The sequence below is a fragment of the Lactuca saligna genome, chromosome 6 (assembly GCF_052625555.1).
Source record: "Lactuca saligna cultivar CGN05327 chromosome 6, ASM5262555v1, whole genome shotgun sequence".
Lineage (NCBI taxonomy): Eukaryota > Viridiplantae > Streptophyta > Magnoliopsida > Asterales > Asteraceae > Lactuca > Lactuca saligna.
This window is the reverse complement of record NC_136422.1, coordinates 150207164-150279252: the sequence shown is the minus strand read 5'-3', so window position 1 is coordinate 150279252 and position 72089 is coordinate 150207164. Positions and strand designations below refer to the sequence as shown.

Here is a 72089-nt window from a genome sequence, read left to right as displayed (position 1 = left end):
CGTCCTCTCGCTCTGCCCGTCAGTCTGAGGGTGGAAAGCGGTGCTGAAATGGAGACGAGTACCCATCTCGTCGTGGAACCGCTTCCAGAATCTGGACGTGAAACGAACATCTCGGTCTGACACCACCGATACCGGCACTCCATGACGTGCCATAATCTCCCGCACATAGATATCGGCTAACTTTTCCGCCGATATACTCTCCTGAATCGGAATAAAATGAGCACTCTTCGTCAACCGATCCACTACTACCCATATCGAGTCCACTCCACGTGCGGTCCTGGGGAGTTTGGTGACAAAATCCATGGTGATATCCTCCCATTTCCACACGGGAATGTCTAACGGCTGCATCTTGCCGTGAGGTCTCTGGTGCTCCGCCTTGACCTTCCGGCAGGTCAAACATCTCTCAACATACCAAGCGACGTCCCGCTTCATGCAGGGCCACCAATAATCAGGTCGAAGATCTCGATACATCTTCGTCGCTCCTGGGTGGATAGAAAATCGAGACTTATGAGCCTCGTCCATCAATACTTGTCGTACCCCACCCCAGTACGGTACCCACACCCTACCATGAAGCGTCAACAAACCCCGACTGTCGTAATCAAATGAAGCTACTCGGCCCATTATCCTCTCACACTTCTGCCTCTCCTCCTTGAGGCCCTCCATCTGAGCCTCCTTGATCCGCTCCAACAACGGAGTGATCACTATCATCCTCATACACAGATCTCTGATAGGGGCTACCGACACCTTGCGGCTCAGGGCGTCGGCCACCACATTGGCCCTCCCTGGATGATAAAGGATCTCACATTCATAGTCCTTCAGCACGTCCAACCATCTCCTCTACCTCATGTTCAAACTCGGCTAATCCATAAGATATCGCAAACTCTTGTGATCCGTGTATATAGTACAGCGGACCCCATAAAGATAATGTCTCCAAATCTTGAGGGCAAATACAACTGCCCCCAGCTCCAAGTCGTGGGTAGGATAATTAGCCTCGTGAGGCTTCAACTGTCTCGAGGCATAAGCTACCACATGGCCTCGCTGCATCAATACTGCTCCCATACCTGTGATCGAAGCATCACAATAGACTACGAAATCCTCTACTCCCTCTGGCAAGGTAAGGATCGGAGCCTCGCACAATCTCTGCCTGAGAGTCTCAAACGCCGCCTGCTGCTCAGGCCCCCAACGAAAAACCACCGACTTTTTGGTTAGTTGGGTGAGCGGCACTGCTATCTTGGAGAAGTCCAGAATAAATCTCCGATAATACCCTGCCAACCCCAGGAAGCTCCGAATCTCAGATAGAGACCTCGGGACCTCCCACTGCATCACGGCCTCAATCTTGGCCGGATCTACCAAAATACCCTTCTGGTTGACGAGATGACCAAGAAACTGCACCTCGCGCAACCAGAACTCACACTTGGAGAACTTTGCGAAAAGTCTCTCCCTCCTCAAAGTCTCCAACACCTCCCGCAGGTGCTCCTCGTGCTGCCCCTATGTCTTGGAATATACCAAGATGTCATCTATGAACACTATCACCGACCGATCCAGCATCGGTCTGCACACGCGGTTCATGAGATCCATGAACACGGCTGGGGCATTGGTGAGCCCAAATGGCATCACCACGAACTCATAATGACCATACCGGGTACATCCTCATCTCTAACCCTCATCTGATGATAACCGGGGCGTAGATCAATCTTGGAGAACCAAGACGCTCCCTGAAGCTGATCAAACAATTCATCTATCCTCGGAAGTGGGTAACGGTTCTTCACCGTTACTTTGTTCAACTCCCGATAATCAATGCACATACAATGCGACCCATCCTTCTTTCTCACAAACAGGATCGGCGCTCCCCAAGGCGAACTGCTCGGCCGAATGAAACCCTTGTCTAACAACTCTTGCAGCTGTGTAGACAACTCCTACATCTCAGGGGGAGCTAGTCGATACGGTGCTTTGGCTATCGGAGCCGCACCAGGAATTAGGTCGATCCTGAACTCAACCTGCCTCTCTGGAGGTATCCCCGGCAAATCCTCGGGAAACACATCCGGGTAGTCACGAACAATAGGAACATCATCAATCGTCGTCTTGCCCTTCTCCCGGGCATCCAAGACATAAATTACAAAACCGACACAACCCTGCTGAACATAGCGCCTCGCCCTTGCGGTGGAACAAAAGGTCGGTCCTCGCTGGGGCCTCTCGCCCTGAATCACTATCTCTCCCCCACTGGGAGTGCGAACCCTCACTAGCTGAAGCTCACAATCAATCACCGCCCCATTGGGGCTTAGCCAATCCATGCCCACAATAACTTTATTCCCTCGCAGGGGAATAGGAACCAGGTCCACTGAAAACTGCTCATCAAATATCTGAAGGGAACACCCTCTATGTACTCTGCCGACCCTCACAGTCCTATCATCTGCTATCTCAACCTCTAATGGACAATCCAGCTCCCCTAGAGCTCTGCTAAATCTCTTGCTAAGCGCAAGCGATACGAATGATCGGGTAGCCCCCGAATCGAACAATACCAAAGCAGAGATGCCGTTCACCGAGAACGACCCTAAATAAAACATATCATCAAGTAATATTCAAACGATGATGATAATTAAAAGGTGAAGGAAAGATACATACCCATCACCACATCAGGAGTCGCTCGTGCCTCCTCTGCTGTCATCTGAAATGCCCTGCTCTTCGCCACTGGCGCATCAGATCGGCCCTGCCGGCCATCCGTAATCCTCAAGGTGGCAGGGGCAGGTGCAACCACCTTCCCTGCTGCAGCTAAATTGGGACACTGGGACTTTTTATGTCCCCTCTGATTGCACTGAAAGCAAATCAGATCTGGTGCTATAACCGTAGTAGCAGGGGCCGTACAATCCCTGCTCAAATGCCCAATCCGACCGCACTTGTAGCAGTCGGAACTCCCTGCCTTGCACGCCCCCTCGTGCAATCTCCCACACTTGCCACACTGAACGTGGCTCTGCTGACTCCTGGACCTGTGATCTAAAACCTTGGGCTTTTTGCCCACACTGCCTGAACCCGAAACCGCCTCCGGTTTCCTCTTCTTCTCCATCTCGAGATCAATCTCCCTCTCTCTAGCTCTGGCAATCATGTCGTCCAGCATTTTACAACTGGACCGGCTCACAAACATGCGGATGTCACTCCGCAACATCTCATGATAACGGGCCTTCTTCATCTCCTCATCGGCTGCATACTGTGGAACAAGAAGAGCCCTCTCCCTGAACTTGGCAGTGATCTCCGCCACTGTCTCTGTAGTCTGGGTAAGGTCCTGGAACTCCCTAGCTAACTGCTGCACCTCAATGACTGGTGCAAACTCCACCCTGAACCTGGTAGAGAAATCAGCCCAGGTCATGGCATCCAAAGCTGCATCATCCCCGATGGCATTTCCGACCTCCTCCCACCAATCCCGTGCCCTGTCCTTCAGAAGACAGGACGCCAATCTGACCTTGTCCCCCTCGGGACACCTGCTAGTGCGGAAAGCGTTGGCCACATCCGCCAACCATCTGGTACTCGCTATGGGGTCCCGCGCCCCATGATAGTCTGGAGCTCCGCATGCCCTAAACTCCCTGAACGTAAGTGTGCGCGACCCCATCACGGCCGCCATCTCAGCACGGAAAGTACTCAATCTCTCATCCATCAGCTCTAAAATACCCTCCTTGATCGAACCGAAGATCACAGGAGTCTGCTCCAGTATGATGCGGGTAACCTCAGAAGAAAGGAACTCTCTGGTCTGCTCATCCATCTGCCCGACCTCCGGGCCTGATCCCGATCCTGATCCCCCTCCGGCATCTGAGCTGCCGACTGCTGGTCTCGGATGCAAAACTACCATTCTGAAACATATCATAACAATATCAGAACACCGAAATATCTCAAGGGATCATGATACTACTACTAGCTTCCTGGTCTTGTCTTGGCCTTCCTTGATTCGAGTACGGATCCTCTGCTTTCAGTAGTACGGGCCCATACTACCTTCCACATCTATCCGTACTTTCCTCAAGAACTGCCTTGACTCCACCAAGTCACTTCTACTACTGCCATTCTCTGCTACTCTCATCCTAGGCTTGCCCTAGGGAAACCTCAAGCTCAACACGACTGGTCCTCAGTTGCTGTAGGTCTCCTCATAATGCCAGCTAGCCACCACCTAAACACCATCATATGTGATGAGGATCAGATAATCCTTCAAGTAAAAGATCCGTCCCTACAACGGTTGGACTCAAACAAGAGTTGCGCAATAGGGCCAGTTCCAGCACTCTGGGATTATTCAAACCTGATTACATGTGGTGTGACGTGTTCACCTAATGGCTAACTCCCAGTACTCAGAACCCCACCAAGCACGAAGCAAGCAGCATTCGGATAAGGGAAACAGACTCGGGCAAAAGCTATTCTCATAATAAGAAACTGCACTAGCATAGGATGTTAAGCTCATACTATCAGGCATAACCTAAACAGGCTATTCTACTGCTGTCTACTCAATTCTAGCATGCAATACTCATAAAGCTGTAACACATAAGTAGGCACATAAGGCATTCTCCTAAATCCTTAGCCCTATACTAGCATGCTGTTCTACTGGAACTGAAACTGAACAAATAACTTGTATGGGTAATTTGGGAGTACTTACTTGAGCTCGGCTGACCGCATGCACACACCTCTATCTTGTTAAAAACAATTCTTTCTTTCTAAGATCTTTCAAAATTCTTTTTTTTTTTTTGCAAAACATTTTTATTTTACAAAAATCTTTTATTTCCCTTAGTTTGAGTTCAGATACACCCAGAAGTGTATCCGAATCCCTCAAACCAGGGCTCTGATACCAACTTGAAACGACCCAAAAATACGACCCAAAAATTTTGTTTTTCAATAATATCAAAACCATAATATGAGTATCATAACATAAAAACAAGCGCGATGTATCCCAAATCATAATAAAATACTGTGCGGAAAACTTTATCACACTATATCAAATCCAAAACAACTAAAACCATCCCCAGGATAAGAGCTAAGTTGTGGTGTGTGCGACGCTATCACCCCGAGCTCTTCCCTTTGCTTGTGGAAGTACCTGAAACCAAAACTGAAACTGTAAGCACGAAGCTTAGTGAGCTCCCCCAAACTACCACATACCATACAATAACATATAAACACATATTGGGCCTTGCCCACTGCATAGGGCCGAAGCCCGGAACTGCATCGGACCGAAGTCCGGAACTGACTGGGACCTTGTCCCTTGCATCGGACCGAAGTCTGGAACTAACTGCATCGGACCAAAGTCCGGAACTAACTGCATCGGGCCAAAGTCCGGAACTAACTGCATCGGACCAAAGTCCGGAACTAACTGCATCGGACCAAAGTCCGGAACTAACTGCATCGGACCGAAGTCCGGAACCGATTGGGACCTTGTACCCTGCATCGGACCGAAGTCCGGAACTGACTGACTGAACATCGCATAGCATAACACATTATCTAGCATGAACACATACACTGCATACTACATCGGGCCGTAGCCCGGAACACATAACACTTAACACATAAGACATAGCACACAAATCCTGTCCGAGCTACGAAGGCATCACACATACTAGCTACTGCATCGGACCTAAATTCGGAAACTACTGCTAACTGAACGGGCCGGCATTGTGGCCTTAGACCCGTTCCTACTGGAAGGAAACTCACCTCGTAAACTGGCTGCTGAGTGTGTGGCTCTGGAAGCTAACGGCTGCTGCTACTGTATCTCCCCGGCTACAAGTCCATAAACACACTCAATCAAATACTAAACACTGCACTTGGGTAAAATGACTCTTTTACCCTGGGTCAAAGTCAACTCTCTTTTGGGCTGACTCGCCGAGTTGGGCCGCCCAACTCGCCGAGTCCTACTCTCACTTCTCAGTTCTACACGCTGCTACTCGTCGAGTGTGGCATCGACTCGACGAGTACCCACTTGATCCAAGAACTCAGACAATCTTCATCCGACTCGCCGAGCCGTATGAACAAACTCGACGAGTTGTTCATGATCTTAATAATATTGCCTTGGACTCGCCGAGTTGTATGAACAACTCGCCGAGTCCCTCCATCACTGAGTCTACCCTCAACTCGCTGAGTCCACTCTCTAACTCATTGGATCCACTCGACACTGGTAAAAATGAAGGAATCGGGAACTCGCGACCCAACTCGCCGAGTCGTTCTTCCCGACTCGCCGAGTTGCCGCCATGCAACTGATTTTTACTCGATTTTGTTTGAATCCAACACATACAATTGATAGATCTGAGTCCAACACATGCAACTGATTTCCAACTTTACGTGTACAACCTCATGAATAAGGGAAATAAGGCTAAAAGATGCATAAAATGGGTAGATCTATGGTTAATATGCAAAGTAACTCCAAAAAGGTAGTAGATCTGGGCTCTACAACACCCAATCATTCAGATCTAAAGATATCTCGACTTATTAAGGCATTCATGCAAACATAAGGCTTGGAACAAGCATCAACTAGATCCTAGGAGAGCTCTAATGGAGTTTTAAAGCATACAACAAGAGGGGAAATCCGAAAATACCTCAAATAACTCAGATTTGCCCTTGGATCTTTGCACTACAACTCTTCTCCTTGCTCCTTTCTTCTTCTCCTTCTTCACACCTTCACAAAATGGCACAAAAACACTTATAAGCTCTCAAGGTGGATTAGGGTTTTTCTCACAGTGTTCTCAGGGTGAGGGAGGCGAGAATGGGGCTATAAGGTGACTTAAATAATGGGCAACCCGGGGATTTAGGGTTTCACCCAGACGGATGGACTCGCCGAGTCAGGGATATGGACTCGCCGAGTCCCCGGCTCACGCGTGCTCGAAGTCGCGACCCTACTCGGCGAGTCAGGCTATGAACTCGCCAAGTCCCTCTTGCAAAACTTACAATAATTACCAATGAATTAACATACCGGGAACGGGTCGTTACACTCATATTCTTCCAACTTGCTTTTGGTGTTTGTAACTTATTAGAGGTATCGCATTTGAGGTACTAAGCTCTTGAAGGTCAAGGATTACAAGCTACAACAAATAGGTATTCATCTAACTTGTTTTATGTTGTAAATCACGAAAATTGTATGCTAGTTAGGGTTCATGCTTTGGATAATTTAATATTGCGTGTATAACTTGAGAAAACCTAGATCTGAAGCATTATGGTTTCATGTGCACCATAGGATTGTTGTAGTGCTCAAAACCCTTCACTAGTATCGGGACTTGGATCGTATGAAGCCCCCAGAGTTTGATGGGGTCTCGAACCCGATCATGGCGATGAGATGGTTGTTTGACGTGGAGGGATTTTTCTTCACGTGTTCTTGTCCAGATAATTAGAAGGTCAGATGCGCTCTGAACCTTTTAAGGTATGGGGCAAGGGATTGGTGGAGACTGGTGACTAGTTCTTATACTCCTGAGTAGAGGGCCGCGATGACTTAGGAACAATTCTCAAAGATGTTCCGTACAAGGTATTTCCCCCTGGTAGAGAGGGAGAGACTGTCCCAGGAATACATGTATCTAAGGCAGATGATCGAGTTGGTGACAGAGATCACCAGGATGTTCACTGAAATGTCCTTGTCCAGTTATGAGTTCGCAGCTTCAGAGCAGGCTCAGATGACTCAGTATTTGAGCATGCTCAAGACGAATATTCGACAGTTCGTATCTATCCAATGCTATAGTTCTCTCGTTGAACTTCAGGATGCCATGAGGAGGTGAGAGATAGAGATAGAGACCCAGGAGAGGGAGCAGTGTCAAACTCTTGATTAGTCCCAGTTTGCAGTGAAGCGGTTCAAGTCCGTCGGCCAGAGTTTAGGATCAGTTGGAGAGACGCGCAGATCTGTTGCCTGTCATCAGTGTGTCGAGGATGGTCATTTTGGAAGAGACTACAGGAAGGCCACATTAGACCTAATTATCCTTTTCTCAATGAGGTGTTGGATCCTACGCCCTTAGTATAACAGTTACCCGATTGTCGTCAGGGGACCGTTGGGGTCCCGAGGACAGCGATTTGAGATTGGCAGTTCTTCTATTTAGTAATTGTGGCAAGATTGGTTTTATCTATCATTTCTGTTTGTGTTTCAAAGTTCAGTTGTAATTTTGGATGATCAGTTAAACGAAATTATATTATTTAGCTTTGTTTCAATTGATCTCTTGTGATGTATGGATTAATTATCTTTGACCTCTATTGTATGCGTATTGGAAGTTGTGAATATTGTGTGAAATCAGATCCTACCATGTATCATGATATTAGTGATTGGGATCAAGTAATAGAGTTCAAGTTAGTCGGAGTCTCGAAGGAATTTGAAGTTCTCTGTCTCTAGCATGTTTCAAGTGGGGGAGAGCAGAACCTCACAGCAGAGAGGCTCTTAGCCAAGATTCGGTCCTCTTTCAAATTTCTCTAGGTTCTAGATTTATGTGCTTAGGCCCTAGGGTGTTAGGAGCTCAGATTAATGGTTTACTTGTCTGTTGTCGTCAGATTTGTTGTGATAGCATCCCTAGGGCGTGCTTGTGCTTAGGCCCTAGGGTGTTAGGAGCTTAGATTAAGGGTTTACTTGTCTGTTGTCGTCCGATCGGGGGTCAACTCGAGTGTTGATTATGGATAGCTCAGTTGGGGTGTCGGAGAAGAGTAAGAGGGTGGTTTGGTACAGTATGAGATCATTTAGTTTTCATTGTGGCAATGCCCTTTCTGGTGCAGGATTTGAGTGACGGCGTTTGGCCGAGAGGCTCTGGAATCGATTAACTCCACGGATTTTTGTATATCTTGGTCGTTGTGGCGAAAGAATCATGGAGTAAAAAGGCGAGAGCTGATTTTGAGGACGAAATCTAATTTAAGTGGGGGAGAATTGTAACATTTCGTTTAAATAAAATATAATAAATAAAATAAATATAATAAATAAAACAAAATAAGTAAATAAATAAGATTAATAGATAATTAATTAATAAACCCCGAGATGTAATTTATATTTTTATTTTATTTTAGCACTAAATCCGTAATAATTTATATATGTTAGCCACAAGGAGGTAAATGTTATAATTGCTAGAAATTAGGATCTATAATGTTACATATGGACTAGTATTGAAAAGATTTTTTGGAATAGGGGTTGAAGAGTAAATATTGGATCTGAATTGAGAAAGAATAGAGAGGGAGGGGTCGAAAGTATAAAAATTAGTATGAAGTTTGGAGCTGGAGACGTGAATTAAAACTCGTTCCTCCACCCTCTTGTTAACAGAAGCACCAAACCTTAACCCTAAAAGCTCCAGTCGCCGCCACCTTATCTCTCCCATCTCCAGCCTCACCATCCCCTTTGTTGAACAACCACCACAGCTATCCTACTGTCGGGGACGACTAGCGTTGTAAGGGAAGCTTTCGAGACCGAAACGACTGTGAACGACCGCTGCCACCATTCCTCTACAATTTCTTCTTTTTTGCCGTCATCCACAGCCAAAACACGGCAGTCGCCAGTGCTACTCTGACTGCACCTCGCTTTCTTTCTATCCCATAGAAGTTAGCTACCACTGCCACCGCTCATACGACCCTCCCATCCACTGCTCTGGTTGTTGTACCATCCCCGGAGAGGGTTGTTGTTTATGCGTTTGTGTATGTGTTTCACATGTGCGTCTATGTATTTCAGTCTTGTTTCCCATGGCAAGCATGTTGCTGGTTGGAAAATCGAGTCAAAGACCACCATTGCAGCCAACCATTGTGGCTGCCAACCGTACTACTCTTTCTGCCACCACCAACCACCATGAGTGGTGATCGTGTGTGTAAAATGGTGTTTATGTGTGTGTGCTTATTTCAATTGAATGTTGTTCTGGGTGTTGCTTATCCGGAAAACTAAAGAAAAACCACCACCGTCATCGTGAGGTGGTGGTTGCCACCACATGTCACCGTTCGGATGGGTTTTGAGCACTACATCAATCCAATGGTGTACATGCAAAACCTAAAGCTTTGGATCTAGTTTGTCTAATGAACATGCAATAATCATCCAAAGCTCATAAACCCTAGATCTAGCATATAATAATCGAATTAACATATGAACTAGGGTTTAGATCATACCTTGATTGTTATGTTGCAATAACAATCTCAATTCTTCTTGCTCTTGACACTTGAAATCTTAGTGCCTTAAATGTTGCACCTTTAATGGAATTACAAACACCATGAGCAACAAGATGAACAAAGAGAAGTAGGAGAAGGCACAAAACCATCCATGAACACTTAGGGATCACTTAGCCACGTTTTTGGGACCTTAGGGGTTTCTTATATAGTTAGGCTATTAGGGTTATCAAACAAGGAAACCCTAATTTGACTGCTTAAGCTCTAAGTAGCCCATACACTCCCTCCTTAGAAGCCTTGGACGAATTCTTATGGGTTTCCCCATAGATTTCATCCACTCCAACTTCTATGGAGTCCATTAGCCCATTTATGCAACTATCTTATAATTACAATATCAGTCCCCTTTATTTAATTAATCTCTTTTAGTCACAAAATTAATTCTTAATTAATTCTTGACTAATACTAATTAAACAATATGATTTCACCTTTAATATATTATTCTTATAATATATTAATAAATCATAATTAATCCTCTTTCTCCTTAGTTCATCCTATCAGTTACTATGGTGAAGGCAACCCAAAAGGACCATGCTTATAATCGGGTCAAGTATATACGAAAATAGTTATGGGCTTAGACACCTAATCCAATAGTCTCCTACTTGGATAAGTCTAATAGCTATTTTGCATATGACTTCAGAACCTGATCATCAATCGTAGCTTTCAAAAGCCGTTATCAACTCTGATCTTATCAGTAACGCATCCTTTAGATAAGGGATCATATATTCCTCCATTCTGGATATCGTATAGACAATAGACATGGATTATAATCATTCTCTCAGTCTATGTGTTGTTTCCCGATTTCTGATTTATGACGACTTACAACAGACTACAATTGAACACATCAACTTAGTACCGGCTTGGCCAAGCGCTTAGGGTGACATCACTAAATCATCAAGGGGCCCATAGATATCACTTTTATCCCACTTTGGGTAAAAGGAATGGATAAATTTCGACTCAAATGCCCGCTTGTACCTACTCATCAAATCACACACAACAATATGTTTTATTACACCAAGTTACTAGTGCATTTACATATTATCAATGTGCAATCAACTTGTAAATTACAACTCACTCGTCTCCGTTTCAAGAATAAAAGATAGTATCGTCTCACCAATTACTCGTGATAAAATCCATGAAGCGATCCAAGTGAGCGTGGGTTTAATCCAATACTCAAATCTTATTTCAGGAGCACTCATGAACAGTGCAGCAGACTTTTGCTATGTCTAAAATGCTTTAGACAATCCATAGTCAGATTCATGACAGTATTCTTTCATATCTACTTCCAAAGTACGATCTAATGTGGATGGTTTGAATAATCTTATTATTCGGGAAGTCAAAACATGCAAAGTGAAACACAAGAATAATACTTAATACAATATGGACCCAAACTTTTGGGTATAAATAAGACACCTTTATTTAATCACCATATTGATTACTCATTATTCACTGTATAATGTTTCGGGTAATCAACTTATTGCTTGAATTATAATAACAGCTGTCCCATGCTCCAAGCATGCACACTATGTTTACCTATGGTCTTTACTTTGTGAAATAATCGATTGAATACATTTCCAATGATACTCATTTCACAACTCCTAATCCTTATCGTTAATGTAAGAATACAACATTCTTGTCACTATTAGAATATGTTAGATTATAACGTTTTATGCAACGATCCTTTCGTAATGTCATAGCACTAAAGCCACCAAGGCTTTGCCAATGATATTACAGAGTGCTCTATTGGAGATTGTTACAAGGCAATTCCATAGACATGAAGTCTCACATTCAAAGTACATTCCTTTCAACATCCTTTTTGCATAAAAGTTTCCTTCCAGACATAGATTCTTAACGTCCAACTACCAATATGGAAACATTTTCATGTTTTCCATATGACAACTAATTCTAAATGGAGTCTTATCTATTCATAATAATGTCAATATGGTCCACCCATAACTATACTTCCAACTATCCATAAGCGACCAATCCTTAGCGAACCTTAGATCGTCCTTGATAGTTGTTTAATTATTTTAGTTAAATCTGATTTGTAACGCCTGTGTTTTAGGGCTAAGCATTAGTAGATGATGTAATGGTACAGGTCAACTAATCTAACTCTTTTTGAGTAATAAATAGGAATTATTTGAGTATTATGTGAGTTATGTGAATTTATGTGCTTTATACTTAATTAGAAAGGGAAAATAAATAAAGAATAAAAATAAGTGTCAAAATTAAACTATGAGATAAACCCGATATCTTTACATAAAGTTGTAGTGGTTGACACAAGGATACCGGATATATAAAGAACGCCGAAATTCGAGTTATAACGAAGAATTTATGACTCGTCGAAGTTTTGCGACAGAACCGGCACGACACTGGTAAGACGTAAAGAGTGAATTTACGATAGAGGACTTTTTATCCTTAGTGATCTAAAAAAAGTTGTAGTGTACATTAAACCTAGACCATACAAAAAAAAAAGAACGCCCAAATCTGACTTCGTATGAGAAAGTTATGAATTTTCTAAGATTTGGCATAATAGTGCACGGCCCGAAACTCGAATTTTAGTTTGAGCTTTTTTTAGCCTATGCGACCTAAATGAGAGTTGAAGATCTCATTAATAGGAACTCAACGATAAAAAGATAGGCGAAAACGGAGTACGTATGTAGAAGTTATGAATTTTACGCGGATATTAAACAGTATAATTTCCTCCTACTGTTAAATTTAAGATCAGTAGACAATTAGCCGACGGAGTCTAAATGAGAGTTGAAGATCTTGTTTTTACTTACACGTGTATATAAATACCATCAAAAAATGGAGCTCATATGCGAGAGTTATGATTTTACTAAGTTGGGAGGGTGTTGTGCGAGTTTGGGTGACGTGGCGCGAACATAGCCGATGCTTTCTCCCCAAGAAAAGCCATCAGATGATGACACATGGCACTGACTCAGAAATTCAGTGACCCAACTCGGCGAGTCCATCAGTCTGGCAGCCTATAAATAGAGGTGTCGGGCATTACCATTTCTTCACACCTCTCAAGCCTTCTTTCTCTCTCTATACTCTCTTTCCTCTCTCTCCATCTCTCTTTATCTATCTATCTCTCTCTAAGCCTCCCTAACCCCCCCCCCCCCCGCCTAAAGTCTAGGTAAACCCCCTAGCACCCGAAGGAAAGCCCCAAGGCTCCTGGAGTCCCGAGAAAAGGAGCCTTTTGGCTCGAGAATTCTGTTCCAGTGAAGCCCGATTTTCGAGAAAATTAGTTGTAAGTGAGCTACGTCTACCCTTTCGTTAGTATATCTTATGTTTCAATATAGTAATGTTATTAGCACCTTATAATAAGTATTTGGGCTATTGTTAAGAGTTATATAAGTGTCGTTATAATATCTTTTTAACCACTCAAGGTGCAGGGAATCTAGTTTAAAGGGTCGTATAGGGTTGTTGGAATTCAGAAGTGTTATATGCCAAAATGGTCCTGCCCTCCGGTGTTTTATGTATGGCCCCTGTCTGTATATAGTGGTTGAGAAATATTGTTTCATGCTTATATAATAGTAATAATAGCAAGACTATTAATTAGTCTCGGTGAATATTAGACTAAACTCTAGTGGTAATGATACTAGGTTTTCTCAAAGGAAATTGTGTTAAGTGTAACGAAGTGATGTCTAAGTGCCAAGTCACCACCTTTTCAAGTGAGTGCATGGTCCCTTTCATCTTACACATAGATATGAAATATTTAATATAAATTACGTGTTGTGAGTGCATAGTTACTTTCATCTTACACATAGATATGAAGTATTTAATATAAACTACGTGCTATGTGTGCATATTGTCTGAATACTTATTTTCTATGCTGATGAAAGATTTTTATACATGTTTTACATGATTTAAACTGCATATGTGTTTTATATCTACAAAAATGTTGGGGTAAAATATGGGAATATGTACTAGACGATGTGTGATAAAATGATGAGAGGCCTCGATGTTGTTGTTGTTGATTTTGTCATCTGGTGGAGTATGGATGACGACCTCGGACTCTTCTAGACAGTCCAGTGGAATGCTAGCAGGCATGCAACCTGTGGGTGTTTGTGAACGTTGTGTTCGCCTGTGTACTCCATACCCCTCATGGCTGCCTTTAGGACATTTATTGCTAAGGAACCCCCTTGGAAGTAGTGTCCATCTCGATGTTGATCCTTAGTCTAGATCTCTTATGATAGGTGTTTTAGGGACGTAATGTGAGGATAATGGGAACGGGTAATCAGGTTATTGTGGGTTGATGAAATTAATAAACTTATTTATTGTGTATTGAAAACTTTATGTGATCACCAGTCTCCCAAGCCTGACCCACTCAGTTTCTTGTATTACAGGTAGTGGCGCACGAGCATAGATACGATGTTTGGGATAAGAGATTGCGGATATAGGCCTGTAGATATGAATAAATGTAGTAAGGCTTATATTGTACTGTTTATGCTTTTGATCTGTTTCGAACATGACATCCCGTGGTTTTAAATGAAATACATTTCTACGGAAATGCTTTAATAAATCTTTATCATATTTTATTTTGGGAACAAATTCCGCAACAATTATATAAAAAGAGGTACTCTGATTTTTATAAAGCATAAACAAAAATCGGTCTTTTCTGGCCGTGAAAATGGGGATGTCACAGTTGCTATCAGAGCAATAGTTTAAGCGAACTCGAAATTTTTAGGATTTCTAGATTTAAACTTAGAATGCTAAGCGATGATTGTGAGGAGAGTGTCTACTATATTATAGACATTGGCACTAGCTTATTTAGGAAAGATGCCTAAAATGCTTTTATGTGCTATATGCTGGTATTTGTTCAGATCTATGGTCTGTTGTCGGCCGGATCTGAAAACCTTATGTGTTCAGGATTCTAAACATACGACTACAATATTAGAACTAGCATGTAAACGTTTCGGAGAGATAAGTATGATTTAAACGTCTATCCTTAATAAAAGATCTAAATTAACCTTATTCGGTGTATAGATCAAAATGGAAAGAACCCGTAGTGGAGCTGGGAATGTGAATGGAAATAGGGATCAACCCCTAGTGATTCAGCAAATACATGTTTTAATAGAAGTTTCACCCGAGCCAATCACCATGGTTGTGGTACAAGCCATGATTCGGGCTATGTTAGCAGAACAAAAGGAGGAAATGAGGCAGATGTTACACAAAAATAGGAACGAACCTACCATGCCCATTGAGCAACCCGAGCAATCGGAGGAAAGGAACTATAGCCGCCATGTCAGTCAAGTTGGGACTCAAGGAGAACGAAGGAATGACCTGGAGAGGGGAAACGACGAAGATAGCCGAAAGTATAAGAATTTCTTGGGTGCCAAACCACCACGTCTTTCAGGAAGCCCAAAGTATGTTGAGATTATGAACTGGATCTCCGAAATGGAGATGGTGTTCGAGAGCTACAGCTGTAGCGATAAATAGAATACTGTTTTTGTAGTTAGGCAACTGAAGATCGGAGTCTTGAGCTAGTGGAAGTTATTGGCAGATACGATGCTACGAGTAGAAGCCCCGAAAATGTCATGGAAAGAGTTCTTGGAACAACTGAAGATTTAGTACTATTCAGAGATAGATCTTATTGATTTAAACAATGAATTCCAAAACTTGAAAAATGGGAGGATGAGCATTGATGACTATGCTACCGCATTCACTAAGAAGATGAAGTTATTTCCATATTTGATGCCAACCGAACTCTCCAAAATTGAGAGGTTCGCAAATGGACTGCCATCTGACTTTGGCCCGACGGTCAAGATGGCAACCACTCTGAAATTAGCAATTCGAGCAGCTAAGAATTTGGAGACCCAACAGAAGGAAAGGGGTCTGGAGAGGGCCGAGGTTGGTGAGAAAAAGAAATTTGATGGATCCGCGAGGTCCAGCAAGAAGAGTAAATTCTTGAAGTTTGGTTCGAGAGGAGGAGGAGCCGAAGCAAAATGTGCGACAAATGCAAGAAGTACCAAGGAAAATGTGACGGAGGGCTCACCTGTTTCAAGTGTGGAAAGCCCGAGCACTACGCTAACGAGTGCATGTTCACTAAGAAGGTTTGTTATGAGTGCAACGAGGATGGGCACATTTCGAGGGACTGCCCGAAGAAGGAGGCAGGAAGACCCAACATTCCACCAAATCCGAAGGCAAGAGACTTCCCAATGACACTCGAGGCTACAAAGGAGGGAGCAGATGTCGCTTCAGGTACCTTTCCATTAAATGGTTTGCCTGCCAATATACGGTTTGATTCCGGAGAAAACTACTCCTTTGTGTCACATAAGTTTGGTGGGAAACTAGTATTGCCCATAGAAAAACATTATAATGCCCTGATTGTAGAATTTGGAGACCCAACAAAATGAAAGGGGTCTGGAGAGGGCCGAGGTTGGTGAGAAAAAGAAATTTGATGGATCCGCGAGGTCCAGTAAGAAGAGTAAATTCTTGAAGTTTGGTTCGAGAGGAGGAGGAGCCGAAGAAAAATGTGCGACAGATGCAAGAAGTACCAAGGAAAATGTGACGGAGGGTTCACCTGTTTCAAGTGTGGAAAGCCCGAGCACTATGCTAACGAGTGCACGTTCACTAAGAAGGTTTGTTATGAGTGCAACGAGGATGGGCACATTTCGAGGGACTGCCCGAAGAAGGAGGCAGGAAGACCCAACATTCCACAAAAGTCGAAGGCAAGAGCCTTCCCAATGACACTCGAGGCTACAAAGGAGGCAGCAGATGTCGCTTCAGGTAACTTTCCATTAAATGGTTTGCCTGCCAATATACTGTTTGATTCCATAGAAAACTACTCCTTTGTGTCACACAAGTTTAGTGGGAAACTAGTATTGCCCGTAGAAAAACATTATAATGCCCTGATTGTAGAATTTGGAGACCCAACAGAAGGAAAGGGGTCTGGAGAGGGCCGAGGTTGGTGAGAAAAAGAAATTTGATGGATCCGCGAGGTCCAGCAAGAAGAGTAAATTCTTGAAGTTTGGTTCGAGAGGAGGAGGAGTCGAAGCAAAATGTACGACAAATGCAAGAAGTACCAAGGAAAATGTAACGGAGGGTTCACCTGTTTCAAGTGTGGAAAGCCCGAGCACTATGCTAACGAGTGCACGTTCACTAAGAAGGTCTGTTATGAGTGCAACGAGGATGGGCACATTTCGAGGGACTACCCGAAGAAGGAGGCAGGAAGACCCAACATTCCACCAAATCCGAAGGCAAGAGCCTTCCCAATGACACTCAAGGCTACAAAGGAGGCATCAGATGTCGTTTCAGGTACCTTTCCATTAAATGGTTTGCCTGCCAATATACTATTTGATTCCGGAGAAAACTACTCCTTTGTGTCACATAAGTTTGGTGGGAAACTAGTATTGCCCGTAGAAAAACATTATAATGCCCTAATTGTAGAAGTTGCCAGTGGCAAGTTCGTACCTGTTAGTGATCGTATTAAGAACATAGTCATCAACTTAAACAGAAACGAATTCCACAAAGAGCTATTACCCATAGAATTGAATAGTTTCGACTTCATTCTGGGAATGGATTGGTTCAGTGTCAATGATGTCAAGATATTATGTCGAAAGAAGATAGTAAGAGTGAAACCCACCCGGAAAAGAGTCATTCATGGCGTACGGGGATAAATGCAGAGTAAATTCTGGAATCATCTTCCTAATGAAAGCCAGAAAATGTTTGTCCAAAGGATGCACATCACATTTGGCATTCATAATTGATGCAAAGAAGGAGAAAAAGGAGGTGCAGAGTATACTAGTGGTGTGTGATTATCCGGAAGTCTTTCCCGAAGATCTTCCCGGATTACCGCCTAATAGACATGTAGTGTTCTGAATAGACTTGTTACCAGGAATGATACCAATAGCAAAAGCACCATATCGATTAGCGCCAAAGGAGATGAAGGAGCTTATGAAACAACTACAGGAGTTGTTGGACAACGGTTTCATTTGACCTAGTTCATCACCCTAGGGAGCTTAGGTGTTATTCATGAAAAGAAGGACAAAAGCATGACAATATGTATAGACTACCGAGAGCAAAACAAGGAAACAGTGAAGAACAAGTATCCATTGCCAATGATTGATGACCTATTCGTTCAGCTACAAGGTTCGAGTTATTTCTCAAAGATCCATCTTAGGTCAGGATATCATCACCTGAAGGTAAGCGAGCAGGATATTGAGAAGACTACATTAAAAACTAGATATGGACACTACGAGTTCTTGGTTATGTCATTTGGACTAACCAATGCTCCAGCAGCATTCATAGATTTGACGAGCAGGGTTTGTAAACCATTCCTCGATAAATCGGTGATCGTGTTCATAGATGACATTCGGATTTATTTAAAAAGCCAGGAGGAGCATGGAAAGCATCTACAAGAAGTATTGGAAGTGTTGAAGAGGGAGAAACTTTATGCAAAGTTCTCCAAATGCGATTTTTGGATCCGAGAAGTCCAATTCTTCGATCATGTGGTTAACCAAGAAGGGAGAATGGTTGACCCAGCAAAGATCCAAGCTGTAATGAAGTGGAAACGATGGAAAAGTCTCACGGAGATTTGAAGCTTTCTGGGATTAACTTGATATTACCGAAGTTTTATCCAAGGCTTTCTTCGATAGGTTCTCCATTGACAACCTTGACCCAAAAAGGAGCTACTTATACATGGAGTGAGAAGCACAAAGAAGCATTCGAGAAGCTAAAGAAGAAATTATGTGAAGCACCGATTCTTTCTCTACCCGACGGAGTTGAAGACTTCACGGTCTATAGTGACGCATCTGGAGTCGGGTTGGGTTGTGTTCTGACCCAAAGAGAAAAGGTGATAGCATATGCATCTTGACAATTGAAATAGCACAAAAAGAATTACCCCGCTCATGATTTGGAGTTTGTAGTGGTAGTATTTTTCCAAAAGATATGGAGGAATTACCTCTATGGCACGAAGTGCAAACTCTTCATGGATCATAAGTCTCCAGTATCTCTTTAATCAGAAGGAATTGAATATGAGGCAACGACGCTGGCTAGAGTTACTCAAGGACTATGACTATGAGATACTTTACCACCCTGGTAAAGCAAATATTGTCATTGATTCTCTCAGTCGAAAAGTCAACCTTGAGAGAAAAAGGTCAAGAGCATTGAGAATAGAAGTTGTCTCAATGATTGTGGAAAGTATCAGGAAAGCTCAAGAAGAAGCTTCAGAGAAGAATGACCGAAAGGAAGAACATTTGGGCAAAACGTTAGTGTTCGGTACAAACAGTAAAGGACTGAAGGTATTCCAAGATCGGATTTGGATACCTAAGATGGGAGGAGTAAGAGATCTTCTGATGGAAAAAGCTCACAATACCATATACTCGATTCATCCTGGTAGCAGTAAAATGTGTAGGGACTTAAAACCCTACTATCGGTGGCCGATGATGAAGCTCGATGTTGCAAAGTATGTGGTTGAGTGTGTAACATGTGCAAGAGTTAAGGCACAACATCAGAAACCGTATGGGAGTTTAGAACCTTTACCTGTACCCATGGTTAAATAGGAAGACATCAACCTGGATTTTGTGACTAAATTGCCCAGAACGAAGAGCGCTCATGACATGATTTGGGTAGTCGTGGATCATTTCACTAAGAGTGCACACTTAATAGAAATCAATGAAACGTTTTCTATGGATAAGCCTGCAAATTCTTATGTGAAGGAAGTGGTAATACTTCACAGTTTCCCTCTAACGATTGTATCAGACCGTGATAGTCATTTCACATCACGATTTTGGAGAAGTCTACAAGAGGAATTGGGTACAAAGTTGTGTTTGAGTACAACTTACCATCCGCAAACTGATGGTCAGAGTGAAAGAATGATTCAAACACTGTAAGATATGCTGAGAGCATGTACCCTTGAGTTCCAAGGTAACTAGGATGAGTACTTACCTCTGGTAGAATTTTCCTACAACAACAGTTTCCACTCGAGCATTAAGATGGAACTCTATCAAGCTTTATACAGATATAAGTGTTGTACATCGTGCTGTTGGCTTGAGGCTGGAGAGAAGCAGTTTATGGGCCCCGAGATAGTCCATGAGATTGCTGAAAAGTAGAAGGTGATCAGGAAAAGAATGTTAGCCGTTCAGGATCGTCAGAAGAGATATGCTGATAAGGATAGACCACCGATGACTTTTGAAGTTAGAGATTCCATTTTGCTTAAAGTATCACCATGGAAGGAACTTATAAGATTCATAAAATGAGGGAAGTTGAGTCCAAGGTTTATTGGACCGTTCAAAGTTCTTCAGAGGGTTGGGAACCAAGCTTACAAGCTCGAATTACCCGAAGAACTGGATGGTATTCATAACACCTTCCATGTGTGTTATTTGAGGAAGTTCATGGGAGAAGTTCCCAACATAATTCCAATCTCAAAGTTAAGAATGGATGAGAATAAGAGGCTAATCGAAGAGCCCGAGGAAATCGTTGACCGTAAGACTAAGAAGTTACGACGCAAGATGTTTGACCTAGTGCTAGTCCGTTGGAAACATACGAATGGGCCGAATCTCACCTAGGAGACAGAAAGTGACATGATGAGTCACTATCCACATGTGTTTGCTGATACATGATTTCGGTACAGAATCATCCTAAGGGGGGAGAAAGAGAATTGTAACGCCCGTGTTTTGGGGCTAAGCATTAGTAGATGAGGTAATACTCTAGTTCAACTATTGTAACTCTTTTTGAAATAATAAAGAATAATTATTTGAGTACTATGTGAGTTATGTGAATTTATGTGCTTTATACTTAATTATAAAGGTAAAATAAATAAAGAATAAAAATAACCATAAAAATTAAAGTATGATATAAACCCGATATCTATACATAAAGCTGTAGTGGTCGAGACAAGGATTTTGGATATATAAAGAACGTCAAAATCTGAGTTATAACGAAGAAGTTATAACCCGTCGAAGATTCGCGACAGAAGCGGCACGACACCGGTAAGATGTAAATAGTGAATTTACGATAGAGGACTTTTTAACCTTAGTGATCTAAACAAAATTTTTAGTATACATTAAAACGAGAACATACAAAAAAAGAACGCACAAATCCGACTTCGTATGAGGAAGTTATGATTTTTCTAAGATTTGGCACAGTAGTGCACGACCCGAAACTCGAATTTTAGTTCAAGTGCTTTTGGGCCTACGTGACCAAAATGAGAGTTGAATATCTCATTAATAGGAACTCAACGATAAAAAGACAGATGAAAACGGAGTCTGTATGTAGAAGTTATGAGTTTTACACGGACATTTAACAGTGTAATCTCCTCCTACTGTTAAATTTAAGATCGGTCGAGAATTAGCCGACGGAGTCTAAATGAAAGTTGTAGATCTTGTTTTTACCTACTTGTGGATATAAATAACGTCAAAAAACAGAGCTCATATGTGAGAGTTATGATTTTTATAAGTCGGGAGGGTCCTGTGCGAGTTTGGGTGACGTGGTGCGATCACAACCATTGTTTTCTCCCCAAGAAAAGCCATCAGATGATGAGACATGGCACTGACTCGGCGAGTCTATCAGTTTGGCAACCTATAAATAGAGGTATCAGGCATTTCCAATTCTTCACACCTCTCAAGCCTTCTTTCTCTCTATATACTCTCTCTCTCTATCTCTCTCTCTCTCTCTCTCTCTCTCTCTCTCTAAGCCTCCCTAACCCCCCCCCCTTTAAGTTTAGATAAACCCCCTAGCACCCGAAGGAAGCCCTGAGGCTCCTAGAGTCCCGAGAAAAGGATCATTTTGGCTTGGGAATGCTGCTACAGTGAAGCTCGGTTTTCGATAAAACCCATTGTAAGTGAGCTACGCATACCCTATCGTTAGTATATCTTATGTTTCAATATAGTAATGTTATTAGGACCTTATAATAAGTATTTGGGCTATTGTAATGACTTATATAAGTGTCTTTATAATATCTTTTTAACCACTTGCGGTATGGGAAATCTGGTTTAAAGGACCGCACAGGGTTGTTGGATTTCAGAAGCGCTATATGCCAAAATGGTCCTGCCCTCTGGTGTTTTATGTATGGCCCATGTCTGTATATAGTGGTTGAGAAATATTGTTTCGTGCTTATGTAATAGTAATAATAGCAAGACTATTAATTAGTCTCGGTGAATATCATACTAAACTCTAGTGGTAATGATACTAGGTTTTATCAAAGGAAAATTGTGTTCGGAGTAACGAAGTGTTGTCCGAGTGCCGAATCACCACCTTTTCAAATGAGTGCAGGGTCTCTTTCATCTTACACATAGATATGAAGTATTTAATATAAATTACATGATGCGAGTGCATAGTTACTTTCATCTTACACATAGATATGAAGTATTTAATATAAACTATGTGCTATGTGTACATATTGTCTGAGTACTTGTTGTCTATGCTGATGAAAGATTTTTATACATGTTTTAAATGATTTAAATTGTATGTGTATTTTATATATACAAAAATGTTGGGGTAAAAATGGGTAGATGTAATAGACGATGTGTGATAAATTGATGACAGACCTCGACGTTGTTGTTGATTCTTTCATCTAGTGGAGCATGGATGATGACCACAGACTCTTCTAGACAGTCCAGTGGAATGCTAGCAGGCTGGCAACCTGTAGGTGTTTATGAATGATGTGTTCATCGGTGTACTCCATCCCCCTCATGGTTGCCTTTAGGACATTTATTGCTGAGGAAACCCTTTGGAAGTAGTGTCCATCTTGATGTTGATCCTTAGTCTAGATCTCTTATGATAGGTGTTTTAGGGACGTAATGTGAGGATAATGGGAACGGGCAATCGAGTTATTGTGGGTTGATGAAATTAATAAATTTATTTATTGTGGGTTGAAAAATTTATGTGATCACCAGTCTCCCAAACCTGACCCACTCAGTTTCTTGTATTACAGGTAGTGGCGCACGAGCATAGATACAATGTTTGGGATGACAGATTACGGATATAGGCCTGTAGATATGAATAAATGTAGTAAGGCTTATATTGTGTTGTTTATGTTTTTTATCTGTTTCGAACATGACATCCTGAATTTTTTAATGAAATACATTTCTACGGAAATGCTTTAATAAGTCTGTATCATATTTTATTTTGGGAACAAATTCTGCAACAATTATATAAAAAGAGGTACTCTGATTTTTATAAAGCATAAACAAAAATCGGTCTTTTCTGGCCGTGAAAATGGGGATGTCACATGGTTCTAGTCCTTTTTCCCTCTTAATGCCCAAGGCATTTGGAAAATTTAGAACGTTCGGATATTACAGCATATGCAGTCGATCTTATACTCGAAGCGTATGGGACACGATTCATAATGAAAAACATGATACTTTCCCAGTTTCTTGGTATAATATTTCCATATATAGAATTCCTTTATGTTGAATCTTTTCAACATAACATCCATATATGTCCTTTGACTAAATTTAGATTAAAATTTCCCGATCCAAGCTTTTAGATTTTGAAACGAAGTATAATATTCTCTCCCTTAATTATAGAAAAACAATTTATCAACCCTTGCAACTTTGCAAAGTGAAACCTTTTGTATTCTATAATTAATATTGCTAAATTGCAATAGTTAAAATAATAATCATGCTCACATTAACATGATGATTATATCCATACCAGCATAACAATTATGCTCCCACTAGCTTTGGCACGTATTCAGAAAACAGTTGGACTTCTAGAACGCAATACTTATTGATTTTCAAAGTTCATATTTCTAATACGATATGCTTCGATAAGCCTTTATCTAAGCTTCTCAAATTCATAAACCTTTCCTTAGATAGCTTATATGTGTGACTAAACAATTTATGCACTTATAGCAATAAGTCTTAAATGTTTAAACTAATTGCCAAATCTCACAATTCGAACTATGAAGAGGGATGTCGTAATCATAATCGAATTTGAGAATGCAATTTACACAAGCGCTATCTCCTTAAAATCTTCATAGTGAAAGCGTTTCCTCACAATCATTTTCATGAAGGAGAGAAACCTTATGACACTTAGATTTTATGGTGTATGTGTTCCTATCCATGTGAATTTGTCATAACCATCATCATAAGACAATTTTTGTGACAAATCCAAACTCATATGGACTGAACTTGTTCATTCTTAATTTCTTGCCATCAAATGTCCCACCATTACTTCCAAGTTATTTAGTAGCTCACCTATACTAGTCAATGTACTTTCATTGAACAAGGTGCCTTGCCTTTATGCATTCAAATGAGAACTCATAGAACTCATATGCATAAGTAACTTTACTAGAATGGCATAGAAACAAGAATAAGTCAACACGATAGGTTACAAACCTCAAGTCGTGTGCTAGTGTCTAATAGGTTTACTCTTGATTAGTTCTTCAATCTTTTCAAGTTCATTTAGACTCCCACTGACCTCTTGACATATAAGATTCTCTAATCAAGAAACATTTCTTGACAAACAAATATTCAGGAATTAGTGAGGATTCTCATCAAGACAAACACTACTCACAATTGGTGTTAATTGGTCTTTGTCTTATCCAAGACATCACATCTTACCAATTTCAAACGTGAAAGAGTAAGAAAAAAAAGTTTACTCCACATTTGATGAGTGTGTTAAAAACTTCGTAATATGTATCACTCAAGTCACAATCTTGGAGTATGACTCTAAGAATTGATTTTGTAACAAAGTATGACTCATCCTTTTTTATTTAACCATTTCAAAAATTTCCGATTCCTCTTCTTATCCATACTAGTGCACTAAGTTTTCCTTAGAGGATCAATTGTGATATGGTTTCATGGTTAAAAAACATGATACTAAAGTACTCTCCCATCTTTTCAGATTGGGGAAACTTTTATCTTTCTGCTTAATTGATTCTTCTTATTCATTCTGCCATTCATTGAAACCTTTCAATGATTCAGAATTAAACTTAATCTTGTAAGAATAACCGCATTTACTAGACTTTTAGTAAATCATGACGAATAATCTTATTGTTATTTGTGGTGGACTTGACCAGTACACAACATTGCGCACCAGATCTCCTAGTCTTTCACTTGACTCACATACTTATGTGAACAAGGAATCAATCTTAATTTTCTAAGTACCAAGATTTCCATACATCACATGATTCAAATCATATGATTCCAAGCTTCTGTCCAATTAAAACTTGGGTGATGAGAATTTTTCCTTACTTAAAAAAATTATGACACTACCATAAATAACATAACTAAGAATCACATCCACTTAATATTGCTTATAATAGAAACACGCAAGCATCAATTTTCACAAATGACATTGCAAGGAGATATAAATAAGACAAAAACTCAAAATTTATTTTGTTTATAAAAAAAAGGTGCAGAAAAACTTGTCCTTACAATGCAAATTCAAATGGAAACTATGTTATTACATATTCCTAAGCAATCTATCATAACTCTAACTAGCAGTTCAAAAATCCAATCATCGAATCATGCAATCGAAATCCATTCCTTCGCGATCAGACTCAGCTCACTTCTTCCTTTAACCTTCCTTTCTTTTCTTCGATCCTACAACACATCAAAATATAATCTTATAACATCATGTATTAAGAATCTACAAACAGGAACTTAATAGAGTTATATAGTGGATTTTACCTGAAGCAGAGTCATACATCTTGACTCTCCCATCTCTTAGTTCTCTCAGGTAGTTAGGGCAGCTTCGTACACGGGACTATCTCAGAATCAGGCTTTCTCTTGCGTAAAGAAAACTTTCCTGGACTTCCAATGTTGCCATTTCCCATAGAAGGTTGGGCTATTGATTTATCAGAAAAATTTGCTAGACCCATGCGTCAAATCATTTCTGATTCAGCAGAAATAAGCAAATAAGTCAAATCAATTAGGGTCACGTCGTGGTCCACCATATAGTACTCTCTAACGAACTTACCATACGATTTGGGAAGTGACTGAAGAACCAAGTCAACAGCCAACTTCCCCGAGACATCGACACCCAACATTCCCAACCTATCAATATGCAACTTCATATCCAAGACATAAGCGCATACTGACTTTCCATCTTCGTGTCTTTTTGCCAATAGGGCTTGAGTGACCTTGAACTTTACAAGTCTTCGAACACGTGGGTCAGGGAGAATTATTGGAGGAGGTGGAGGAAGTGAAGAATGATTTCTATTTCCACAACCCAATCGTGCAACATCATCTTCAAGCAGAAAACTTTTTCCAATGGATTTAGGAAGACCATAGCTGTTAGACTTTGACATCTACAAAACGGGAGAAAATTCAAGTTAGTTGATTGAGTCCTTAATAAAACACCCAAATGAGATATTAAGGCTAGGACCCAACACAATATTCTACAATTTGGAAGAGGGATGCCGTAATCTAAATTGCATAACATTTGAAGGTAGGTAAATGACGATTAACCAATTTCCACCATGAAAAACGAAAAGGAAATTTAAGTTTTAAATGAATTGAAACTCCTAGATCTTTTAAGATTCATTGAACTTTTCAATGGCATGTTTAAATATCGATTATTCCCTTGAAGTTTGTGATTGGGATGCCGAGGATCACAAACAAGTTGTGGATAACCATGCAAATTAGCTCGGTACTCTTAATGTTACAAATCACCAAATCAATGTGTCGGTTAACCACACACGCTCCATTGATCTATGATAAACATCAAGCTACCCATTGCCATCCTTCATTGGCCCCATATTAGTGTGTCGATTAACCATACACGCTCCACTAACGACCAACAAGGTGCAATGTGCAATTTCATGGATTAACACCAACCCCACATTTTTCCTAAAGTAACTAAGATTTGGGAATTTATAAAAGTGTTTAGTTACTTCATATTTCATTATACTTATATTGGAAGGTTGTGTCATATCCTACCTGTTCGGCTAATGACCCTCCACTAGTTAAGAGTGTGATAGGTAAGAGTGGATACTCATTCAATCTCCATTTTATAGGCAATTTCCTTAAATACCCCTTAGAGACCAGCTTCATGAATGATGCCTACTAACAGTAATACATATATAATATTAGACTTTTAATTTTATATATAGTATAAGGTTGTATTTTACACTTTTAAAATACTAGATAGTATAATTTAATAAGTTGTACCTTTTAATTTAATTAAATATAAACTATATCATAATGGATTTATTAACTCGCTTTTAATGATACACTTAATTAATTTAATAAAACCATAAGGGTGTAATTTGAACTTTTCAAAATACTAGGATCTTAGAAATTAATATTACAAAATTAATATCTTTTAATTAAATTTTAAATTTTAAAACTTGAGGACAAATTTTGAAACCTTTCAAACTATTAGGGTTTAACTATTTAAATTTAAAAAAAATAAATAAATAAAAAAAAATAAAAAATAAAAAAAAACTAAACTCTTTAAGTTCAAATTTTAACTATAAAACCTAAAGGGTGTAAATTGAAACTTTTCAAACTTACTAGGTCAAATATTGACAAATAATAATCCTATATTATCCATATTTAACAAAATCCATCAATTTTGATGAGGATAACCATTCCAAAGTTTTAAAAAAAAAATCGATTTTAGGCAATAAAAACGAGTTTTGGAAGCAATCCTCAACAAAATCTGGCAAAAAAATCGAAAAATCCGGAAACAGACCCTTGGACTCGTCGAGTCCACAATGGAACTCGTCGAGTCCATTCATGGAATCGGTGAGTCTGCCAATCAGAAACCCTAAAATTCGATTTTCAAGCAAGCAATGAACAATTAAGCATCAAATACATCAAACAAACAGTCTTGGCTCTGATACCACTGATGGGTTTTGAGCACTACATCAATCCTATGGTGTACATGCAAAACCTAAAGCTTTGGATCTAGTTTATCTAATGAACATGCAATAATCATCCAAAGCTCATAAACCCTATATCTAGCCTATAATAATCAAATTAACATATGAATTAGGGTTTAGATCTTACCTTGATTGTTATGTTGCAATAACAATCTCAATTCCTCTTGATCTTGACTCTTGAAAGCTTAGTGCCTCAAATGTTGCACCTCTAACGGAATCACAAACACCATGAGCAACAAGATGAACAAAGAGAAGTAAGAGAAGGCACAAAACCGTCCAAGACCCCTTATGGATCACTTAGCCACGTTTTTGGGGACTTAGCGGTTTCTTATATAGTTAGGCTATTAGGGTTATCAAACAAGGAAACTCTAATTTGACTGCTTAACCTCTAAGCAGCCCATAGACTCCCTCCTTAGAAGCCTTGGACGAATTCCTATGGGTTTCTCGATAGATTTCGCCCACTCCAACTTCTATGGAGTCCATTAGCCCATTTATGCAACTATCTTATTATTACAATATCAGTCCCTTTATATAATTAATCTCTTTTAGTCACAAAATTAATTCTTAATTAATTCTTGACTAATATTAATTAAAAAATATGATTTCTCCTTTAATATATTATTCTTATAATATATTAATAAATCGTAGTTAATCTTCTTTCTCCTTAGTTCATCCTATCAGTTGCTATGGTGAAGGCAACCCAAAAGGACCATGCTCATAATCGGGTCAGGTATATACCAAAATAGTTATGGGCTTAGACATCTAATCCAACACGTTCTACCATCACCGGCCACCACTTTGGGTGGTTGTGTGTATATGTGTGTGTGTTTGGACAGAAGTTTGAAATGCTTTTTCACTATTTTGGCCTAAGATCATAACCACCACCACCGTGAGTTGGTGGCTGCCACCGTGAACCACCGTTAACCACCATCTCCCGGGGTGTTAGTGGGTGCTGCCCAACTTATTAAACTCTAATTAACCTAAAAGCCTAACCTGGAACCTAATAGTCTAGTATTTGGGTTGGAAACGCTAATTAAGGTTTAGAAAACCCTAATGTTATGAAACCCTAATTTTGGATTTGGTCGGGACCCGCATTGAAACTATTAATTAAAATTAAAATAATACTTATTAATGCTCCTACCATTAAAATAATGCAATATTAGGCTTAATAGATTAAGTCCTTAAAGGGTTAGGTGTGGAACACTAACCCTAATTATCATTTTATGTGAAAAACCCTAGAGTCGAGAAGCTCTATTTTGGACAATGATGATGCACGTATTTGGACTATTGATTGAGTTATTATTTTACCCAAAAATTTCTAAGTCAAACCTTAATCAATCATACCCTTATGTGGTTAAGTCCTTAATGGGTTAAGTGTTCTTACTTAACCCTAATCATCATTTTTTATGAAACCCTAATCGTCATTTCATGTGAGGTGGTCACTGTTGCAAGTGACTATGACCTATGATCAGGTATTGACTCAAGTATCGTCATGTAGGTGTTTGGAAGTGAGTTGAATCTAGCAGAGTCCTTCATTGATACATTGGTTATCTACACGCGCTCACTGTACCCGTGGATCGAAGGCACCAATGTCGGTCCACTAGTTTTGGTTATCTGCTAGTAGAGGGATGCCCTTAGGAATATATATGGTCATGTAGGATAGACTGAGGACTCTTGATCTAGGCTCTCTTACCTGTTCCTTGTTTAGTTGTGGTTCTAGAGTAGGATCACCTGCCCGGGTGACTATCTCGTCTCTGAGTATATATGGTTATGCACTTATTAGATTGTTGATATTTAGTATGTTGTTATGCTGTAGTGATCTGTTAGATATGTGTTCTGGTGTTGAGTATGTTTCTATGCTTTAGTAATCTATTAAATCTGTGTTCTGGTATTGAGTATGCTGCTATGTTGTAGTGATCAGTTAGATCTGTCTCCTGGCATTGAGTATGTTGCTTTGTGGTAAGAACCTGTAGAACTGTATGTTATATGTGCTTGCTAGTTATTATCTATGGAGTGCCCTTAGCAACTGTCAGTGGTCATGTAGGATAGCCTGAGAACTCTTGGTCAAGGATCTCTTGCATGTTCCTCGTTTGGTTGTGGATCTAGAGTATGACGATCTGTTCGAGTGGCTTTCTCACCCCTGGTTACTTATGGTTACGCATTCTATGGGGGTTAGATGGTAGTGGGACTATATGTTGTGAGAGGATTAGTAGGCAGTAGTGAGCTGTACAATTGGTGTTTGCATGTATTATATGCGTACTTGATCCTAATTGTTTATATGTCGACATATTGTGTTTGGATGGGTTGAGGTGGTCCTGCTTTGTGCGGTATGCCAATATACCCGGTGCAAGTCGGTTGTAAGCCGCATGCACGAAGGTTCGGGAGGAGTGGTTTGGGTTGATTCGGACCAGTGGAGACTGAAGACCAACAGACCCAGCGTGTCCCGGATAGACTGAAGGCCAATAGGGCGTACTAGTCAGGCCGAAGGCTCGGAGAACGGTCCAGATAGATTGAAGGCCCGATGAGGCGTATCAGTCATACTGAAGGCCCTGTGAGTGTACCAGATAAATTGTAGGTTGGTGGGGCGTTCCAGTTAGACTGATGGCTCTATGTCGTACCGGATGGATTGTAGGCCAGTGGGGTGTTCCAGTCATGTTGAAGGCCTTGTATGCATGTTGTTGTTTGTTATTATGTTTATGTGGTGGTATTTTGGGGGAAACTCACTATGCTTTTGGGATTATAGTTTTGAGTCATGTTTCAGGTACCTCAGATGATCGCGAGAAGGCGAAGGCTTGATCGTGCACCTATTTGCGTTTTGTGTTATGATTTTTGGAAAACTCTGATATTAAACATATTTTGAAAACTATGTTGTAAATAAATATTTTTTCCGGTTGGTTTAAAAAGTTTAAATTTTTCATGATTTTATGGGTGTTACAATTATGCCTAATGACTTAATCACAATTAAGTTAGGGCTAAGAGTTATTCACCAAATTTTTAGTTAAAGTCTTGTTAGTGAGAAGCTATTCATTAGTTGGGTTTAAACATATGTATATATCTATATGGGGTTGACATCCCCACCTATGGTTGCTAGCTACAACCCTCGACCGATCAATCGAAGCGGTGATAGGTGTCTACAATTTTTACTACAACATCCAATGAAGCGTAGTAGGGGGTACACTCAGTCACATGGCTTGGTTATAGGACTCACTATAAACATTAAATAGAATCTCTCTCCCTCACTCATTCACACTACAACCATGGGCTTGGTTGTTTTCATAACTATTTTTAAGTATGGAATTACTTATGTAATAGTACAATTTGGTTTTCAAGGATACTCAAAATTCTTTACAAACATGGTTTTTAAGTATAGATTTACTTATACAAAGATACATTTTAGCTTTTAAAGACTCATTACAAACATTGTTTCAACTATTGTTATTCATACAAAGATAACACTTTTTAAGACTTTTTAAAAGTATTAATGCGGTTAGCAGAAAACCTATAACGCTCACCAACCTTGTGTTAACCCTCAAAACTACATGTACTCTCAGGAAACTACTAAACAGACATTCAAGATAGATTAGATTACAGGTGACCTAGTTTACTTGATGTTGTATTATATGTCTATCTATTAAGCCAATTCATGTATATTATTATATTTAAAAAACCTTGCATTCAAATATCAATATCAAACATAAATGTTATTTTGTTTATTGTTGTACTTGTGCTATATATTCAGTTTACTTATGATCCACGAACATAGTCACACAGCCCGACGTGTTCTGCTTCCTTGGTCGGGGGTGTGACAGTAAAACTATGGAGTTGGCACCGCTTGTACCAAATCTTAACGACAACGTGAGTACTTGTATATGCAACGTCAAAGTAGAAAACACAGTGAATCGGGAGCAATGTTACAGGTAAGAATCGCGCCTCACTTAGTGCATTGGGTTGTGCCGGTCACGTTAGTAGTGAATGTGATGCTTACCTTGGGGTTACTGATGAACATATAGATCCGTAAAGATGAAGTGTTATAATAATAATTACAAAGGTGACTAGAGGAGAGTAATTATTATTATTAATGAAAGCAAAGATTAATATTATTTAATAATATTATAGTGATGAATGAAGTAATAATAATTATTTACAAAGATGAATAATAAAGCGTAATTAAATGAAAAAAACTCTAAAGATGAATAATATTAATTGAGCATAATTGTGTTGGTTTTGTGATGTATGTGATGCCATGTTATGTGAGTATTTGAATGCATGCTTATATGATGTTGTGTCTGATCCATTTGGGATATGTGTGTTCCATAACATCGTACTTATAATTGACTCACTTAGTATATGCTCACACTTGTTTCTTTGCTTGTTATTTTGTCTTGCATTGGAACAGGTAACATGATATGATGCCTTGGAAAGGATGGAGCCTTTTTTAGTAGTTATATTAGTGTATTTTAGCGATGATACCACTTTCGACATGTCATTTTGTTTTCATTTTCTTCGATTTTGAGAACTTGTTTTTGGTTGGTTTTATGAACTTTCATTTTGATGAAGGTTGTTTTCGGTAATAAGGTAACGTTTGGTGCTGCTTTCATAAAAGTCAAAATAAGACTTCTGCTACTATTCTAGTTAAAAAGTTAAATTAAAAAAAAAAATTGGGTGAAAAATCACGATGTTACACTATGCATGAAGATACTCCATTTATGGCTCATGGTGCTCCGTCATGTGTGTTGTTGATGCTAATATGTTGTATGTTATGGATGAATATTCTAGAAGCTATTGATGGCAGATTATGATTAGTTGACACCGTTCATGATCCTATGGGATAATAGGCTTCGCCCATTAGGATTTTAGGTTCAATCTCTTTAGTATAAATAAGGATGCATGCTAAGTCATTTGGTTTCTTGTGTTTTTGTATCCTTAGTGAGTAGGACGAATCTCTGTTGCTTATACTTGTAACCTTTGTTTGAGAACTCTGAAATAAAAAATACCTCCTTCCTGCCCATAGACGTAGGCCACCTTGACCAAACCACATAAATATTGTGTCTTATGTGCTTTTGGTTTTTCTTGTTTTCCACTTTACTTCCTAACAAATGGTATCAGAGCTTGGCAAATGGCATCCGATTTGTTATAAGTCTTGACAAGTATCGTCTGATTTCATAACAATCTACGATTCTCATGTCCATACATGTCTCAACAAATAACAAATGCGTACAAATGATATAAACCATAAACAAAATCATTTGTACCATTCTCTTCCAAGCTCATATTCCCCTATATATTGGTTTGAATCTCTTCATATGGTCGCCCATGTATATACCATTCTTCTGTCATAAATCCTCATCAGTGACTCATCCACCATAAAATGTTTTAAAAAATAGTAAAGTACACGAATGGTTCCTATGGTTTAGGGTAATTTGTGTGTTTGATCCCTAACTTACTTTTTCAACTCGGAAGGTCCCTATTATTTTTTTTTATTACACGTTTTTTAATTTATTTAAATCAACACACCCCCAACTCTATCCCCCTCACCTTACTTTACTTACCTTACCATTTTCCCTATTTAAATGAAAGTTTTTTTTAGGTAAGACAGGGACCAAGTGCGTAACAAAAACAAACATCAAGGACCAAGCACATAATAAAAGCAAATAGTAGGGACCTTCCGAGTTAAAAAAATAAGTTAAGGATCAAGCACACAAATTACCCTAAACCATAGGGCCCATTCTTATAATTTGCTCTTTAAAAAACCACGATTTTAGTTTCTTGAATGCTCTACATTATTAGACCTATTGTTTGATGATGATATTCAATGAAATCTTAAAGATTGATGATTATTCCCTAAACACTATATTTTTTTTAACAATAACAATATATTAGAATCCAAAAAAAAGGCTAGCAAAGAAGCTAGCAAAGAACAAAAACAAATTAAGGTAGGATTGGATTTTGCATCCAACCAACCCAATTTTTCTTTAGTCTTAAAGTTTCTAAAAGAAAACCAACTAAATATCTACAATACTATCAAAAATGAACTGTTTCTTAAACTTAGAATGTCGGAACAAAACAACATTCTGGTAAGTCTAAAGCATCCAAATGACCACCATAAAAATAAGTTAATGATATCATTTTCTGATCTAACCATCCTTTCTCATCAATCAAATCCACCAAATTATTTGTTGTATTAAAAAAAGCAAAACATGAAAATTAACCAAAACTTTGTATTTGAACTTCAGTATGTTGAATGAGAGAAGAAAATGAATATAACTTTTTAGGGGACGATTAAAACTATAGGTAGGGATCGATTTGAAAGACAAATGAAACAATTTAAACATATAGAGTGTAACGTTATCCAAACCGTAGTCAATGAAATGAAGCAATGGGTATGAAGCTTTTGAAACTTGTATTAAAAATAAGAAGTTATGTATACCATAAACATCATTATGTTATTTACTCTAAAAGTTATTTCACAAAATTTTAAAGTTTTTAAGAAATTTCTTGTATAAAATGATTTTGTAATATCAAAATCGTAACGTTTATTCTACAAATTAAATAATTATTTTATAATAAATATTAAAAAAAAATTATCATATCATCAAAGACCCCATCTTTGTCATTTTTAGTGATTATATCCTTAATTACAAAATTAGCATTAATCGATATATGGTTTTTGCCAGATCAAATTTAATGAATGCTTACACACGCGCACACACACGTACACCTCTCTCTCTCTCTCTCTCTCTCATCCGAATTGGTGGCTTAAACTTGCAGCTCAAATCGATGTAAGACTGTATTACGATTGTCGATTTTTTAGCTTCGATTTGCTGTATTAGATTTAGACTTCCATGCGCCTTTAATCTCTTCAATCACGAACTTCCGATTTTAATTTTAGTTTTCCATCTTCTAGGGTTTTGTAGGGTTGGGAGTTTAGGGTTTACACGGATAATCTTCATTGGAGAAAGAATTGGGAGCACTGAACAGAGGCGAAGTGGTGTGTCTGTAACTGTGCATAGATATAAAACAAAACAATGCGGCTGTTTCCGATGAATTCGTCTAGAGAGCTTAGAAATGGAGGAAGTGATCATGCTTTATTGTATCTCAACGTATATGATCTCACCCCTGTCAATAACTACCTCTACTGGTTGGGCTTCGGAATCTTCCATTCCGGTATCGAAGGTAAACCAATTCCAAATTCCAAATCCAAAACGATTGAATATATAGCATTTGAATTCGATTTCTTCCAGATTCTATTCAACTCCCTTACGTTCGACTTTCAGTATTGCTATCAGATTCTGGAATTGATAAACTAACCTAATTTCTATCAGAATCTAAGTTTTGATTTCAAGTTTTTGCTACATCAAGTAAACATATGTTTCTAGATCTCCATAATCTACTCCTATCTAAGATTCAGCATTTCCAATTTCACTATATACTTCTTACGATGAACAACTAATATCTTTACATTATGATATGATAATCAGTATATGACATGGAATATGCATTTGGAGCACACGAGTACCCAACCAGTGGAGTCTTTGAAGTGGAGCCAAAAAGCTGCCCGGGATTTATCTTCCGGCGATCAATTCCATTGGGCAGCACCAACATGTCTCCTTCAGAATTCCGATCATTCATGGAACATCTTTCTAACAAATATTATGGTGATACATATCATTTAATTGCAAAAAACTGCAATCATTTCACAAACGAAGTATCAATGCGACTCACTGGAAAACCAATCCCTGGTTGGGTCAACCGGTTGGCTAAACTCGGTAAGAAATTATATCCTCCTCCATTCATTTATATGAAAGATTCAAGATTTATAGATTTTTTTTTAAACTTTGAACAGGGTCTTTCTGCAACTGTTTATTGCCTGAAAACATTCAAGTTGCAGCTGTTAGACATCTACCTGATCATGCAACAATTTCTGGTGAGCTTTGGTTATATAATTTTGGACAAATTACATAAATACCCTTATATTTTAGGTAGTAAAAATTGTTGAAAATTGAAACAGATGAAGAATCAGATTCTGGTGATTCATCATTAACAATGGGGAGTGAAGAAGATGAAGTGGATGATGATCATCGTCATCATCTTTTGACTGAATCGAATAGTGACGTGGCATTTTTGCAGGAGACACCTGTCAGACTAGCTAAAGATCTTCTTTAATTTTGATTTTAATACGTATTTTGTTATTTTTATTCCTGATATTAAGTTGTATTATTTATAAAGTGTATAGATTTTTTTGTTTGTTGTCTTAATTCTTGAGTGTTTCTATATTTGTCTGCAACTGTAACTGTGTGTATTATCATTTAAATGTTTGGAATACAAGTTTTATGTCATATAGTTTTTTTGAAAATATATATATATATATATTTTTTGTGTGTGTGTGTGTATATATAATGGTTTAAGTGAGAAAAATTCAGATTATCGATTTTTCTGGAATAAAAAATGCTGAAAATGTAAGTTTTTCTAAAGTTAGCCATAGTAATATTAATTGTGTTATTTTTTTTTTTATCTAATATTAAATATATTTAGTAAATTTGGATTGTCATTTAATAAGATAAAAGGTGTGGATCAACAAAATATGAGGATCTATAAAACCAAACGTGGCTGATAATTTGTCATATAGTCTACACTATAAATAAATAAATAAATAAAAGAAACAACGTACTTTATACTTTATAGTTTATATGATTGACATGTGTTTTTGTTTTGTTTATATATGTAATTTGCTTTTAAAAAGGATATCACTTATCAACTTATCATGTTAAGCAATCTACTTTTAGTTTCAATTAAAAAAATGATATTACAAGTAGGTTGCCGTATTTCATTAAAAATAATTACAACAGAAAAGCAAAAGAAAAGAGTTGTATTATGAATGTTCAAAGAATTCAAAACTATGGAAACATGAAGGTTTTATATTTGATGCCACAATTTTAATTACATATATTTTGGTTGTATAGTTAGATCAAAATTGTTCAATTAGGTTATGTTTGGCAGATAAACTGAATAACTAGCTGATAACTGATAGTTGAAAATAGTAAAATTTGATAAAACTAGTTGAGAAAGATAAAATTAGGTAAAAAGAAAGGTAGAAAATGATACTAATGAACTCAATTGACATGTTAGTTACAAAAATATAGTTTTATTTGAGGAATTTGAATTTTTTAAATACTCCCTCCGTCCCACTATTATTGTTCCTAGACAAAAACACACAGATTAAAGAAACATTAATTACCACTAAATTTATACAATAAAATAACAATTTTGTCCTTACTTTGCATTTAATGTTCCATTAAATGCTTAATTGGTTAAGTAATAATGAGGGGGTATTTGGGTAAAAATGTTATTTATTTTTAGAAGTGGACTATTATTTTGGGACAAACCAAAAAGGAAAAATGGACTATAATATTGGGACGGAGTGAGTATTAAAGACTATATTTGGAAAAAAAAACTTAGAAATTTTTCATATGGTAATTGAAATCTAGTAGTTTTTTGAAAACAAGTTTATAAGATACATTTTGGTCTGTCAAAAATGACAATTTGTAAAAAAAATGACGAAATTACAGTTAAACATCAAAAAAAAAAAATTACATTTAAATATTAAACTTACAACCTTTTATAAGATAACGATCAATTTAAGTAATTTAGTCATATTTATGGTTATAAAAGCTTCAAAATAACTATTCAACTTTACAATCAATATCATTTAGACACATATATATATACAAATACAATTCCCCATTTTTTAGGTCAAGTGACTTAGACTTTTAGAAGATGGGCTAAATTGTCAATTGGAAAATGTCAGTGGGAATTCTCCCCACAAAAAATCTTCCATAGTGTTTCCTTTTCCCCCCAATTTCTCAAGTTTGCTACACTAAGTAAACCCCAACAATAAATAGTCTACTTTCTCTCCATTCACTCATAATAAATCACTTGTACCTCATGCACATGAACTTGTACCTTACTCTTGACTCAGTCTCCTCAAGAAAGTTGTTAAAGAAGTCGCCAAGAATACCCACAGACATTCCAACAACTACTTGACACAAGTATCCAAGAAGCTAACTAATTTTGTAATTCATCTTTTTACAAGTTTCTTGAATTCCATTGAATCATCTTTAATGGAAGCTCGCAAATCCTTCGTTCTCATTTTCTTACTCTTTACATTCATGGAGGTTCTTGATGGAAAATTCACCTCACATACCTGCAACCATGATCAACCCCCAATCCATTTTCCATTCAAAATCAATTCTTTCTGCAAACACAAACAAACCATGATCAAATTCCCAAATTACGGCGATTTGGGCGTGAAATCCATCTCATACGATCACAGAAAACTCACTCTAATCGACCCAAAAGATTGCGTCTTTCAAGTGTTCTTGAATCTCAATCTTGATCCTACACCCTTTCGATACTATCATGTTGTTAGAAACTATACGTATTTGAATTGCTCGATCAATCTTTTGGGTTCTTTCGAACAAATCCCATGTTTAAGTGATTCTAAACACCATGTTTATGTTGTGGAGTCATCGTTAGATATTCCCAATTCTTGTGAACGTATTAAAACTGTCTCGATTCCATTTGAGTATAGTTCTTACGTTTCTGATGATAGTTTTGGTCTTGATTTGACATGGGATTCGACTGGTTTTGATGATTTTTCAGAAGCTAAAAGAAGGTGGTTTGGTGTTCAATCCATTGGAGAAGGTAATGTCGATTTACATTTTAAGGTCAAAGTCAAATTTTCAATATTTAGAATCTATTTGTTTTGATTCTTGTTATATATCTCTACATTTTTACCATATAGCATTTGTTATATAGCTAATTAAATGAATAAACTAAATGTTGTGATAAAATAATATAGATTTCATGGGAATTCCATATTCAATTTTTTGTTTTTTGTCCTTAATCTTGGCTGTTGATGAAATTCATCTCATGGTCGAAATGTGTGTAACTACTTTTAATCTTAGCCGTTGATTTTTTGATCAAACGGTCGAGATTATGGTTATGTGGATTGCTAAGATAACTTGGTTCTATTTTAAACTCATTTCTTGTACCCAATTGGCATTAAATTTGAGTTTTTTTTCTTTTCTTTTCAGAAATAAGTATCGGGATTTTGGTCTTTATGGCGATTTTGGTCCTTATGGTTTTGGGATTAGCATGTGTAAAGGCTTATTGTATGAAGAAATCGGAAAGCAAGACAAATGAATGGGACAAGTTACTTGAAGATCTTGAAACCTTATGATGATCGAATTATCAAAGTCTCCTGATTGGAGTGTAGTGCTCTTGTCTTTAGTTTTGAACTACATATAAATTTAGTGTTATGCCTTGAAATTGAGGTAATAAAATAATATTGAGAAAGTTATATTTGATAACCATCCATTATTTGTAGAATAAATATTCATTTATTGGTTTATATTAAATCTCATGAGCTCAAATAATCAGTTTAATACTTAACATCTTTTCTTAAGTGATGAATAACCATGGAATTTAAAGAATTACTACAAAAGATTTTGGAGGGAAAAGAAATAAAGAGAAACATACCCTCCTAAGATTAAAATTACCATGTTGCCCCTTTTCTTTTGCTTTTACTTTCTCTTTATTCTTTCTCAATAAAGCGTATTAATCACATCCATGTAAGCTATTTGTGTAATTTTTTTCTTCTTCTTCTTTTTGTCTTGATAGTGTTCTTGGACAATGATTTGTGCACAAGTGATAAATAAGTAAAAAGAAAACCATTGATAAATGTTTTTCGTCATTAATTGATTCTAAAAAGTACAACTAGCTTTTTCTTAAATCAATTACAATTCACAAATATTCTTTATTATTTTTTATTGTAAGTTATTTAGAATTTTTTATCATTAATCTTTAGTTCTTCTCAAAACAAATATCACTTTGTAGATTATTTTTTTGATAATCATGAAAATTATCTCTTATTTTTTTTTGTGGAAAATCTTTAAGTTATAATTACTTTAAGCTTAACATTAAACATTAGAAAAGATTTACAAAACTATTTTATCTCGATTTTAACAAAAGACATCTAAAGACCGAAGTAAAAATCAACATTTTCAATAAGAAGAATTTAGTATATATATCCTTATTAAACATAAAAATATTATATTTGTCCAACTTAATTTCTAAATATAATATTTATATTTCATAAAATTTTAAAATATCATATATGTTCTTAAACATCAAAATAATATATATATATATATATATATATATATATATATATATATATATATATATATATATATATATATATATATTTAAATATCAAAATATCATATATGTCATTCTTAAACATCAAAATATCAATGTTAATCTAAAATATCATTTATCTACAAGATGAAAATAGTCAACAAAAACAAAAACTAAACAATCAATGCATACATTCTATAGAGATGTTTGATAAACGTTTTGTTTGTCGATCAAGCAAATACAATATATTTCTAAAATACTCCTGAATACAACTATCCTTCAACTTTAAAAAAGAAGGGCAAAAGTCCTTTGGTATTTATAGTCCTTGTAGGTTGTAAAAAGTTACATGGTGAAGAAAACTATTAAACTGTTATCATTTTTGGTATACATGGTTTCTAAATGCTGCCCGATTGGCCCTTTTGCTTGATTGTGTTTAAACTTGACCACTAGACCACCCTCCTAGCCCCTCACACGAGGGTATTTGTATATTTTTATTTACCCAATGTTCATATCCTCCTTTACAACATCAACCCCCCAAACCCAAATTACATTCTTTCCCTCACCTTCTTCTCTATATTTCTTCGTAGGCTCATTTACACAAAAATCAAAATGGTACTTTTTGTTCTTGTGGAAGCCCAGTAATTGTCATCACTTTGTGGACTAACCTAAACCTAGGAAGGAGGTTTCTTGTTCTAAGTAGGTCCGAAAGGGAGGTTTATTGGGTGGTTATCGTTGCTATTTGAATATATATATATATATATATATATATATATATATATATATATATATATATATATATATATATATATATATATATATATATTATTGAGAATGGTGGTTTTTACTTGAATATTTAGAAATCGCATTGAATGGGTAGGGAATAGAAGTATTACCAAAAAAGTGAGATCTAGCACAATGTTTAGAGGGAATCTAACTTAACCATGCATGAACATTTTCAATGAATCACATAACAACCTTAGGGAATATTGGTGGGTCAAACCTTCCTAAGAAAAGGCTTAGGGCCCCTAATTTTAAAGTTTATTCTATTATATATATATATATATATATATATATATATATATATATATATATATATATATATATATATATATATATATATATATAGACACACACACGTATTTCTTGGATTACAAAGACAAATGGAAGTTTGGTTTTGTGGTAAAAGCACTGGTTTATAAATCTAAAGGTCGTAAGTTTGAAACTTTTTGTTTATTTGAAGGGCCCTAATTTTTTGTTTGTGTAGAACCCCAAATTGATTGATTCGCCATGCCTATAAACATGCATTTTGAACAAGATTAGAACCTCATTCATGGGTTTAGGTTAGTCTACAAAGTGATGAAAATTACATTCCATAAGAACAAAAAACCTTTTTTTTTTTTTTTTGTGCGTTTTTTTTTTTTTTTTTTTGTGCGTCAAAGAGCATGCGAAGAAGAAAAATGGAGAAGAAGGTCCGAGAAAGAAGTTAAATTGGGAAAATAAAAAGACACATATACCCTTGTTTGAGTAGCATATGTGTATGTTAAGAATTACTATCAAAATCGTTATATGTTATCGTTATATGTTTGGGCTAACTACTATCAAAATTGTTTAGAAACCACATAGCCCAAACATATAACGATTTTGATAATAGTTCTTACCATATGACATTTTGAAAACCGTAAAGACCAATAATAAAATTTAGTTTAAAAAAAATAATGAAACCCCAAAAATGGATAGAAATGTCAAATGGGTGAAAAGGTAACCATGAAGTATGAATCTTGAACTTCACTTCTAAAATTTTCCTCTTTTCAATCACAATCACAAGTTCCTTTTTGTTTTTCTTAGTCCGCAAGACTTCTGCCTTTTGAAACTCTAGTGCATTGTTTAATAAGATAAGCGAAATAATCAAATATAATTCATTGGATATATAAAAAGTTGTTTATTTTGTCTCATTAAAAAATTCGTAAAAATTCTTTCTTAAAGAATGTGGATTTTATTTATTTTAGGTTAGAGGGAGTGGAGTATGATATGAGATAATATCACAATCACCTTTAAAGCCACAAATTCATTGTCATGTATAACATGACATCACGTTTTGAAAGGATAGGTAAAAAAAATTAAAATAAGAAAAATAAACTCTCTCTCTCTCTCTCTCTCTCTCTCTCTCTCTCTCTCTCTCTCTCTCTCTCTCTCTCTCTCTCTCTCTCTCTCAAATACCATTTTAGTTTGTATGCCACCTTAGAGGTCGGGGTGATGTTTGTATGAGATATTAAGCAAATGCCAAGTGTTTTTACCACCCACTCCCTCAAATCTTATTGAATTTTATTAGTTTCCTTTTTCATAAATCATTTTGTTTGGTATGTATACTCAATGGCGATCCAGGACGGAAGTTAACCGGTGTCCATTATATTAAAAAAAAAAAAAAAAAAAAAATTCAACACTTTGAAATTTTAGTATAATTTTAGTTTTTTCAGCCAAAAATTTGTTAAAGAGGCACTTTCCTTGTAAAAGTGGGTGCCATGAAGGAGGTTTCTTACTAAAAGAAAATTTTTTAAGGGTATATTTGGTAATAATATGTTTGTAATCATCTTGCAAGTGGGATGCTTGGACCCCTCTTGTTACTAGCTGGCTCTGCCATTATGTATATGTAACTAAATTATGTCTTCATATAGTTATTATTAGTTAGGTAATTATGTTTTAAACCTTTTATCCCAAATTTACCGACTGATGTATGAATTGGTAATGTCAATTTTGTTTCAAAATTGATAAAATATACTAGTATCAAACCAAAAAAAAAAACATAAATTAATCAAATATCTACTATATGTAATACAAAGGTGTAATTTTCTTACGTAAATAATCATTAACCATTTATTAAAAGGGTAATTTGTAAGAATGTCATGGTAATTTGATTGAAAAAGTATTTTTATACCATTAAAATCATCTTTATTTTTTCTTGCATAAATACACCAAGAAACTGTTTTAGTTTGCAACACTTACGAGGACGATGTGGATATTTTTTCAAAAATAAAATTAAAATAACAGAGATATTATAACCTAATTATCACAAAAAAGTCAAAACAAACCATTCATAGGTGAATTTTATTATATTATATGAGATTAAGATTTTCGTCATTAGAAGGGGTTGCATCAAGGTTGAATGTGTGTATTGGTTCATCAATATAATAGATACACCATACGTGCTATGTTGGGTTCTGGTGTGCAAACATGGTAGAAGGATAATACACACAAAATCAAAATCTATAGCAAGAAGACCATCCACGAGGCAATATAAGCAACTAAAACCATTTGTTGTTTAACATAAGTATACCCCGAGGTGAACATTTGAGTCTAACTTTAGTAAGGTAAAAAAATCTATGTATTGTAAGGAATCAAAGCAAACTCCCTCCAACAATATCCACATGTATGTGGGATCAAAGTCTAATAGCCAAGCGCTCGTGTATGAATGATACCCTTTAAGACGTTTAAACTATCCATTTAAACTATCTTTTCAGACGTTTTGAAAAGTTTAGAAGCATAAAAATAGGGTTTTAGCTCTTAATTCTTCCCCATGCATGTGCTTGGTGGTATTAATGGGTTAAGAGGTTGGCGTTTCTAGCATTTAACACGTATTGGCCAAGCAAGACCATGAAGCTGGAAACTTTATGGTCAAGAACGATACTTTAGACTTGGAGCTACAATTTGGACTTAAATGATTAATTATTAAGCGCTTATTGTGTTACGAAGAAGTTCAGTTACGTATACTAGGCATACCAATTGGTACGTTGCACGTACGCGGTCAAGCCCCCATTCCTAGTAAACTATCGAGTACGCCCCGCGTTTTGCTGTGTCCGCCCAACGTACTCGGTTGGGTTGACTCAGTTGGGTTAACGCAGCTGAGTTGTCGACTTTGACCTTTGACTAATGTTGATTTAAGAGTGATTTGAATATTTTGGCTTTGGGATTGTTAACTAAGCTTAAGTCCCAGTTCCGTTTAGGTGATCGGTAGTACTAACTTTTCGAGTCGCGCCCTATTCATCATTTACTTCAGACTAAGATGTGAGTTTTCCTCACTATACTCATGGGTCGAAGGCACCAAGGTCGACCCATATGATTAGATATCATGCTTTGTTGTATGTTGTTATGGTGAGATATATGTTTACTGGTTATGTGATTAGATTGGTATATCTGTAAGACTACCTGTGTTTGTTGATTATTGATTGATAATGTCTATATCATTGTGTTACGGTTTACTGGGTTGAGGCGGACTAGCTGGTACTGAAGGCCAAGAGACCTAGGGCGGTCCGGATAGACTAAAGGCCTGTAAGGCGATCCAATCAGGCTGAAGGCCCGAAGAGCGATCCAAATAGGCTGAAGGCTCGAAAGGCGGTCCAGTCATGCTGAAGGCTCTATATGTATGATGTTGTTTGTTATGTGGTGGTACCTTGGGGGAACTCACTAAGATTTGGCTCATAATTCTATGTAAAGATCCAAAAATACTGGGTAAAAATATCATTGTTCATTATAGTCAAACACAGATGTTACTTAATCCAACCATTAAAAAACATTGCTTAATTAAAACATATATCAGAGTTGCATCCCAAAATCACATAATGCGGAAAACACGGGTGCGTACGTTGCGATCAAGCCAGACCCTTCCTTTCAAAACCAATGATACATGAAATAATAAACAAAACTGTAAGCACGAAGCTTAGTGAGTTCCCCATAACATACCCCACACAATCCACATAATCATATAAACCATATCAACCATACAAGCCATGCATATAAACATACAAGGATGCCCTGGACACCCTCCAGGGTCTTACTCTAGGATGTCATGGGCTCCCCTAGGGTCTTACACCTACGTGTCATGGGCACTCCCATGGTCTTACTTGGAATGCCATGGGAACCCCCACATGGTATGATAACCAAGTGTCATGGGCACCCCCATGGTCTTTGTTGGAATAGTGTCTAAGGCTGCAACTATATTTGGTAAGTACTTGACCCGATTGAGCGTGGTCCTTTTGGGATGCCTTCACCATAGCAACTTGATAGGATGATTTATAATTAGAGTTGAAATATTATATGGTATAATAATATTATTTGATTAATATAAGTCATAAATTAATTAGGAATTAATTTGGTGATTTAAAGAGATTAATTAAATAGAAGGGCTTAAACTGTCAAATGTGTGATAGTTATACTTTCGGCTATAATTCCTTATGGATAATATGGTGGATGATTTTATGGCTTAGGATAGACCTAAAATCGTCCAGAGGGTTATCATGAAGGGATTAGGATTGCTTAGGGCTTAAGTTATCCGATTAGGGTTTAAAGGTAAAACCCTAGGAGCCTTACAAGTATAAATAGACCCTAGGGGTCATGGAAATCGAACACCCTCATTAGTAAGGAAACCCTGGCCGATTTCAAAGTCATTCCCCACTCTCTCAAATCATCCTCTTTCTAGTTGGTGTTTGTAAGCCACTAGAGGAGTGACAATTGTGACTCTAAAGCTCCAAAAACAAGAAGAACAAACAAGTGATTCAAGGTAAACTAATAACTCTGAATTCTCAATGTTATTATGCTAGAATAACCATTATAAGTCTTGGATTCATGCATGTTCAATTAGAGAAACCTAGATCCAAGCATTAGGGTTTGTATGTGCACATAGGAATGTTCATATGGCTAAAACCCATCAGTCTTTACCTGGAACGCCATAGGTACTCCCACATGGTCTGACATCCAAGTGTCACGGGATCCCATAGGGGTCTTCCATGCAAGTATCAAAAAGACAACTAGCATATCACATAATCAAATAGCATATCACATAACACATAATAGGACAGCCTCGGTGCCTTCGACCCATTGGTATGGTGAGGAGACTCACCTCACACTGCCAAAGTCCCGCAGATAAAACTCTAGCTATTCGATGATAGACTCCCAAACTGTCTATATCAAAACAACACCCAATTAACCATTTGGGTTTCAATTCATAACCATAAATCCACACTTGGGGTAAAAAGGACCATTTTACCCCTAACCTAGCTTGGTTCAAAACCAAGGCCCAAACTCACACTCTAAAGGCCCAAAAGCCAAATAATCAACCAAGGCCCAACATATGACATTCCGATGGTCCAATATCTAACAATCATAAAATTGGGCCCAAGCCTTTCCAATGGGTCTTATCCTAAAGCCTAATAATTTATTTAGTCCATAAACATGTTCCCAATTGGCCCACAAAGGCCCACAACAACTTAGTCCAAGAAATGGCCCAACCCGAGGCCCACAAACATGAAGTCCAATCTGACTGAGTACGTTAGGCGTACTCAGTTGTACGTTGCGCGTACTTGCTTAATGGCTTGTACGCTGCGTTTATTTGCTTTTACGCCCAACATACTTCCCTCTTAATCCCACCTTTTCTATTAAGCACTTAATGCTTAAACCCTAAGTCCAAACCACAGATCTGGGTTCCAAATAACATCTAAACCCATAAAGTCACTAACTAGGTGACTTTGGATGCACCAAAAAGGCCAAAGAACATTCTACTTTCATGGAAATGGCTTAAAATCCAACATAGATGGTCTTAAACTCTAAAGGTGTCAACTATATGGACCTTGAACCTCAAAAACACTAAGAGGGTCAACTCAAAGCTCCTAGAATGAAATCAACACCACTAGATCTCATACTTGGGACCAAAATGAACCAAAACCCATAAATGGTAGATCTAAGACATCAATGATCAAGTTCAAAGCTTTATACCTTCATCAAACTGAAAATAAGTCACAAAAGCCAGATCCATAAGCTTCTCCTTGATCCCCACAACTTCAGTCCCCAAACTTTATACAACTCGACAGTTTTAACCCTATATTCTTAATGCTTTTAATTTCTTGGGGTTTTTACCACTTTTACCCCTTCTTCCCAAAATATTTTCACTTCTTATCCTTTTCTTTGGTCTTATTTTTTTTCAAATCCCTTCTAAATAATAGTTTCTTATTCTATTCTTTTTGTCTAAAATATAAAAACCAACAAATACAAAATAATTTTTGTTATTTTCCAGTTTTAATTTCTCAAAATCGCAAAAATCCAAAAAGAATTTGTTTCATCATTTGTTTAAATATGATGTGTTTTGAAGATCCATTTTGGCAAACTCGCTTCTTATGACAGAGTAGGTTATACATGGACTTGCTCTATGAGATAGTTGTTGGTGATTCTTCTTAACTTTTTGGATTCTCTCCATGATATTTGTTGAAGATTCAAGGGGGGGGGGGGGGTTGTTGATTATTCAATGGGAGTTTGCATTTCGAAGATGATATTTATTTCTCTCGCTTTGAAGACCCCATGTACTTATGAGCCTCACAATTTAGGGGGAGAAATGCCAAGAAGATTGGAAATCGTAATCTTCATTAGTTTCAACATCTAGGGGGAGATTGCTGAGTATTTGAGATATTAAAACTGATTTGGCATTTTTGGTTATTTAGGAAAGCCTTTTAGGGTTTTATATTTTTGGTAAATATTTTATATTCCCTATAAATAATCATTAGGTTAGCTTTTGATGTAAACTTTTTTCCTAGAAACGATTTTCTTTGTACGTTCATATCCATATCAATATTACACAAAACCTTTGACAGATTACTTGCATATTATGGTGATTGATTCATGATTGTTCTTCAGATTTTGCATTCGTCATCTCGTCTTTATTATCAACACTCCAGGTCCCTAAAACCCTAGAAACCGTCCCTTAGCCTCCATGGTTGTGTTTTTTAGCTCATGGTGTGCATCTTGGTGTGTTTTGGCTCACATTCAAGAAGATGGGGTTTGGTGCAAGATTATGGATCAAGGAAGAGCTTGTGGATCTTGATTATGTGCTTCATTTCCATCTTGTTTGAGATAAAAAGCTTTGATCTTTTTCATTGTTGGCTTAGATCTATTTTATATGAGTTTTGGTCCCTTTTTAACCCAAAGAATGAGATCTAGTGGTTTGGTACCACTTCAGGAGCTATGAGTTGCCACTCTTGGTGTTTCTAAGGTTATAGATCCATAAAGTTGTCTCCTTTAGGGTTTGGATTCCCCCACGCATGAGATGGTGTGCATTTTGTGAAAGTATAATGCTTTATTTTGAAGTCGGGTTCCTTTGGGGCATGCAAAGTCAGCAAGTCGATGACTTTGTGGTTCTAGACACTTGTATTGACTTAGATCTATGGTTTGGACTTCTAGACTTAAGCATTAAGAGATTAATGTTGATTTTGGATTAATAGATGAGTATGTTGGACATACAAGTCTATAGACGCAGCGTACGAGCCAATTAGCGAGAATACTTAGCGTATAGCTGAGTACATCCCGCGTACTCAGTCAGGTGGATTTTTGCATTTGAGCTTCGAGGTTGGGCTTCCTTTTGGAATTTGGGTGATTGAGCTATTAATGGTCCATCTGAGTACAAGTTTTTTGAACTAGGAAAATTGGTTGGGATTTAGGGTAAGGCCCATATAAGGGGTTTAGGCCTAATTGGAAAATTGGGCCATATTTTGGCCTTGGTTGATTATTTTGCTTCTAGGTCTTTCAGGTTGTGAGTTTGGGTCTTAGTCTTGGACCAAGCTAGCTTAGGGATAAATGGTCTTTTTACCCCGAGTATGGATTTATGGTTATTGTGTAGCACTCCAATTTTGGTAAGTTTTCCTTTTTCCCCTCAACCTTTAATTTGTGCATTTTGACCCATGCAGCTAGTACGCGGGGCGTACTCAATTAATCATATGGTACGCTTAGCGTACTAGCCAGGAATGGATCGTGACTTCAGGAGTGTACGTTGGGCGTATATTATGGTACGTTTGGCGTATGTGTGGATTCAGAAAACCCTAATGTGGGTTGTTGCACCCTATAAATCTATCCTTAACTTTTAGAACTGACCTCATTTCATGTCCTTCACCCTCCAGAAAACCCTAAACATCCCTCTTAGCCTCTCATCTTGCATCTTGAGCTTTTGAAGTAAAAGTTGGTGTGTTTTTTTGTCCATCTTTGAAGAACCCTAGAAGGAAGTGAAGTTCATAGCTTGGTGGGATATTAGAGATCTAGAACCTCTACCTATTTTGCAAGGATTTTGAGGCATCAAGTTCTTATCTTGAATACTAGTTGCTTAGATCTCTTTTGGGGTCAATTTGTTATGTTTTAAGCCATGTTTGAGTGGATGATTGGTTTAGGTCATCCCACAGACTTGTCCTTTCAGATCTAGGCTTTCCATGGCCCCCTCATGCATAAAGGTACCATCTTTATGAAGTTAAGAGCCTCATGTAAACATTAAGTCATGTATTAACTGTTAAGCCCTTTTTTAGATAAAGAGCCTTGTTTAGCCTTGCATGAATGTAAAGTTAGCAACATTACATGTTATTTCAGCTCAATAGGTCATATCTCTGTATTAGGGTGTTATCTTAAGGTATTAAGAACTTAATGGGAGAATGGGCTTAACAAGGGAGTACGATGGGCGTACCAGCTAATACACACAACATACAAGCCTCATAGTGTGTATGCCAAGCATACAGTTGGGTGCGCCTTGCGTACCTAGTCTGTGGGCTTACAGTTTGGGCTTTTCGTATAACATCCCAAAAATACGGTCCAAAAATTTCGATTTTAAAATTATTAATTAATCCAGAATTACTAAAAATCATTATTCAAACATAAACCATAATATCTCAAATATAAAAACAATGTATCCATATCAATCACATGTCAAATAAATCAAAGTAAAATATCCCAAGCTAAAACCTGTGGTGTGTGCCATGCAGTCATCCTAAGCTGTTCCCTTTGCTAGTGGAAGTACCTGAAACCAAAACTGAAAACTATAAGCATGAAGCTTAGTGAGTCTCCACAAACTACCACATACCATACACATAATCACATAATAGCATACAATGGGCCTTGCCCACTACATCGGGCCCCGCCCGACATCGAACGAATCAGCATCGGGCTCCGCCAGCCATCAGACAGAAATATGGCATCGGGCCCCACCCAGCATTGGACCGAAATTTGGTATACACATAATTTTGGATTAGGTGTCTAAGTTCATAACTATTTCTGGAATGTACTTGACCCGGTTGGCATGGTTCATTTAGACTGCAGGGCATTGCAACACTTAGATAGACTAAATGAGAGAAAGGACACTTAAGGATTATTAATATATTATAAGTTCTAATATATTAATAATATTATTTAATTAGTATTGATCAAAGAATTAATTTGGAATTAATTAAGTGATCAAAAAGAGACTAATTAAATATATGGGGTTGATTGTGTAAATCATCCATTCTTTTATAGTGGGCTAATGATCCATGGTTTATTGAATTGGGCTAAAACCCATAAGGTGCTCCATGGATAGTCCATGGGGGTTATAAACCCATGGATCATGGAATATGGAAAGCCATGTCAATTAGGGTTTACATGTTGTAACCCTACTTGTGACACAACTAGGGGTGCAAACGAGCCAAGCTACTCGCGAGCTACTCGAGATCGGATCGTTAAAAGTTCGACTCGAAATTGATTTTAAACGAGCCCGAGCCAAGCTCGAGCTTAATATTAAGCTCGTTTATTAAACGAGCTCGAGCTCAAGCCTATGTCATTAAGCTTGATTAGGCGCGCGAGCCTAAATGAGCCTTTATATAATATCATTTAATATTATTTAAATATATTAAAATAAAAACATATTAGGGGAATAATGGATTTAGGGTATTAGTAAACGAGCTTCTTAACGAGCTCGAGCCGAACTTAAGCTTATTTAGACACATCAGATAAAAAACGAGTCGAGCCCGAGCCCGAGCCGAGCTTGTATAATTCTTTACGAGCTCGAGCCGAGCTCAGTACAAGGAAGCTCGGCTCGAGCTTGAGCCTTATATAACTTAAACGAGCCCGAGATGAGCCTAACCAGGCTCGTGCTCGGCTCGGCTCGTTTGCACCCCTAGACACAACTATAAAAGGAACCCATGACTAGCAAAATCGGCACTACTAAGTGAAGAAGAAGAGGGCTAGCTGATTTTGAGGTGTTAGTGAACTTCTCTCAAAGTTATTCCAAGGGTTGTGATGTTGTGTGATACATTTGAGGCATCACACTTGAGGTGCTATCCTTACAAGGTTCTCAAGGAATCCAAGCAACAAAAAGGTATGTTCTTCTACTAGCTATTATGTTTCAAAGTTCCCCATGCCATGCTAGTTAGGTTAAGAACTTTGGAAAATCAAATTTGCATGTATCTTAGTAAAACATAGATCCAAGGTTTCTAGGGTTGCATGTACACATTAGGAGTGTTAGAATGCTCAAAACCCTTCAGTGGTATCAGAGTCAGGTTTGTTTTCTTGATACTTGATGCAAACTTGTTGGAAAAACTCAAAAATATGATATCTTCTGAGTGAACTCGCCAAGTCCATGGGGGGACTCGACGAGTCCATGAGTTAATTCATCCTACTCGTCGAGTAGGTTCTTTCACTCGACGAGTAGGAGGCCCTGGATGCAATTTTCGAGTTTTACGGCTGGAAATGGACTAGAAGCATTACCCTAAACTGTTTTAGATGGTGTAATGATTATGCTAATCCATTTACAATGGCTATTATCAAAATTTCAAGCTTTGACTCTGTTATTTATGATTCTTGAAATTGTTGATATGAATGTTCATGAACTTATGAGTTTAGAAGATCATAGGAATTATTTACAAATAATTTGTTAGTTTAATTCTTGATCTTGATGTGTTTTATTGGAATCCATAAATTGTCCTCAAGTTATGGATTACCAAAACTCATTCTTTTAAAGTCCATTAATAAACACATAGGTTACATAAAATGAAAAATCTCTCATGTTAATAAACCATTAACTTATAAGTTATGAAAGATGAGTAGTTTTTTAAACTTACAAAACCTGCCCTCAAGTTTTGGAACATGTAAAATCACTTTAAAAAACTTTAGTTCCAGCCCCTAGAACTTTAAATTTTAAAATTCAACCCTTATACTTTATAATATTATAAGTTAACAATATATATATATATATGTATATATATATATGTGTGTGTGTGTGTGTGTGTAAGAACAAGTCGTTTTACCGTTAGTAGGCTTCATTCACGAAGTCGGTCTATAAAGGGGGTATAAGGTTGTTGCGTATAAAATGACAGCATAATGGGTGTCCACTCTCACCCACCGCTTCCTTGACTGGTGGAGGGTCGTCAGCCGAATGGGTAGGACAATGACTTTAATCCTCATTAAAAGTTTAATGATTGTAAAGTAACTAAATGTTTTATAAATTCCAAATCTTAGTTACTTTAGGAAAATGTGAATAATGTGATAACCCATGAAATTACACTTTGCACTTTGCTTAAGTCGTTAGTGGAGCGTGTATGGTTAACCGGCACACTAACCTAGACTTAACATAGTAGGCAAAGGGTGGCTTAAGGTTTATCATAGATCGGTGTAGCGCGTGTGGTTAACCGGCATATCGGTTGAGTGATAAACATTAAGAGTACCAAGTAATTTTCATGGTTACTTCACACCTTTTTTTGTGATCCTCGGCATCCCAATCAGAAAACTTGAAGGGAACACTTGAGATTGAAACATGTCTTTGAAAAGTTCAATGAATCTCAAAAGAATCTAGGAGTTTCAAAACCATTTAAAACCTAATAATTTATTTTGTTTTTCATGGTGGAAATTGGTGAATCGTCATTCACCTACCTTTAAATATTTTTTAGCTTGGCTTACGACATCCCTCTTCTAAGTTATAAAATATTGTGTTGGGTCGTAGCCTTAATATTACATTTAAGTGTCTTATTAAGTACTATCTTTATATCTAATCTAAACTTGTCTTTCTTTTTCAGATGCCTTCCAACAATGCTTCTTCTGGCTCAAACCCTACCGGCTCCTTCTCTCTCATGAACCTTTGTGGGAGAGTCATCTTCGATGGTTCCAACTTTATAGATTGGATCTGGAACATCAGGATGGTCACTCGTTACGACGACATGGAATATATCCTCAACAAGGAGCTTACGGAACTTGATGAGTCATCTGCTACTCTTGAGGAGATCGTTGAATTCCGGACTCATGAGAGATATGTCACTAAAGTGGCATGTATTGTAACGTTTGTAGATCCGGGCTAGTCAATTTAGAAATAATAGGGTCGAAAACGAATTTTTGACAAAAGATTATTTAGAATAAATAATCTTAACCAAGTTGTAGAATATGACTCAATGGTTCCGTAGAAATAAAGAACGCCGAAATCCGAGTAATAACGAAGAAGTTATGACCCATCGAAGTTTCGCGACGGAACCGGCACGGCACCGGAAAGCGTAAATAGTGAATTTACGATAGAGAGACTTTTAGCCTTAGCGATCTAAACAAAGTCGTAGAAAATATTAAACCGAGAGTGTCCATAAAAAGAACGCCCAAATCTGACTTCGTATGAGGAAGTTATAATTTTTCTAAGATTTGGCATAGTGGTGCATGGCCCGAAACTCGAATTTTAGTTCGAGCGGTTTTTGGCTTACGCGACCTAAATGAGAGTTTAATATCTCATTAATAGGAAATCAACGACAAAAAGACGAACGAAAACGGAGTTCGTATGTAAAAGCTATGAATTTTACGCAGACATTTAACAATGTAAATCCGAGATAGAATGAGAATTAGCCAACGATGTCTAAATGAAAGTTGTAGTGCTCGTAAATACCAATGCGTGGATATAAATATCGACAAAAATGGAGATCGTATGCAAAAGTTATGGACGAAGCTTAGTCTCTACTTTTCGAGCGCGACGAATTTGATACAGTTTTTGTAAATATGAGATAGAAAGAGAATTAGCCGACGGGGTCTAAATGAAAGTTCTAGTACTCGTAAATACCAATGCGTGTCTCTAAAGAACGTAGAAAACAGAGCTCGTACGTGAAAGATACGAACGATGCTTGGAGACTACTTTACTATAAAATTCTTATAAATAAGAGATGAACTCTTCATAATTTCTTCACACCATAAGTCTCTCTTTCTCTCTCTAACTCCTCTCTAACCTCCCTAACCCCTCCCAAGTCTAGGGAACCTCCTTAGCACGAAAGGAAAGCCCCAGAGCACCCGACGGATCCAAGAAGAAAAGCTTTCGGCTCGGAAACGCTGCTCCATCGAAGCCCGGTTTTTAATAAAAACCTGTTGTAAGTGATCTACGCTTATACTATATTTAATATAGATTTTATTTAATTATAGTAACATTATTAGGACCTTAAAAAAATTATTTGGGCTATTATTATGAGTTATATTGAGTGTTATTTAACGCTTATATAATACTAATAATAGCTAGACTATTAATTAGTCGCGGTTAACGTTAAAAACTAAACTCTAGGGGTATTGATACTAGGTTTTGTCGAGGAAAATTGTTTTGAGATAACGAAGTCCGGTCTGAGTTCGGAATCACCACCTAATCAGTGAGTGCATAGTTGCTTTCATCTTACACATAGATATGAAGTATTTTATACAAATTATGTGTTATGTGTGCATATTATCTGAGTACTTGCTGTCTATGCTGGATGAACGTTTTTATACATGTTTTAAATGGCTTAAACGGTATACCTATTTTATATGTACAAATATGTTGCGGATGACATGGGTAAATGAATGATGAGAGAGAAAAGATGATATGAGTAAACATAAGCAGCTATAGACTTAGTGCCTAATAAATAACACTGACAGCTATGGACTTAGTGCTTATTGGACAAACACTGGTAGTTATGGACTTAGTACCTATTGTGAATTGGTAGCTATGGACTTAGTACCCGATGAATAAACTATAGCAGCTATGGAATTAGTGCTTTACGAACGAGCATTGACAGCTATGGATTTAGTGTCAGTCTTATAACCCTGGAAGCAAGGGACTTCAGAATAAACGAATGCAGGATAGATGAATCTTAGGATAGATCCTTAAGAGTAAAGAAGATAATGGGGATGGGTAATTGGGTTGATTGTTTGATTGTTTCAACATAATAATTATATTATTGTGGGTTGAATATCCTATGTACTCACCAGGTTTCCCGACCTGACCCACTCAGTTTATTTATATCACAGGTGTTGATACGAAGTCACATTACACTAAGAGATTAAGGAGATATAGATCACTAGTGATAATGAATGTAAGTTCTGTTTATGCTTATGTTTCTGTATTGACGATGACATCCCGAATGTTTTAAAATGAATAAAAGTACTTTTCCTCGGAAATGCTTTGATAATGAAATTATCATGTTTTTCTAGGAACAAATTCCGCAACATTTTTATTAAAAGAGATACTCTTATTTTTATAAAGCATAAACAAAATCGGTCTTTTCTAGCCGTGAAAATGGGGATGTCACATGTATCATGTTGGCCACAATGACAGCCGAGCTCCAAAAGTCCTATGATGAGCATTACCCTTTTGAGATGCAACAAGACTTGATGGACCGCTACCATCAAAGTGCTCATCAAGAGAGGTATGACATCATCTCCTCCATGATAACAACCCGGATGAAGGATGGTGAACCCATCACGGGCCACTTATAGAAAATGCAAATGTATGTGGACCGTTTGCTGAAGCTAAATGTGAACTTCTCCGAGGAGTTGGCAATTGACATCATTTTGCACTCCATACCTTCTTTTTATGATCAATTCCGAATGACATACCACATGAACAAGGCGGAAGTTACACTCAGAAAACTTCAAGGACTCTTGAAAACCGCCGAAAGTGGTCTTAAGGGTAAATCGGTTGGTACCACTCCTACTCCTACCGTGGCCCCAGTCTTGGCAATCGGGCAAGGCAAATGAAATAAGAGGAAGATCCCTTCGAAGGTTACCAAAGGAAAGTCCCTTAATGGCTCCTCTTCAAGTGGAACCAAGAAAGGTTCTGTCACTCCTTCTACCAACCCTAAAGAGCCTGAATGCTTCTATTGCCACGAAAAGTCACACTGGAAGTGAAACTGCCCAAAGTACCTGCAAGATGTTAAGGATCGGAAAATGAAACCCAAGTACCCAAACATGCAGCTATTTACACTATATTGTCTAATAACTCACCCCATTCTAATTCTTGGGTCCTTGATACAGGTTGTAGTATTCATATATGTTCTGATTTGCAGGAAATAAGAAGAAGTGAAAATCTGGAGCATGGGAAAAAAAACTTAATCTTAGGGAATAGCAAAGCTTCACCTGTCACCAAGATTGGAGTTTATTCTTTGTTTCTAAGTAGTGGATTAGTGTTAGATTTGAATAAATATTGTTACTCGTTTGAAATGGCGAGAAATATTATTTCCTTTCATGGTTTGTACAAACAAGGGTTTACCATTTCTTTTGATAATGAATGTGGTGGTATTAATGATTTCTTTAATAATGTTCTTTATTTTAAAGCATTACCTTGTGATGGTGTATATTAAACTGTATCAATTGTTGATAACCTAGGAAATAATGTGTTGTGTATTGATTCATCCAATAACTTGGATACAACATCATTATGGCATTGTTGTCTTGGACATGTAAGCAAGAAACGAATATGCCAACTCCAAAAGGATGGAGTCTTGGAGTCATTTGACCTAAAGTCCGATGATAGTTTTGAATCTTGTTTGGTTGGGAAAATGACAAAATCACCCTTCATTGGTACTTGTGCTAGGGATGAGGGTTTGTTGGATCTCATACATACTGATGTGTGTGGACCCTTTAAAACCGACACAAGGGATGCTAACTGCTTCTATGTGACTTTTATTGATGATTATAGTAAATATGAATATGTCTACTTAATCAAGCATAAGTCAAAAACCTTTGAAAAGTTCAAGGCGTTTAAAAAGGAAGTGGAGAATCAACTGGGAAGGAACATTAAGATGCTTCGATTCGATCGAGATGGTGAGTATCTTAGTATAGAGTTCCTTGACTATCTTAAGGAATGTGGGATTGTCTCACAATTGACAACTCCCAGTACACCATAGCTTAATGGTGTGGCTGAGAGTAATCAAAACTTGTTGGACATGGTTCGTTCCATGATGAGTCGAGCTTCGCTACCAATCTCATTTTGGGGGTATGCCTTAGAGATTGCCGCCCATATTCTTAATCTAGTCCCTACCAAAAAGGTTGGCAAAACACCTCACGAGATGTGGACCGGTAAAGTTCCCAATCTGGACCACATCAAGATTTGGGGTTGCAAGGCTTTCATGAGGCATGAGACTCACGATAAGCTCGAACCTCGAAGTGAGAGGTGTACTTTCATCGGCTACCCACAGAATTCCTTTGGTTACCTCTTCTACAAACCCAGTGATAACGTGGTCTTTGTAGCAAGGAGAGGAGTCTTTCGCGCGAGAGAGTTCATAAGCCAAGGAAACAGTGGGAGGGAAATTAACCTTGAAGAAATTCAAGACTCAAGTGGTGAAGGAACCTCAAACCCTAGCAATCAACCTGAGGAGGAAACTCCTGTTGATCCGACTAACGAGTTTGTACCTCTGAGGCGTTCCACAAGAGTTAGGAATGCACCTGAGCATTACTATGGTTTTGATATTGTTGCGGAGGGTGATACGCTTATCAGTAATAGCACACTGGTAAGTCTGGATGAACCTAACAACTACACGGAAGCCATGGCAGGCCCTGAGGCTTCTAAATGGAAAGAGGATATGGACAGCAAGATACAGTCCATGTATGACAATCAAGTTTGGAACTTGGTTGACAATGTACCAGATCGTAAGACAGTCGGGTGCAAAGCGATCTTCAAGAAGAAGACTGACATGGATGGTAATGTACACACTTATAAGGCGCGACTAGTTGCAAAGGGCTTTTCTCAAACTCTGAGAGTTGATTATGATGAGACCTTTTCATCAGTAGCAAAGATTAAGTCTATTAGGGTTATGTTAGCCATTGTTGCATTTCGTGATTATGAAATATGGCAAATGGATGTCAAAACCACTTTCCTTAATGGAAGGTTGGCTGAGGATGTTTACATGAGTTAGCCAGAGGGTTTTGTCAGTACAGAGTACCCTAATAGAGTGTGTAAGCTTGAGAAATCCATTTATGGATTGAAACAAGCACCTCACAGATGAAAGCTTTGTTTCGATGAGAAAGTCAAAGAGTTTGGATTTTCGAGGAGTGAAGATGAATCTTGTGTATACGTCAAGGCTAGTGGGAGTATAGTTAGCTTTTTGGTATTGTATATGGATGACATACTACTCATTAGAAATGATATCCCAGCTTTGCAGGAAGTAATGTCCTGGCTTGGGAACTGTTTCGCTATAAAGGACCTTAGAGAATCTGCCTATATCCTAGGGATAAGGATTTTGAGAGACAAGAGTAAGAGACTAATTCGAATTAGTCAGAGTACCAACTTGGATAAGGTGTTGAATAGGTTTAGCATGTAGAATTCCAAGAAAGGAGAGTTACCGATCTAGAGTAATGCGAGATTGAGTAAGACTCAGATCCCGAGTACAGAGGATGTGATAGCTAAGATGAGTCGAGTACCGTATGCTTGCACAGTAGGATCGATCATGTATGTTATAACTTGTACTCGTCCTGATGTGGCCTTTACATTGAGCATGGTCAACATATATCAAGGGAACCCTGGCAAGGGTCACTGGACTGCGGTACAGAACATTCTCAACTACCTGCGAATGACTAAGGACTGGGTCCTTACCCTCAGTGGGAGTGATGACTTTAGAGTAGTAGGGTATAGTTATGATAGCTTTCAGACTGATAGGGATAATATCGGCTCTCAGTCAGGCTGGGTCTTTACCTTAAACAGAGGAGCAATTACTTGGAAAAGTTCCAAGCAGGAGACAGTGGCTGATTGAACTTGTAAATCAAAGTACATAGTAGAAAGCAAGGCAGCGAAGGAGGCTATATGGATAAGGAACTTCATTGGAGACCTTGGAGTTGTACCGACTATAAAGGAGCCTATGGAAATTTTCTGTGATAGTGAAAGTGCAGTTGCCTTAGCCAAGGAACCAAGGGATCACGAAAGATCCAGACACATCGATAGAAAATACCATTTTATCAGACATCGAATAGAATAAGGACTCCTCGTGGCAAAGAGGGTATCATCGGATGAGAACACATCAGATCCCCTCACAAAGGGACTGGGTAGGGTTAAGCATCTTCAACATGCGAGGCACATAGGGCTAAAGGATGATATTAGTTTTAGAAATTAGATAGCTTTTGAAATTTGTAAAGTGTAATTGACATTTGATGATAAATAAAAGATGTTGCTTATTTATGAGTAAAGTGTTGCTATCTTCTGTCAGTCGTCTACTATCATTTCATTTTGCATGTTTTGACTTCCAGAATAAATATGTTATGGTATATCATATTATTCAAATTCTCCACAGCCATTCATATATTGGATGTAGATTTGAATCAATATTGTCATGAGTTGGCTTGTAGATGTCTAAGATGTTGGACATAGCAAGAGTTGCTACAACATTCATGAGTGCTCATAAGTTCTGAGTATTGGATTCAACCCACGCTCACTTGTATCACTTCATGGAATTTATCTCGAGTGATCGTGAGACGATAATATCATATAAGTCTTCAAACCTAGAGATATGAGTTGTTGACTATGAGTTTGTAATACATTGATTGTATGAAAATGCATTGGTAACTTGATGTTATAAAACGTGTCTTTGTGTATAATTCAACGAGTAGTAGAACAAGCATATGAGTCAAAATTTATCGGTTCTTTCTTGGATTAAAAGCGATATCTGGGCCCCTCGATGATTTTGTTTTGACCTATGTATCGGGCCCGGTCAAAACTAAATTGATGTGTTTGATTAAGTTTTATGTCAAACAAATCGGAAATCGGGAAACCAACTGCTGGAAAATAAGTAAGACATTGTTCCATGTATTTTTCCAGCTGATATCTAGAACAGTGGATTATATGATCACTTATCTTAAATGGCATATAATCATCTTCTCAGTTCTGCGAGACCTTGAAAGAGCTATGATTTCTGATCGATTCCTGAAGTCATTCTTGCAGTTATAGTTATTAGACTTATCCAAGTGGGAGACTGTTGGATTAGGTGTCTAAGTTCATAACTATTTCTGGAATGTACTTAACCCGGTTGGCATGGTCCATTTGGGTTGTATGGCATTACAACACTTGGATAGACTAAATGAGAGAAAGGAAACTTAAGGATTATTAATATATATTATAAGTTCTAATATATCAATAATATTATTTAATTAGTATTGATCAAAGAATTAATTTGGAATTAATTAAGTGATAAAAAAGAGACTAATTAAATATGTGGGGTTGATTGTGTAAATCATCCATTCTTTTATAGTGTGCTAATGATCCATGGTTTATTGAATTGGGATAAAACCCATAAGGTGCTCCATGGATAGTCCATGGGGGTTATAAATCCATGGATCATGGATATGGAAAGCCATGTCAATTAGGGTTTACATGTTGTAACCCTACTTGTGACACAACTATAAAAGGACCCCATGACTAGCAAAATCGGCACTACTAAGTGAAGAACAAGAGGGCTAGCCAATTTTGAGGTGTTAGTGAACTTCTCTCAGAGTTACTCCAAGGGGTGTGGTGTTGTGTGAGACATTTGAGGCATCACACTTGAGGTGCTAGACTCATAAGGTTCTCAAGGAATCCAAGCAACAAAATGGTATGTTCTTCTACTAGCTATTATGTTTCAAAGTTCCCCATGCCATGCTAGTTAGGTTAAGAACCTTGGAAAATCAAATTTGCATGTATCTTAGTAAAACATATATCCAAGGTTTATAGGGTTACATGTACACCTTAGGAGTGTTAGAATGCTCAAAACGCTTCATATAACATATCAACAATCATATAACATAAACACATAACATAAGCATATAAGCTAAATCCATCATCGGGCTTGCCCCGACATCGGACCGAAATCTGGAACACATAAGACATAACATATAACTAACATTACTCAGGTTGAACCCGACATCGGATCGAAGTCTGAAACATATAAACAAACACATGCAAAAATCACGAAGACATCAAGCATACAAACATTCCTCAGGCTTGCCTCGACATCGTACCGATGTTTGAAAACATATAATCTACATCGGGCTAACCCCGGCATTGGACCTGAGTCCGACATATGCTACCATAGATAAACGGGCCGACATTAGTGCCTTTGACCCGTTCCTACTGGAGGAAAACTCACCTCTCAAGCTGGCTACTGAAATCTCGTGTGAGGAATATCTTATGGATGATCCAATGACTCCCCGACTATCATTTTCACAATAATCACTTAGTCAAATACTAAGAATTCTTCTAAGGGTAAAATGACCATTTTACCCCTGGTCAAAGTCAACATTTTGGTCGAAGTCAACATTTTGTGTTGACACAACTCGTCGAGTTGCTCCATCAACTCGCCGAGTCCTAGAACCCTGAAATCACAATCTAACTCATCGAGTCACCCCCTGACTCGTCGAGTTCCCTGGCTACTCATAGTTGTGATTTGGCGAATCAACTCGTTGAGTCCCTTCACAGACTTGTCGAGTTCTACCTTAAACTGAATCTGGACAACACGACTTAACTCGTCTAGTTCCTCTATGGACGCGACGATTTCCTTTGTCTGTTTGGGCCATCTTAACATATTAAGCCTCTACTCTCCAGATCCAAAGTCCACACTTCTTCTTCATACTGAAAGTTCCCTCTTAATGGTAAAGCTTCCAACTTTATCGGTTAATAGTCCTTATTATTGGGTTTAGCTCAAACCCTAGTTCTTTAGGACGTATATCTTTGTCCAAAAGCCATAATACTCCAAACCAATGCATGAAAACTGAGATCTAGTTCCTAGACACCAAATTAACACGTAAAGTCTCAGACTTTCCTTCATGCATGGCCTTTTGGGCTTAAAAAGGCCAAACTAACACCTTAGAGCTTGCATGGGGGCTTCAATGGCATAAAGTTTGCACCTTTATGCCTTAACAACCCATAATGATTCTAGATCTAAAGGGATCCTTGCTTGGGACGTCCATATCCCAAGGGTCAAGCTTCTTGGACCCAAAACCCAGTAAAGTGGAAATAAGGAGATCTAATAAACTAATAGATAAGTTAGAGCCTCGATTACCATAAAATGAAGGGGATGAGATGTTGCTTCTAGATCAACAATATTCTCTTGGAGTCCTCTAGCTTCTTCTTCTTCTTCTACAAGCTTTAAATCACACAAATCTCACTCAAAATAGCTCACAAACCCACACAATTCTCTAGGGTTTCGTAGATTAGAGTTTGGGAATTGGAGGCTGGAAATAAGGCCATAAGGTGGGGATTAAGATGCTTAAATAAGGTGCAAAACCCTGAAATTAAGGTTTCACTATAGCAGACCTACTCGTCGAGTTGAGGGCTCGCAACTAGTCAAGTAAATTGCTTAAAAACCAACGTCCAATCTCGTTTCTACTCGATGAGTCTGGGGCTCCCAACTCGTCGATTTTCTCTACAAAATGAATAAATTATATATAAATGCGTATAAGGAATTAGGCATTACAATTCTCCGCCACTTGACTTAGACTTCGTCCTTGAAGTCTTCCGCGTCTGGAAACAACTCCGCATCTCCTCCTCGGGCTCACAGGTCCACTCTGAACCTCTGCGGTGCTACCACTACACCTTCACCAGCTCAACCCTCTTGTTCCTCAACCCCTTCGTCTTGTTATCGAGAATAGCTACTGGTCTCTCGATGTAATCCAGGCTGTTGTCAACTTGAATGTCCTCTAGAGGCACAACCGCTAAGTCATCCACTAAGCACTTCCATAGCTGAGAAACATGGAAAGTGTTGTGGATCTAACTGAGCTCTACTGGAAGATCCATTCGGTATGTCACCTTGGCCACCCAGGCTATAACCCTGAAAGGGCCGATATACCTAAGGCCCAGCTTTCCTTGCTTCCGGAACCGGGTGACACCTTTCCAAGGTGACACCTTTAGGAAGACAATGTCACCCACCTAAAACTCCAAGTCTGAACGCCGCTTGCCAGCGTAGTTCTTCTGTCGACTCTGAGCATTCTGGAGCCTGCTCCGAACCTACTCGATGCTCTCTATAATCTTAAGTATTGCCTCAGTAGTCACCATGACTCTCTGACTGGCCTCGCCCCAACAAATTGGGGTCCTACACTTCCTCCTGTAGAGAATCTTGAAGGGAGGTTGGTCTATGATGGCGTGGTAACTGTTGTTATACGAAAATTCCGCTAACAGAAGATACGTATCCCAACTGCCACCGAATTCCAAGACACATGTGCATACCATGTCCTCGAGAGTTTGTATTGTCATCTCGCTTTGTCCATCCGTCTGAGGGTAGAAAGTGGACTAAAGTGGAGATGAGTACCCATCTCGTCGTGAAATTGCTTCCAAAATCCGGAAGTGAAACATACATCTCGGTATGAAACCATCGAGACAGGCACTCCATGTCATGCCACTATCTCACGCACGTAAATCTAAGCTAGCTTCTCAGCCGATATGCTCTCCTAGATCGAGATAAAATGACCACTCTTGGTCAACCGATCCACGATGAAACATATCAGATCTACTCCACGTGCAGTCCTGGGAAGCTTCGTAATGAAATCCATAGTATTGGCCTCCCACTTCCATACATGGATATCTAACGGATGAGTCTTTCCGTGAGGCCTCTAGTGCTCTGCCTTGACCTTCCTGCTCGTCAAGAATCTCTCAACATAGCAGGCTACATCCCACTTCATACAAGGCCACCAGTAATCAGGAAAAAGATCTCTATACATCTTCGTCACCACAAGATGGGTCGAAAATATGGGTTGTGGGCCTCATGCATCAGAATTTGTCATACTCTGCCCTACCACGGAACCCAAACCCTCCCATGCATGGTTAACAACCTATGTTTGTCATAATCAAATGAGGACACCTAACATATCATCCACTTGCACTTTCGGCATTCCTCCTACAGGCCCTTAGCCCGCGCCTCTCTGATCTGCTCCAGCAAAGGAGTAATCATTTTTATCCTCAAATAGATGTCTCGAATCAAGGACGCTACCGCCTTGCGGCTCAGGGTGTTGGCCACCACATTGGCCTTGCCCGGATGGTAAAGGATCTCACACTCGTTGTCCTTTACCACATTTAACCACCGACGCTGCCTCATGTTCAGATTCAGCTGATCCATAAGGTACCTCAAACTCTTGTAGTCCGTGTAAATGGTACAAAGGACCCTATAGAGGTAATCCTGCCAAATCTTAAGGGCGTAAACCACAACCCCAGCGCTAAACCATGCATCAGATGGTTAGCCTTGTGAGGCTTCAACTGCCTCGACGTGTAAGCTATCACGTGACCTTGCTACTGCACCCATGCTAGTGATCAAAGAGTCAAAGTAAACCACGAAGTCATCGATGCCCTCCGTTAAAGTCAGAATCATTGCTTCGCATAGCCAATGTCTAAGAGTCTCGAAGGCTGCTTGCTACTCAGGTCCCCAATGGAATGTCACTGACTTCTTGGCCAGTCGGGCCAAAGGAACGGCGATCTTGGAGAAGTCCCGAATGAATCTCCGGTAATAACCTACTAGACCGAGGAAATTCTAAATCTCAATTGGAGACCTCGGAACCTCCCACTGTATCACGACCTCTATCTTGGTCGGATCGACTAGAATACCCTTTTGGTTGACAAGGTTGCCCAAGAAAATGCACCTCACGCAACCAGAACTCACACTTGGAGAACTTTGAAAAAAGTCTCTCCCTCCTCAGTATCTCCAACACCTCCCTCAGGTGCTCCTCATGTTGCTCCTGAGTCCTTGAATAGACCAAGATATCCTCAATGAAGTCTATCACAGACCGATCTAGCATCGGTCTGCACATGCGGTTCATGAGGTCCATGAATGCGGCTGAAGCATTGGTGAGCCCAAACGGAATCACCACAAACTCATAGTGACCATATAGTCCTAAAAGTTGTCTTCTGCACATCCTCATCCATGACTCGCATCTGGTGATAACCCGATCTCAGATCAATCTTGGAGAACAAAGATGTGCCCTGTAGCTAGTAAAAAAAATCATCAATCCTCGGGAGTGGATAATTGTTCTTCACCATTACCTTATTCATCTCCTGATAGTCTATACACATGCGATGTGACCCTTCCTTCTTCTTCACAAACAGGATCGAGGCTCCCCATGGCGAATTGCTCAACCTGATAAATCGCTTGTCTAGCAGTCTTGCAGCTGCATAGACAACTTATGCATCTCGGAAGGAGCCAATCGATATGGTGCTATGGCTATCAGAGCCGCACCATGGACTAGGACAATCCTAAACTCAACCTATCTCTCCGGAGGTACCCCACGAAAATCCTCCAAGAATACATCCGGGTACTCCCGCACTTTGATTTGTTCGTACCATTCTGTCATCGATCACTGCTGGGTCGGTTGGTGAGTCACCCAAAAAAAGCATCGAGAAAGGTCAAGCATATATGTTTTATGAAATGATCAACGGTTTCATTTATGCTATGCCATGAATCGTGTTCGTCTGTGTTTATTGAGCTTTCAGCGCCATGCGCTTTGCTTCGCTTTATAAAAGAGAGAGATTACATCATCCACTGTCGCCTTACCCTTCTCCCGAGAGTCCATGACATAACTGACATAACCTGTGCAACCTTGCTGAAGATAGCGCATTGCTTTCACTACCGAACATAAGGTCAGTCCACCCTGCAGCCTCTTACCTCGAATCAGTAACCATCCCCCACAAGGAGACTGAACCATCATTAGTTGTTGTGCGCAGTCGATCACTACCCCATTGGGCTCAACCAGTCCATACCGACTATAACCTTATTCCCTCGCAGGGGAATATGGAGTAGATCCATAGAAAACTACTCATCGAACAACTACATTGTACATCCTCGGTGAACCCTCGCAACCCTGACGGTCCTATCATCTGATATCTTTACATCAAGTGGGCAATCCAACTCCCCAAGAGCCCCTGTGAATCGATTGCTAAGCGCGAGCGACACAAAAGATCGGGTGGCACCCGAATTAAAATGTACCAAAGCTGATATACCGTTCACTAAGAACAATCCTATAACAAAACACATAAACATAAGAAATAATAAGAATATATAAAAGAGATAAGGAGAAGATACCTACACATCACCATGTTGGGAGCTGCTCGTGCCTCCTCTGTTGTCCACTGAAAGTCCCTTCTCTTTCCCATAGGTACCTCATCCCGGCCCTGACGGCCGTCGGTAATCCTCAACGTAGTAGGAACGGGTGTTGCCACCTTCCTTGCTGCTGCTAAACTCGAGCATTGGTGCCTCTTGTGTCCCCTCTTATTGCCGTGAAAGAAAATCAGATTTGATGTTGTCATGGTGGTGGTAGTAGCTGTACAATCTATGCTCACATGCCCAGTTCGGCCGCACTTAAAGCAACTTGAACTCCTTTCCTTGTAAGCTCCATCGTGCATCTTGTCACATTTACCACAACGGCTGTAGCCCTGCTGGTTCCTAGATCTGTGGTCTGATACCTTTGGCTTCTTGCCCACACTCCCTGTATGAACCCCCTCGGGTTCCCTCTTCTTCTCCATATCCAAATCCAACTCTCTTTCTCTTTCTCTCTCTCTCTCTCTCTCTAAGCTTCATTATAGCTGGATTGGCTCACAAACTATCGGATATCACTCTGCAGAATCTCATGATATCAGGCCTTTTTCATCTCCTCATTCACCACATACTGCGGAATGAGAAAGGCCCTCTCCCTGAACACAACAGTGATCTCCGTCACCGTCTCAGTCATCCGCTGTAGATCCTGGAACTCCCTAGCAAGCTGTTGCACCTCTATCTCAGGTGCAAACTCGGTTCTGAACCTAGTTGAGAAGTCAATCCAAATCATAGTATCAAGGGCAGCATCACCCACAGCATGCCCAACCTCCTCCCACCAATCCTTGCCCTATCCTCCAGAAGACAGGACACAAGTCAAACCTTGTCCCCCTCGGGACATTTTCTGGTGTGGAATGTGATGGCGACATCCACCAACCATATGGTGCTTGCAATGGGGTCCCGAGCCCTATGGTAATCGGGAGCTCAACAAGCTCTGAACTCCTTGAATGTCAGTGTGCGCCACCTCATTATGGCCACCACCTCGATGTGGAAAGCACTCAATCTCTCATCCAAAAACTCCAAAATACCCTCTTTGATTGTGCCGAAGATCACAGAATTCTGAGCCAAAATACTGTGTGTGATCTCAAAGGAAATGAACTCCCTCGTTTGGTCATCTAGTTTCCCAACTCCAGAACCCGAGCATGATCCCTCACCAACGCCTGAACTACCAACTAGTCGAGTGCGTAGTACCACCATACTGAAAAAATATCATAACAAACATTAGAATACAAGTTCCCTGTATTCATCTCATCCTTCCTTGATTCGAGTACGGATCCTCTCCTTTTAGTAGTACGGGCCCATACTACCTTCCACTTCTATCCATACTTTCATCAAGATCTGCCTTTACTTCACCAAGTCCCTTCTACTACTAATGCTTCATGTGCTAATCTAATTCTAGGCTTGCCCTAGGGTAATCACTATCCTACTCTCTACCATCAGCTACATAATAAGTCCCTGCTATCTCCCCCTAACTAGCCTACGAATACCATTACGTATCACTAATTATTCGAATTAGAGGTCCTACCCTATAATGGTTAGACTCAAACAAGAGCTGCAAAATAAGGCTAAACCTAACCTTCTAAAATTATTTAGTCCTTGCAGTATGTAACTTAACATATTCATTTACTAGTTAGTAAAAGATAACTAGAACACCTAAAAGCACAAAGCAAGCATCATTCGAGCATTGGGTACACATAATCAAGCATATACTAATTAGGCCATCATATCACTGACTAATCTATACTAGGATGCAGTTCGTAAAGCTGATACACATATAACAGGCACAGAAGGAATCCTTCCTAGATCCTTAGTCCTAATCTAGCATGCAGTTCTCATACTCATATAATAACATAAACTTGTATGGGAAATTTGGGAGTACTTACTTGAGCTCGGATGATTGCATGCACCACACCCTTTTCTCTTTTCAAAGTTCTTTTCTTTTTCCAAAATTCTTTTCCTTTGTCAAAGTTCCCTTATAAAATGATTTTTCTTTTGAAATTTTTCATACCAAGTTCTTAGTTTGAGTTCAAACACACCTGAGAGTATGCTCGAATCCCTCAAACCAAGGCTCTGATACCAACTTGTAACATCCTAAAAATACGGTACAAAAATTTCATTTTTAAAATCAATAATTAATCCATAATTACTAAAAATCATTATTCAAACATAAACCATAATATCTTAAATATCAAAATAGTGTATCAATATTAATCACATGTCAAATAAATCAGAGTAAATGATCCCAGGCTAAAAGTTGTGGTGTGTGTCATGCAGTCATCCCGAGCTCTTCCCCTTGCTAGTAGAAGCACCTGAAACCAAAACTGAAAAATATAAACACGAAGCTTAGTGAGTCTCCCCAAACTACCAATACCATACACATAATCACATAATAGGATACATTGGGCCTTTTCCACTACATTGGGCCCCGCCCGACACCAGAAGAATCTGGTATCGGGCCCCGGCCGGCATCGGACCGAAATCTGGCATCAGGCCTCGCCCGACATCGGACCAAAATCGGGTATACATATAACATGTCAATAAACATATAACATAAACATATAAGCTAAATCCTTCCTCGGGCTTGCCCCGACATCGGACCGAAATCCGGAACACATAACACATAACATATAACTAAGAATCTCTTCGTTGACCCCGACATCGGACCAAAGTCCGGAACATATAAACGAACACATACAAGAATCATGAAGACATCAAGCATACAAACATTCCTCGGGCTTGCCCAGGTATCGGACCGCAGTCCAGAAACATATAATCTACATCGGCCTAAACCCGTTGTCAAACCTAATTCTGACATATGCTAATATACATAAACGGACCGACATTCGTGACTTCGACCTGTTCCTACTGGAGGAAAACTCACCTCTCAAGCTGGCTGCTGAAATCTCATGTGAGGAATCTCTGATCGCTGCTTCAACGATTCCCTGACTATTATTTCACAATAATCACTTAGTCAAAAACTGAGAATCCTTCTAAGGGTAAAATGACAATTTTATCCTTGGTCAAAGTCAACATTCTAGTCAGTTAACATTCGGCATTGACCCAACTCACCGAGTTGCTCGATCAACTCGTCGAGTCCTAGAACCGTGAAATCGCGATCTAACTTGTCGAGTCACCCCCTGAATCGTGTAATTCCATGGCTACTCATAGTTCTGATTTGGCAAATCAACTTGTTCAGTCTCTTCACAGACTTGTCGAGATCTACCTTAAACTGAATCATAACAACACGGCTCAACTCATTGAGTTCCTCTACGGACTCGACGAGTTCTTCTGTCTATTTGGTCCATCTTAACAGATTAAGCCTCTACTCTCCAGATCCAAAGTCCATACTTCTTCTTCATACTGAAAGTGCCCTCTTAAGGGTAAAGTTTCCAACTTTACCTGTTAACAATCCTTCTTATTGGGTTTAGCTCAAACTCTAGTTCTTTAGGACATATATCTTTGTCCAAAAGCCATAATACTCCAAACCAATGCATGAAAACCGAGATCTAGGTCCTAGACACCAAATAAACACGTAAAGTATCAGACTTTCCTTCCATGCATGGCATTTTGGGCTTAAAAAGGCCAAACTAACACATTAGAGCTTGCATGGGGGCTTCAATGGCATAAAGTTTGCACCTTTATGCCTTAACAACCCTTAATGATTCTAGATCTGAAAGGGATCCTTGCTTGGGACGTCCATATCGCAAGGGTCAGGCTTCTTGGACCGAAAACCCAACAATCTTCTCTTGGAGTCCTCTAGCTTCTTCTTCTCCTACAAGCTTCCAATCACACAAATCTCACTCAAAATAGCTCACAAACTCACACAATGATCTAGGGTTTTGTAGATTAGGTTTTGGTACTTAGAGGCTGGAAATTAGGCTATAAGGTGGGGTTTAAGATGCTAAATAGGGTGCAAAACCCTGAAATTAGGGTTTCACTCTGGTAGACCTACTCGCCGAGTTGAGCGCTCTTAACTCATCGATTACATTGCTTAAAAACCTGTGTCCAATCTCGTTTCTACTCAACGAGTGTGGGGCTCCCAACTCGTCGAGTAGCTCTACAAAATTTATAAATTATAAATAAATGCATACCAGGAATCAGGCGTTACATTTCGAGTGGGCTACCTTTTGGGTTCAGATACCTGGACTCTCGTTGGGCTTCTGCATATTAGTGTTTTGGGCTGATTGGAAAGTTGGGCCTTAGGATAAGGCCTAATAAGGAGTTGGGCCCAATTTGGAGAATTGGGCCAATTATGGTCTTGAAGTAAGTTGGGCCTTTTTGGATCAAATATTTGGACTTGGGCCTTGGCCCAATTAGCGAAAGGTTAAATTAGATAATTATCCTATGTTTAGGCCCTTAGTCAAGAATGGTATCCCAATGGTTTATTGGGTATTTGTTTATTTAGATAGTTTGGGATTTTCCATGATTCAGCAGTCACCAATTTTAGTGCAGCTTGACATTTGATAGGTAAGTCTTCCTCACTATACTTTCAGGTCGAAGGCACGAAGGTCGACCCTTTGGATTGTTATCCTGATTATTGTATGATTGAGTATTGTAGTGATCTGTTAGATTTGAATCCTGGTGGATAGGATGTCTCTTTGCTTTTTGATCTGTATGATCTTTGTTTGACTATTGATTGATTATATGTTATGAGTTATGTATATGTCAACATGTATGTGTGGTAAGGTTAAGGCGGTCCTGCTTTGTGCTAAAGGCCAATAGACCCAGGGCAGCCCAGATAGACTGAAGGCCTGCAAGGCGGACCAATCAGGTCGAAGGCCCGGAGAACGATCCAGATAGGATGAAGGCCTAGTGTGGCGGTCCAGACATGCTAAAGGTTATGTATGCGTTCTGTTGCTATGATATTTATGATTGTGTATTGTGGTGATATTTTGGGGGAGCTCGCTAAGCTTTAGGCTTACGTTTTGGATTATGTTTCAGGTAACTGAGAGGATCGTGGGAAGATAAAGTTTTTAACCTGCGCCTCCTCATATTTTAAGTTTTATGATTTTGGGATTTATCTAATGTAAAACTTATTTTGAAAACAATTTGTAAACAATGATGATTTTGGGTTTGTTTAAAATTTTTAAAATTTTCAAGAATTTTATGAATGTTACAAGTTGGTATCAGAGCCTTGGTTTGATTGAGTTATAGGAACACTCGTGTGAATCCAGTCTCAAACTAAGGAAAGGATTTTCAAAATAATTTTCAAATGGTTTTCAAAATACTCAAGGAGGATACGATGTATACGATCATCCGAAGCCGGTAAGTAGACCCCCAAAATACCATATTATTATTTGATATTGTGATATGTTAGAACAACATGCTAGTGATAGGCTAGGGATCTCCAGGAATTGCCTGATTATATGATGCCAGATAGCATAGGGTCTTCTTTTATACAATTGACATCATTATTGTAGTTGCTTAGTGTCTGCATCATGGTTATATATAACTAAGATCTTATAGCCTAAGAATGTTTGTTTTGGCCTTATTTCTTGTTCTTGTTTGATGAAGGGCTTAGGGTAAGATCAAATATTCAAATGTCTATAAGGTCCAGTTTTATCTATGGCTAGCATATGTTGTAGGGTTGGTGGAAGTTTCATGGATGAGTCATGTGGGGTCAATCAGCCAGTCATCAGATACTTATCCTTCCTCTAGTAAGTGAGGATTAAGTGTTCACCTATGCTTATGAGTATTTTTAGGATGTTGTGATGATCCTTGATACAAATACGGGTAGGTGTAGAAGGTAGTGCGGGCCTGTACTACTGAAAACACAGGACCCATACGCGTAGTAAGGAAGTCACAACCCCTAGGGCTTTATTGGGAGTTGGTTCCCATTATGATATGTGAAATATCTTATATCTTTCTAGTGTATTTTCAGTATGGTGACTATGAGACGAGTTGAGGTCAGATCGAGGTCAAGATTAGAGCTAGAA

At 38.6% G+C, this 72089-nt stretch overlaps 2 protein-coding genes across 2 annotated transcripts; both read left to right on the top strand.

Annotated features, from left to right (window-relative positions):
* The first annotated feature begins 34564 nt into the window (after nucleotides 1-34564).
* Nucleotides 34565-36270, top strand: LOC145001898 (deSI-like protein At4g17486). Its single transcript, XM_078961230.1, has 5 exons — nucleotides 34565-34671; nucleotides 34797-35065; nucleotides 35371-35658; nucleotides 35736-35816; nucleotides 35901-36270. Exons 2-5 carry the CDS (start codon nucleotides 34918-34920, stop codon nucleotides 36053-36055), a joined length of 672 nt encoding a protein of 223 aa, XP_078817356.1. The 5' UTR covers nucleotides 34565-34671; nucleotides 34797-34917; the 3' UTR covers nucleotides 36056-36270.
* A 1417-nt stretch (nucleotides 36271-37687) lies between these two features.
* On the top strand, nucleotides 37688-39255 carry LOC144999962 (putative RING-H2 finger protein ATL21A). The gene is made up of 2 exons (XM_078959103.1): nucleotides 37688-38593; nucleotides 38986-39255. Exons 1-2 carry the CDS (start codon nucleotides 38011-38013, stop codon nucleotides 39129-39131), a joined length of 729 nt encoding a protein of 242 aa, XP_078815229.1. The 5' UTR covers nucleotides 37688-38010; the 3' UTR covers nucleotides 39132-39255.
* The last annotated feature ends 32834 nt before the right edge of the window (nucleotides 39256-72089 follow it).

Coding starts and splice junctions, on each gene's coding strand:
- LOC145001898 (XM_078961230.1), top strand. CDS start 34,918: ATGCGGCTGTTTCCGATGAATTCGTCTAGAGAGCTTAGAAATGGAGGA. Junction 35,066..35,370: donor CTTCCATTCCGGTATCGAAG/GTAAACCAATTC, acceptor TATGATAATCAG/TATATGACATGGAATATGCA. Junction 35,817..35,900: donor TGATCATGCAACAATTTCTG/GTGAGCTTTGGT, acceptor AAATTGAAACAG/ATGAAGAATCAGATTCTGGT.
- LOC144999962 (XM_078959103.1), top strand. CDS start 38,011: ATGGAAGCTCGCAAATCCTTCGTTCTCATTTTCTTACTCTTTACATTC. Junction 38,594..38,985: donor TGTTCAATCCATTGGAGAAG/GTAATGTCGATT, acceptor TTTTCTTTTCAG/AAATAAGTATCGGGATTTTG.